General features: G+C 46.6%; 1 protein-coding gene and 1 pseudogene across 2 annotated transcripts; one reads left to right on the top strand and one right to left on the bottom strand.

The window, feature by feature from the left end:
- Positions 1-26,386: 26,386 nt before the first annotated feature.
- Positions 26,387-58,170, top strand: FAM174B (family with sequence similarity 174 member B). Of its 2 annotated transcripts, XM_059912551.1 has the most exons (3): positions 26,390-26,905; positions 44,750-44,881; positions 56,334-58,170. In XM_059912551.1, exons 1-3 carry the CDS (start codon positions 26,562-26,564, stop codon positions 56,335-56,337), a joined length of 480 nt encoding a protein of 159 aa, XP_059768534.1. In that variant the 5' UTR covers positions 26,390-26,561; the 3' UTR covers positions 56,338-58,170. The 2 variants fall into 2 exon arrangements, with proteins under 2 accessions (XP_059768533.1, XP_059768534.1); XM_059912550.1 differs by lacking the exons at positions 44,750-44,881; positions 56,334-58,170 and adding an exon at positions 29,013-30,597 and having other exon boundaries at positions 26,387-26,905.
- On the bottom strand, positions 47,649-48,912 carry LOC132360805 (ragulator complex protein LAMTOR3-like; annotated as a pseudogene).
- Positions 58,171-71,356: the final 13,186 nt, after the last annotated feature.

Here is a 71,356-nt window from a genome sequence, read left to right as displayed (position 1 = left end):
ATAAGATGGTCCTGACTCATATTATAAACTTATTGCCTCAGACCTGGAGTCAGCCATTTCTTCAGGGAGCCCTGGTTCTGGTTAGTGGGAGACCGTATTAGATGCCACAGCCTGGTGCTAGAAGCACTATGTTTTTATACTTTATCCATATTGCCGGGTGCACTTTTCCCCAGTCTGCTGCTTTTTTTAAAAAAATTATTTTTATTTATTTATTTTTGGCTGCGTTGGGTCTTCGCTGCTGCGTGTGGGCTTTTCTCTAGTTGCAGGGAGTGGGGGCTACTCTTTGTTGTGGTGCACGGGCTTCTCATTGCGGTGGCTTCTCTTGTTGCAGAGCACAGGCTCTAGGCGTGGGTGCTTCAGTAGTTGTGGCACGTGGGCTCAGTAGTTGTGGCTCACGGGCTCTAGAGTGCAGGCTCAGTAGTTGTGGCGCATGGGCTTAGTTGCTCTGTGACATGTGGGATCCTCCCAGACCAGGGATCGAACCCGTGTCCCCTGCATTGGCAGGAGGATTCTCAACCACTGAGCCACCAGGGACGTCCCCCCAAGTCTGCTTCTTCTAAGTGCTGTGCCACATTCCACAGTGTGCAGTCTCTACACTGTGCAAACCCGCTTCTCCAATGATGGAGACCAAGACGGCTGCCAGCTCCCTGCTGCCACAAACAACACGACAAGGAGCTTCCTTGAACACATCCTCTTATGGATCTGGATGAGAATCTTTTTTTTCTTCTAGGTAAATGTTATTATCCCTATTTTATTGGAGGAAGCCACCAAGCAGCTAGGAGTAAGAAAGAAGGTGGGGAAAGAGGAAAGAGGGAGGGTGTAGAAAGGGGAGATGGGGCCCAGGGCAGAGTGGGGCAGTTTATTTTTTATTTATTTATTTGTTTAAAATTTATTTTTGGCTGCCTTTTTTACAAAAAGATATTTATTTATTTATTTGGTTGCACTGGGTCTTAGCTGTGGCATGAGAACTCTTAGTTGTGGCAAGCAAGTGGGATCTTAGTTCCCCAACCAGGGATCGAACCCAGGTCCCCTGCATTGGAAGGCGGTGTCTTAACCACTGGACCACCAGGGAAGTCCCAAGAGTGGGGCAGTTTAGAAACTATGTTTCCCTTGTGTGTCTCTTGAGCAAGGGTTGCTCTTTCTCTTGGGGTCCTGGTGTCATGGGTCCTGGAGGAAGGACAGGGCAGTATCAGCATCCTCCTAGTTCCTCAGGATGCTTCCATGCCTTTCTTCATGAGTCAAGAAGTCCCAGAGCTCTAAGGCTCATGCCATTGGGATATCTCAAGCTCTACAGCTGTACTTGTCATCTGCACTTTGGTGTTTCTTCTGCACATTCACTGAGGGCTTTGGCAGGTAACTCTGCATCTTCTTCTCCATGACATCACTTGCCATCATCCTGGTCAAATTCATCATCCATACGGATGACCTATTCTGTACCACAGTCTCTCAAAGTCTTGGTCTCCTTTATACCAACACCACACTCTTTTCCACTTCAGAGGCTTGTTCCCATGGCTACACCATGAAAGAGACCAGCCAGGGCAAAGTCTTGGTGGCTTAGAAAGAAGGCCATTATGTCTACAGCACAGAGTGTAGAGCCCACAGTGCAAGATGAGGCCCCAGGGTTAGACAGGGCCCCCTCACTCAGAGCTTTGTAGGTCATCTTAGAGATATTCGCCTCTATTCTAAGAGAAATAAGAAGCTTCTGAAAGGTTTTAAATGTGGCAGAGAGGGTGGTATGGTTTGGTGATGGTGATGTGATCAAATTTGTATATTGAAAAGATCTGGGACTTCCCTGGTGATCCAGTGGTTAAGACTCCGGGCTTCCAGTGTAGGGGATGCGAGTTTGATCCCTGGTTGGGGAATTAAGGTCTCACATGCTGCGCAGTGTGGCCAAAAAAAAAAAAAAGAAAAGGAACCAGCTGGCCGGTGAGGAGGCTGTGGCTATGATCCAGTGAGAGTTAAGGGCAAAGACAAGTTGGCTACCTTGGGTCACCTTTAGGAGTAAAAATCACCAGGACCTGCTACTGATTTGGAAATGGAAGGAAAGAGGGAAGAAGAAGTCAAGCGTGATTCCCAGGTTTGACAGGGTAGCAGGTGGGGCCATTCCCTGGGCAGGGGACCATGGGGAGAGGGCTTGAAGTTGGGTGTGGTGGAGTGGAACGTATACAGGTTGGGGGGATCACACACACTCTATTGGCTGTTTTGAGTATGAGAAGCCTTTGGAACCAGCCGGTGAAGATTTGAGTCGGGGGTGGGGGGTGGCTGCACAGGTCTGGAGCTCAGCGGGGACGTCTGGGCTGAAGAGGGGACTTGGGCATCGTTAGTGCGCAGGCGGAAATTAAACTGCAGTGTGGCTGAGATGCCCAAAGAGGGAAGTCAGGGGAACGGAGAAGAGGGCCTGGGCCCAACCTTGAGGACACCAGTGTTTAGTGGTTCTGTGGAGGAGAACAAACATGCGAAGGGGCCAGAAGGAGCCACCAGAGATGCAGGGAGAGATGCAGAGAGCACGGTGTCATTCACGGAGGCCACGGGAAGAACGAATTTCAAGAAGGGCATCTATCTCTGCTGAGAGAGAGAGGGTAGGAAAGATGAGGAATGAAAAACGTCTGCTAAATTTAGCAATGTGGAGTCATAAGTAAGCTTAGGAAGTGCTGTTTCAGTGAGGAGGTGGGCCAGAGCCTGATGAGGTCAAGGAGAGTGTGGGAAGTGAGAAGGAACAGAGGAACTTCAGGGAAGGCGATTTCAGGGGCTGGGATGACTCTACTGTGGGGCATGGGGAACCCCACTCCCCTGCTTCCTGCCAGGAATCTGGATGTGATGGCCTGCTGGACAACAGCCGTTTTGGGACCACAAGGAGGAAGAGGCCTAGAGGCCTCAGTCCCAGCACCTTAAGCTGCTGGACCAGCCCCAACTCTCGCCCACCTCTGGGTGTTTCTTTACATGAGAAAAACAAAACCATGTTGTTTGCAGCTGAAGATAATTTGTAGCTGATATAGCACGTCACCTGTGTTATCTCATTTAATCCCCACCATGGCCTTTTGAGGTAGTGCTATTATTATTCCTATTTTACAGACAAGGAGACCAAAGCACAGAGAGGTTAAGAAACTAGGGTGACACAACTTAAGTGGCAGAGCTGAGATTTAAAAACAGGGTTTCTGACTCAAGTTCAGGCTCTTAACTGCTGTGATGTGCTTTCTCAACAGCTATTATTGGTGATTTTGTTGTTATTGTTGCTGTTAACCATCTCAGAGGCCATTGGGAGATGTACTGGGGATGACCCCATCCATCTGTGTGTGTCTCCTTCGCTCTCACGCTAATACCACACTCACAGCGCTGCTGACACGAGATGTGGGGGGTTTTCCCCCACCAAGCAGATCTGTGACACCAGCTGGGTGTTCTACCATGTAACTCAATTCTTACACTATCTTCCAGGAGGTAGTGTCAGATCCCACAGGTTAAGGGCTCTGTCCCACAAGACTGCTCCCTACTTCAGATGCCAATCGTGAGTCATAGGTCCCCAGGTTAGCCACAATTTCTGCCTGACTTGCCGGTAAATCGGAGGTTCCCATGACCCCCTCCTTGTGTTCAATTAACTTGCTAGAATGGCTCACAGAACTCAGGGAAACACTTAACATTACTAGTTTATTAAAGGGTATGATAAAAAATACAGATGAACAGCCAGATGAAGAGATACACACTGTGAGGTCTGGGAGGGTCCTGAGCATATGTGCTTCTATTCCCATGGGGATGGCATGCATCGCCCTCCTGGCATAGATGTGTACACCCACCTGGAATCTCTTCAAATCTCACACGTTTGGGATTTTTATGGAGGCATGATTGACTATGAACTCCATTTCCAACTCTCCTTGCTTCTCAAGAGACTTGGGGGTGGGGCTGAAAATTCCAAGCTTCTAATCGAGGCTTCATCTTTCCAGTGACCAGCCCCCTCCAGGGGTCATCCAGGAGCTCACCCAGAGTCGCCTCATTCAAACAAAAGACACTTCTATCACCTAGGAAATTACAAGGGTTTTAGGAGACCTGTGCCAGGAACTGGGGGCAGAGGCCAGTACATATATATTTTATTATCTCACAAGGGAGATGATAGAATAAGGCTAAATCCCCTTTCAAGGAGGTAGGCTTATAGCTTGTACTTCATATAAGCTTTGAAATACCTAACAATTCTTTGTGTGCCTCCTCTGTTCCATGTTTGTGGAGATGGTGTAGGTGGTAGGAATACAGAGAGTTGATGTGGAAGGGAATTTCTAAAACTATAATTCTACAGTTCCACTCTAAACACATTGTGGTGTAGTTCACATATGAAACAATCTTCCAGCTTAGGATCACAGGGGGAAAAGTGCTGAGATTAGAGAATCAGAACAGTCTGTGGAGGGGATCAAGCTCCATTTCCACAGCTGTAACCATCCATCAGGCGCAGTGAGGAATGTGAACCCTGGGAGGGAATCATATTTATCGTTGTTCTGTTCAGCATGATGTCACTAAGGGGAATCGCTAAATCACCCAGTTCCAAGCAGAATAGAAAATCTGTCCAAGTTGTGCAAATGTTATTTAAAATCCTAGCCATCAGTCTTGAGAAAAGTCCCTGCAGCCACATCAAAGAATAGAATAGTTTTCAAAGTTGGTTTTGATTACTAAGTTGTTACTGCAAACATGCTTCCACCCAAATAGAGAAAACAACAACAACAACAATTTCCTGAAAATCAGCGCTGTGAAATCACATCCCCAGAGTATTTATAATTACTGTTGGCGATCCACTTATCAGCATTTCAACATGCATCTTGAGAAGGGAGGACCAACTCGCCAGCACGAGCATGTTATCAACAATTAGAGGAGCTACTACCTCTGCTTAATGTAATTAAAAATCTAATTTAATAAAGAAAATTGCCTGATGGTTTGTACCTTTTTAAAAAAAAGATTGAATAAAATTTAGAATTTATTAATGTATTTACATCACTTATAAAACTTTAAGCATTTGTCTACTATATACAAATTAAAACTTTGCATATGATAAATAACAGGTAATTGTGTTTTCCTCACCAAAATATTTAGGTTAAATAAAAAACTAATATTTACATTGCTTTTTTTTGCTTTCAATCATTGCCCTTTAGTGTCAAACATATGAAATTCATTTTTTAATTTTTAAAAATTAAAAAAATTGAGACTTCCCTGGTGGTGCAGTGGTTAAGAATCCGCCTGCCAATGCAGGGGACACAGGTTTGATCCCTGGTCTGGGAAGATCCCACATGCTGCGGAGCAACTAAGCCCGTGTGCCACAACTACTAAAGCCTGCTCGCCTAGAGCCCGTGCTTGGCAACAAGAGAAGCCACCACAATGAGAAGCCTGCGCACCGCAACGAAGAGTAGCCCCTGCTCACCGCAACTAGAGAAAGCCCATGCACAGCAACGAAGATCAATCGCAGCCAAAAATAAATAAATAAATATTAAAAAAAATTTTTTTAAAGTTTATTTTATTGAACCATAGTTGATTGACAATGTTGTGTTAATTTCTACTGTAGAGCAAACTGGCTCAGTTATATATAATATATATATGTATATGTATATGTATATATATATTCTTTTCCATTAAGGTTTATCACAGGATAGTGAATATAGTTCTCTATGCTATACAGTAGGACCTTGTTGTTTATCAATTCTACATATAATTGAAATTCAATTTATTTTGGATTCTCCACCACCATCATCTTGATCATGAGAGCTTATTTTAAAAATGTGTCCATAATGAGTTTGCTGACACATACATTATGAATTTAGAGTGAAAAGTTGGGGTGATCTATGCATGTGCTGCTGCTATTGCTAATTCCCTCTGGCTAATAATTTCCATGAACAATGATTTAGAGTTGGTAGGGGGCTGAAATCCTTTCCACCAGTCATGTATATCATTGGATTCAGATAATAATGACCATCACTCTACTTTAGATATCTTACATATTTAATTAAATTAATTTATTTATTTACATTTTTATTGGAGTATAGCAGAATTACAATGTTGTGTTAGTTTCAGGGGTACAGCAAAGTGAATCAGTTATACATATACATATATCCACTCTTTTTTTAAAAAAATTCTTTTCCCATATAGGCCATTACAGAGTATTGAGTAGAGTTTCCTGTGCTATACAGCAGGTTCTTATTAATTATCTATTTTATATATAGTAATGTGTATATGTCAGTCCCAATCTCCCAATTTATCCCTCCCCTCCCCACCTCCCCACTTATCCTCTGGTAACCATAAGTTTTTTTCTACATCCACAACTCTACTTCTGTTTTGTAAATAAGTTCATTTGTACCCTTATTTTTAGATTCCACATGTAAGTGATATCATATGATATTTGTCTTTCTGTGTCTGACTTATTTCACTCAGTATAACAATCTCTAGGTCCATCTCTGTTGCTGCAAATGGCATTATTTTGTTCTTTTTTTATGGCTGAGTAATATTTCATTGCATATATGTACCATGTCTTCTTTATCCATTCCTCTGTTGATGGACACTTAGGTTGCTTCCATGTTCTGGTTATTGTAAATAGTGCTGCAATGAATATTGGGTGCATGTTATCTCTTTGAAATATGGTTTTTGCCAGGTATATGTCCAGGAGTGAGATTGCTGGGTCATATGGTAGTTCTATTTTTAGTTTTTTAAGGAACCTCCATACTGTTCTCCATAGTGGCTGTACCAATTTACATTCCCACCAACAGTGTAGGAGGGTTCCCTTTCTTCTACACCCTGTCCAGGATTTATTGTTTGTAGATTTTTGATGATGGCTATTCTGACCGGTGTGAGGTGACACCTCATTGTAGTTTTGATTTCCATTTCTCTAATGATTAGTGATGTTGAGCATCCTTTCATGTGTTTGTTGGTAATCTGTATATCTTCTTTGGAGAAATTTCTATTTAGGTCTTCTGCCCATTTTTGGATTGGGTTGTTTATTTTTTTGATATTGAGCTGCATGAGCTGTTTGCATACTTTGGAGATTAATCCCTTGTTGGTTGCTTCATTTGCAAATATTTTCTCCCATCCTAGGGCTGTCTTTTTGTTTTGTTTATGGTTTCCTTTGCTGTGCAAAAGCTTTTAAGTTTAATTGGATCCCATTTTTTGTTTTTTTTTTTCATTACTCTAGGAGGTGGATCAAAAAAGTTCTTGCTGCTAATCAATGAATATGGTAAAGTTGCAGGATACAAAATCAATACACAGAAATCTCTTGTATTCCTAAACACTAACAATGAAAGATCAGAAAGAGAAATTAAGGAAACAATCCCATTTACCATTGCAAAAAAAAGAATAAAATACCTAGGAATAAACCTACTTAAGGAGGCAAAAGACCTGTACTCAGAAAACTATAAGATACTGATGAAATATACTACAAAGACGACACAAACAGATCGAGAGATATAACATGTTCCTGGATTGGAAAAATCAATATTGTGAAAATGACTATACTACTCAAAGCAATCTACAGATTCAATGCAGTCCTTATCAAATTATCACTGGCATTTTTTTCACAGAAGTAGAACAAAAAATTTTATAGTTTGTATGGAAACACAAAAAACCATGAATAGCCAAGCAACCTTGAGAAAGATAAACAGAGTGGAGGAATCAGGCACCCTGACTTCAAACTATACTACAAAGCTGCACTAATCAAAACAGTATGATACCGGCACAAAAACAGAAATATAGATCAATGGAACAGGATAGAAATCCCAGAGATAAACCCATGCACCTATGGTCACCTAATCTATGACAATGGAGGCAGGAATATACAATGGAGAAAAGACAGTCTCTTAAATAAGTGGTGCTGGGAAAACTGGACAGCTACATGTAAAAGAATGAAATTAGAACACTCCCTAACACCATACATAAAAATAAACTCAAAATGGATTAAACGACCTAAATGTAAGACCGGACACTATAAAACTCTTAGAGGAAAACATAGGCAGGACACTCTTTGACATAGATATCCTACATATTTTAAATGGTACAACTTTCTGTAAGAGTGGGAATGGGATACCAAGGAAATGGGTGACTTGTGTTTTATTAGGGGAATTAGTAAAACTACACTCTATGCTTTGAGCACCCACTGTGTGCCAGGAACTTTGAATTTCTTATCATGATTATCACAACTCTATGAGGAAGGCTTATCAGCTGGGGAAACTGAGAGTCAAGATGGTGAAGAAACTTGCCCAATGTCTCACTCCTAAGAGGGCCCAGAGATATTAGTTTAAGATAGCCCTGTTTAACACAGAATGGAGCTACTGGTTAAGGTGATAGGAAATAAATAATAGGATAAAGAGTTGAAAGGAAAAAATAAAACTGTTTACACATGATATGAATATCTACGTAGATAATCCAACAGGATCAACCATTAGAACTAATAAGAAGACTTGGCAAGATCTTGCTGGATATGAGATCACTAAGAAAACCCCAAAAAACCAACAGTATTTCTTACATCAGTCATATTCCATTAGAAATTTCAGTACAGGACTTCCCTGGTGGTCCAGGGGTTAAGACTCTGTGCTCCCAATGCAGGGGGCACAGGTTTGATCCCTGGTTGAGGAACTAAGATCCCATATGCTGCATGGCACGGCCAAAAAAAAAAATTTCAGTACAAATACGATACCCCTGACAGTGTCAAAATATCTAGATATTGGCATATCTAAAAATATACACAATCTTTCTGGAAAAAAAAACTCTGAGAATCAAAGGATCATCTATGGAGATGTAGTCCATGCTCTTGTTGGGATAATTTAATATTGTTAAATTTCTCTTAATTAATTTGTAAACTCAATGCAACGCCAATAAAAATTCCAGTTCGATATTTTGATGAATTCAATAACTGTAAATATGAATGATTTAAATTGATATAAACAATCAAAATGTAAGGAAGAACACCAGTCCACAAAAAAGTAAGCAAACTCTAAAAAAGGGCAAAGAATGGGAGGGGTATGCCCACTAGATATTAGGACAATATCAAAGCCTTAATAATAAAGGCAATATGGAATGGACTTAACGGAAAAATGGCTAGACCAATAGTACAGAGAGGACAGCTCTTAGAGGGATCTAAGCATATGCGAGAACTTAATCCAAAAAAAAAAAAAAAAGGATAATGGGAAAAGGCTGGGCTGCTTAATAGAAGGTGTTGGGAAAACTTATTAAATAGAGAAAAATAAAACTGGATCCCACATAACATCACATACAAAGGTAGACTCCAGATGAATTAAATACATAACATTTAAAGGTAAACAACAAAGTTAACAGAAGTTGATGTTGGAGAGTATCTCTGTGATTTATGGATAGAAAAAGACCGTCTAGACAAAACTTAGTTTTGTCTTAGACATAGTTGATCATATCAAAATAAAGGACATCATTTTCAACTTAATAGAAAACAGGACAGAGGGAGATATTTGCAATGCTTAAGATATGACAAGGGACTACTATCTAAAAAATTCAAGGAATTCCTAAAAAAGAAGAAAAAGATAGGCATTTCCATAGAAAAATGGGCAAAGGCTTCAAAGGAGCAATTTATAGAAGTGGAAACCAAACGTTTACTATGAAAAGATGCTTCAGTCATTAGTAATAAGAGAAATGCAAACCAGAACAAGAAAGAGCTGGCAGGTGATATTTATTAGAGGCACTCTTAGACAGGTGGATTATGCCACCTGTTAGCAGGAATGTGGGGACACAGGGACTCATGCACTGCTGGTGGGAGTGTCAACCTACATAGCAGCTCTGATCGACCTGACAGTCTTAACCAAATTAAGGATGTGCATACCATATTTATATGTCAAAAACATGATCACACAAGTCCACTAGGAGATACGGACAAAGGTGTTCGTTGTGGCATTGCTCGAGGGAGTGGGGAGTTGGAGGAGACTGCTGTGTCCCCATGGGGGCATGAATAATACAAAGTGGTACACACATCGTGGAGGACTATGTAAAAACAGCCACATGGATGAGTCAACTTAGTTCTGAATGAAATAAAAAAGGAATTGAATCCTGTAGCCTAATATCTATGTATGTGAGAGTTTACATTTTACCTAGGGTTCCCAGATTGAGCCAAAAACAAAACAACAACAAACCCAAACTGAATGTCCAGCTTAATCTGACTTTCAGATAAACAACGAAAAATTACACTAAAAATTATTACTTACACTAAAAGTTATGTATTGTTGAACTGAACCTCCAACTGAACTGGATGTTCTGTATTTTATCTGGCAGTACTAAGTTTACAAGAAAAATACTTATAAAAAATTCACATAAAAGGCATTAGAATGATTGTTAAATCTGGCGGGTGTGTGCGCATAAGTGTGTGTAAGTAGGGAAAGGGATAAAAAAGGAAAAGACAAAACAAGAAAGGGCTTTGCAGTAACCCAGGATGATCGTATGTTATATTTGAGGAGTGTGATTAATTCAACCTCTACACCTGAGGTCCAATTTAAAAAAAAAGTAGTGTAAGAAGCCAGTTGCCATCTCTCTAGTTACAGGCTCATATCTTTGAGGCCAGATGGAGGTGAGAAGGGCCTTGAATCAGAGAAGTAGAAAACCAACTACTCTGGAAAGGAGAAGCTTATCAATTAATTTGAGACAAGGAAGGTCCTATAAAAGCAATCAATCAAACAGTTGAAGAGCATTTAGAATTTAAAAGAGCCGGGGGACTGGCCATAGGAAATGGAACTGATTTCCCTGGAGCCCAGGAAGTGTCATTTCCTCCAAACTCCTGTCTCTAACCTCTGGTTGCCCAGAGAAGGACCTGGGAGCTTGAATTTCTGACAGCGCCCCAGCTGATTCTGGTCTACAGCCAGGACAAGTGTTCCAAACCAGGAGGGAAAAGATAATTGACAAGGGACAATAGTAACTAGAATTATTTTATCATCTCTTAATTAAGGATTCAATAAAACTAGGTATACATTTTTCATGCTTATCGCTCTTATACACCTATCAAACCGAAAACAAATTTAGAAAAAAAAAGCCAAGGAGTAAATGGGCACAACACCTAAATAAACAACATTATTTTGATGGGATTTATGATGAGGCTCTACTAAAAATAAATCACTATTGCTGGCTTAATAATGGAAAGATGTAGACTTGGGTCTTGTTCTAGAATCTGTTTCTGTATTTTCACTTTAACAACACTAACACAAAGACTGTTTCTTCTCATAGGAATAAGGCACAAATGGTATTGATAAAATCATGACTATATTTGCTAATGCTGGACCATCAGGCACTATATGACCAAAATTTGGCCAGTGAGTAATTCCGAAGTGTTGATTTTAATGAAGTATCACTTGGTAAATCTGTAGATGACTAATGTTCATGAAAAGATATGGTTAGCCTTATTAAAACCTACTTTAAATGGGGTTTCTCTTACTGTTTTTGGAATGCGAAAATATCTTAAATGTATATTTACTACTTATTGCAAATTGTTATGTGTAGACAGGACGCACAAACTGCACCCGTTTCTGCAGCTAATTTGACACTAATGGCTACTTGCTGATCGCTTCGAATCTGTCTGCTTCTACTGCTTTGTGCCTTGGTCCTTTTGCTCGGACTACTTCAAAATCTGCATATGTACACTGCCTTTATGCTACAAAATACAAGCACGAGCACTCAAATCTTGCAGGTAACTTATAAAGGGGTGACTAGATAATGTACAATAGTCATATATTAGCAAACTGAAAATGCAAACAGAAAATTGTCATGCAGAACTGGTGGATCCCTGAGATGTCTGTGGATCCCAGTTTGAGAAACACTGGCTAGAAAATGAAACCATCTGTGTGTACCCTTAGGGAAGACACAGATAAAGTGACCTCTTATTCATTTCTCCAAATTCCAGAGAGAATATCAAACTGTGAAGATTCTGAAAGGAATGGAGAAGCAGAGGCCTAGGTAAGGGCTATAGGAATGAGGGTACCAGCCTGGAATGGTTAAGAGGAGAGGCAATATTGTTCCCCTCAGGTGGGCTGAGAATTCTCCAGTTCTTGCCCTGAAGACAAAGGGAGGGGGGACAAAGGGAATTAAGCACTTGCTGTTGACAACAGCTAGATTAGGGGGTAACTATTTGGAAAGACCCAGGGCAGCAATTAAGAGTTAAAGAGCAGCTAATCCAGTGCCCTAAGGCAGAGGTTCTCAAAGTGGTTTCCTCTTAGCACCACCCTTTAAAGGAGTTGATGCATGGATCCATCACTGGAGATTTGAATTAATTGGTGAGTTGGGCATCAGTCTTTGCAAAAGATCCCTGGGGGTTTCTAATGTATAGCCAAGGTGGCCGACCAGTGTTTGAAGGGAAGCTTTCTCTATGGTATAATTACATTGAAGACCACCTGCATTCATTTCTTTAATAGGGGCAAGGGAACCAACCCTTATGGAGTGCACTGTGCTCACTATTTAAATAATAATAATAAATAGTAATAGCAGCTACTATTTATTGAAAGCTTGTTATATGCCAGGTGTTATGTTAACCACTTGATATCCATTTAACCTTCACAACATCTCTGTGAAATGCATGTTATTATCTCCATTTTACAAATGCAGGCTCAGCAAGACCAAGGAATTTGCCTTAAATCACTCAAGGACAAGTACATAAATACATAAGTGAAAGTAGTCACGTGCCCAAGGTCATGCAGGAAGGGGGACAGGATCTGGACCACGGCCTTTAGCTCTACCGCTGTCACAATTAATTGCTATCTAAATGAACGCATTTAACAAATATTTATTGACTGTGGACCCTATATGTGCCTGACCCTAGGATAGATATTGGGGATGTGAAGATGAGCAAGGCAAAATTTCTGCTCTCCAGTCTTATCAGAAAGACAGCTAATTCCAAAACAATGTGATCAATGCTATCAGGGTGACCGAATGCCCCTGTTTGCTCAGGATTCTTTGGTTTTAGCACTAAAATCCTGAATTCTGGGCAATTCTTCAGTCCTGGGCAAACTGTGACAGTTGGCCACCCTGGCTGTCACGGAGCACTGTATGTGGTCTGGGGCTTGCATGGGATGGTGGGGGGCATCGTGGAGAAGAGATCAGGAAAAGCTTCCCAAAGGAGCTTATGTCTTTCTATAGGATGATTTGGAGTTCTTTTAGGTCAAAAATGGAGGGGAGGGGGATAGGCAAGAGCGTTCCTGGTGGAAGAACCAGGAAATAGCTCCGGCTAAGGCTTGCAGGGGAGGGAGAGCAAGCAGTTTCGTAGAGTTAGAGTTTGGGGTGCATGGGGGTGGGGGGGTTGATGAAGCTGAAGATGGGGAAGCTGGGGCCACACTAAGGAAGTGGGACTCTAGCGGGCAAAGAGTTCACCTTAAGGGTTTTCAGCAAGGGAGAATTACGCTCGATTTTGCATTTGAAAAGATGAGGCTGGTTATGAGAGTAGGGTGGGAGTTACAGTTGCAAGACTATTATAACACGGGTGAGACTAGAGGACAGGAAAGAATGATGACAACAGCAACAACAATATCTAATGCCTACTGATGACTTGATATGTCCCAGGCACCGTGCTGAGCCCTTCACACGCATTATCTCGTTTAATCCTAACATCGAACTCTTTAGTCAGCTGCTATTTTTATGCCTCTGTAACAGATGAGGCGATTCAGACTTAGCTGAAATTAATTTAGTTAAAAAAGTCGCACAGGGTAAATGGCAGAGCCAAGATGCAAACTCTTGCTTTCTGACTTTACATACGCTTAACCACACATTACCTGATGGAAACTAAGGTGGTGCGTGTTTGTTCGTTCACTGGAGCAATATTTATGGAGCACTGACTATGTGCCAGGCACATTTCTGGCTGATGAGGATACAGCAGTGGACAAAACCTACACAGTTCCTGACTTGATGGATGTTACATTTGTGCGTGTGTGTGTGTGTGTGTGTGTGTGTGTGTGTGTGTTGGGAAGATGGATAAGCAAACGAACCAGTCAATATAACTTACTTGTGGATGGCTTTGGACTCCATTTCGAGGGAGAAGAGAAAGGATTTGGGGATGTGGGAGTGAGGGGTGGGGGGAGGAGTGTAGGGACCTCCAGGTTTCTGGCTCCGCCATCTGCTGTGCGCTGTCAGCAGAGACACGGAGCTCGGGTCAGACCTGGGGGGAAGACAAGAGCCCAGTTTTGGACATGTCGAGTTGGAGTCTCCTGGAGTCGAAAGCTCTGAAGGGTGGTCATGGGGCAAGTTGAGAAAGTCATTTAAAGCTGGGGCCATGGTTGAGGACCCTGGGGGAGGGTGCAGAGTGAGAAGAGGTCTCAGGTGGAAACCCTGTAGACTGAGCTAAGGGCAGAGGAGCCAAGGGCAGAGGAGAGGGAGACAAAAGTCAGAGGGAGAGTGGAAAACCCAGAGAGAAAGAGGCCCTGGCCCTCCAGGGAGCAGAGAGCTCCAAGGCAGGCAGCCCCAGCATCGTCAAATGCCACTTAGAGGCCCAGGGAAGGAGCAGCTAGAGATGTTGGGGGCCAGGACGGAGACACACAAAGTTGAGGGGATTTTTTTGAAAGCGATGGGAGCCCAGAATGGGAAGTATCTAGTATAGGACTGAAGGCACAGGAGAAAGTGGAGGCAATTCGTGGAGCAACGCTTTAGAGGAGATGGAGGAGACAGGATCCAGAGGAAAGGCAGAGGGAACGGTCTTGAACGGGTGGGCATATTCCAGGGACCAGAGGGGAGCAAGGAAAGATGGGTAGGGATGCAGAGCCACGCTTCTTGGGAAGCAGATGGCCAGGTTGTTTGTGAGATGGAAGGGTCCAGAGTGGGGCTAGGAGGTATCCACAGAGAGGCAGAGGTTTGAAATTCACACAGTGGGGGTTGGGAGAAATGCAACTCGGGACCACCTAAAAATTGATCTCTCCTGCGTCTCCATCTCTTCAAGAGCTCTGTCTGGGAATTCAAACATGCATTTGTGCAAATGTGAAACTTAATTCTGACCTTCAGTGAGAGGCTGACAATGCCAGTTGTGGGATCACAGCGGGATAGGCATGCAGGGGGTGTCTCCGGACGTGGCGGTGACCCTGAGACGTGCAGAGACAACAGCTGGTGAATTTTCAACAAGCAGCCTGGAGTCTGCCTCACATTCGCTATTTGTTTTACAAACAGCCATCGGGAGGGTGAACTGCCCCTCCCACCGTCCCTGCCTCCCCCTCAGCTTTTCTGGGGAAAGAAGTCTGTAGCCTGTTTAATTCTGCCCAGGTGGTCTTTGCCTCTCAAAAGTCTTCATTTTGAGCAGAAAACGAGTGAACGTGACTTTGATGTGTAGGAGACAAATAACTGAACTGCAGGAGCTGTGGGTAGTCCGCCCTCAGCTCAGAGACTGGGGCTCTCCCCACATTTGCACCTCAGGACTTTGTGTCCTATCAAAATCCCATAAAAAGTTTCTCTGTGGGTGGCACTTTTTCCACAGCGTGACTGGCTGGGAGGGCTCCATCAGCTAATGCTATGTCATCACTAGTTGTTGGCGGGCTCTCCTAGGGGACACTTGAGAAACTTTGATAGAAATATTTCTCTTTGGCAACAGCCCGCTGTTTCCATGGTTTGACAATACTAACCAGATGTAAAGTTGGCCAGCAAAGGGGAGGCCTGCCTGGAGAGAAGGCCCTCACACACTCAGGTCCAGCCCTGGGCAAGTTAGATAACCTCCTTTGGCCTCCGTTTCCTCATCTTTGAAATGGAACAATAATACAAGCTCTAATTACCTCCTGTTGTGAGAAAGAGCTAAAGGACTTTGCAAAATGTTGAGTTCTTTTATAAAGAGTAATTGGAGGGTATATTTTAGAAACAAATGAAATAAGAAACAAAGCAGAACTTAAATGTAGTGATGTTAATTTCACTTGGGTCTAATAGACTGTTGTCATTCTTAGAGATCTACTAATTTAAGTAAATAGTCCTCTCACCTGATATAGACAGAATTTTTTTTTAAATTGAAGTATGGCTGATTTACAGTGTGTTAGTTTCAGGTGTACAGCAAAGTGATATACATATATATATGTATGTATATATTCTTTTCAGATTCTTTTTCATTATAGGTTATTACAAGATATTAAATATAGTTCCCTGTGCAATCAGTAGGCCCTTGTTGTTTATTTTATATAGAGTAGTGTGTATCTGTTAATCCCAAACTCCTAATTTATCCCTCCTCCCTTCCCCTTCGGTAACCATAAGATAGTTTCTTTTTTTTTTTTTTCATAAGATTGTTTTCTCTGTCTGTGGGTCTGTTTCTGTTCGTAAGTTCATTTGTATCATCTTCTTAGATTTCACATATAAGTGATATGTGATATTTGTCTTTCTCTGTCTGACTTACATCACTTAGTATGATAATCTCTAGGTCCATCCACGTTGCTGCAAATGGCATTATTTCATTCTTTTTGATGGCTGAGTAATATTCCATTGTGTGTGTGTGTGTGTGTGTGTGTGTGTGTGTGTGTGTGTGTATTTATCACATGTTCTTTATCCATTCATCTGACAGAATATTTTTAACCTAATTTTTTGAACAGGTAGTGAACTCACAGGGTTTAATATTCCAAACGTGTGAAAGGGTATAGAGTCACCTTTTTCTCCCCCGCCCCATCCCAGCAATTCAAACTCCCTCTGCAAAGGTAGGGTGACCAATTGGTCCTGGTTTGGGACTTTCTGGCTTAGCACTGAAAGTCCTTAGCAACCTGGTTGGTCACCCAGTGTCATAGGCAACTGACATTATGAGTCTGTTGCATGTCCTTCTGGAGGTAATTTGACAAGAGCGACCTTACTATTTACAAAATCGTCACGGGTGACAAAATAAAGATGTCATAAATGACTAGCACATAGTATTGGGGAAGGAGGAAACCATGATAACACGGGGGCACAAATCTTATCATCTAACAGTTGTTTTAAGTATTTCCAGCTCTGGAATTGCTATTCCTCTGCAAAAGAAATCTCCCTGTCAGGCTTGGGAAAAAGAGTCCCGTAAACGGTAACAGTCTGTGACCCCATTTCCCATAACTGTGGTTGACCAGAGACTCCATTAGCCTTTTGTTTATAATTCATTTTTGTGCGGTTAAAAAAAGCATTTGTGTACTGGGGGTTTGGATTTCATAAATGCTTATTTGCCAAGTTATCTTTTAGATTTCCCTGTGTGAATGCAACTGATTTGGGAAAGCCCAGTTTCAGAGAAAGCATAACAACTGCCCTTATCAAGTGTGAACTGAGAAAGACATCAGGAGGCCTTTTCCAGGCTAAAAATAGACCTAGAACTCAGTGTATTTTAGCTTCAGGACTTTTTACAAACTGTCTGGCAAACCAGCACATTATTATTTTATGAATAAGGCATCAACGTTCATTTTAAATGTTCTAGCTTCAGGCTATTTTACTTTCGTGCAAAAAAAAGATGAATTATTTATAAAAATGGGCATGAATATCATATGATAATACCCTCAGTTCTAGCAGGGAGTAAAATGAGCTGCAGCTGCTGCTGTCAGCTCCCCAGGAGAGCTGAGCGGGAGCAAGTTGTGGATGGGGCTGCAGCCTTGAGAAGGGGCTGATTGCTGAGAGGCAGCTCGTTCTCTTGGGAGGATGGTCAAGTCTTCCCCCTCTCACTCATGCTCTCTCTCTTATCTTCCTTCCCTTCCTCCCTCTTCCTTCCTCCCCCCTCCCCTCCCCTCCCCATCTCTCCCCCCCTCCATCCCTTCCTTCCTTCCTATTTCCTCTCTCCCTCCCTCCATCTCTCTCTGGCGAACTTCAGAAACCACAGTACAGAGATCCTTTCTAAATTCAAGTGTGGTCAGACTCTGGTTTTATGGAACTATTTGTATTCAAGTTATTTACCCTCTTTAAGCCTCAGTTTCTTCATCTGTGAAAGGAGGTGATAAGTGTATCTTCTCCCTAGGCCTGTGTTGAGGAGCAAATGAGACAAATATGGAAAGTGCCCAACGCTGAGTAAATAATAAACATTAGCTGTTATTAGAGCCTGCCGGCTAGGGAATACACAGAGTGGGGTGTGCACGTGGGCAGAGGTCACAGTACTTGAACACGGAGAGGCTGAGTAAGGTGACCAACTCTTCCTGGTTTGTCCAGGACCAACCTGGTTTATTTTTAAAAATTTTCGTTTTATTTTAGAATTCTTTTTTATTGAGGTAACATTAGTTTATAACTGTCATGTGTACAGCATTATATTTCTGCATCATACCCTACAGTGTGCTCACCACCAAAAATTTAGTTTCCATCCATCGCTATATAGTTGCTTGTTTTTATTTTTTATTTTTTATTTTTATTTTTGTATTTTTTAAAAAAAATTATTTATTTATTTTTATGGCTGTGTTGGGTCTTCGTTTCCGTGCAAGGGCTTCCTCCAGTTGCGGCAAGCGCGGGCCACCTTTCATCGCGGTGCGCGGGCCCCTCACTATCGCGGCCTCTCTTGTTGCGGAGCACAGGCTCCAGACGCGCAGGCTCAGCAATTGTGGCTCACAGGCCCAGCCGCTCCGCAGCATGTGGGATCCTCCCAGACCAGGGCTCGAACCCGCGTCCCCTGCACTGACAGGCAGACTCTCAACCACTGCGCCACCAGGGAAGCCCCTAGTTGCTTGTTTTTAAAATGGAAAGTCCCGCATCCTGGGAACCCCCAGACCAAACACATTGGAGCCTGGTCACCCTCCTGAGTCAGGTTGGGCTGAATTTGTCCGCTTTTAGTCTTCCTCCCTTCTCATCCCGAGACTGTGTCACGGGGCCAGAGCTCCAGCATGCGTGCGGTTACCTGTTCTCTGGATTATGAGGACACTAACCTACCCGGCACGCAGAAAGGGGAGGAGAGGGCCACCTTACCTGCCCGGAACAAGTTCTGCGTGACAACATCTGCCCCGCCTGGCCACTTGGTCATAGAGTATTGTGACAGAATGACCGTGAGGCCGGGCCTTCCCGCTCCTCCCTGTCACCTGCCCCCCCTCAGTGGGGTTACTCCAAGCCTCCCAGCCGACCCCAGAGAAATGGGAGAAACTGTGCAAGCACGTAAAAATTAAAGACATACAATTCCTTTTATTATGTGGAGGGCAAAAAAATGTGTATAAAGGGGCCCATTTTAGAATTCAATTTGAACATGGCATTTCACTGGTATTCCAGGACTATGTTTTATACCAGTGACCGAGGCCTGTGCAAAAGAGGTTTTGAATGAGGTTCCAGAAGTTTCTCCCTCTAAGCCAGCACTGCTCTTCTAAATGCATTCTGAGATTCACAGCACTGTGGAGGCTTCAGCAGCCAAGAACAGGGCATTTCCCCAGGGTGTGGGGAGGGAAGCAGACCACAGCGGGCTGCTGTGACGGCTAAAGAAATGCCGTGTATGAGGTTGAGCCTGGTACACAGTGGGCACTCGATAAATATTAGCTCTCTGTTTGAACTTCTCCAGCAATGATTGCATAGTACACTCAAAACCTATTACCTACTCTCCCTGACCCTTTTCTCTTGGGTCTGGAAACTTTATTTACTAGTGATTAGATTACCAGCCAGTAGGTCTTGTCTGCAAATCGAATGGCTTTCATTAAGGCCAGAGGCCACATGTCACATGCTTCTTCCCTCCCTATGGTGCCCAGCCTATAAAATATCTGCTGCTGTGGTAAGAAGCTCTCCAGAGGACATGTGCTCTGCTGACATAATGAGGAAGAGATGAAAGATTGGCCGAGTCACTGTGGGGTCGCCCCCCACCTCCTCCGGGTTTCTTGCTGAGTTGCATCCACTTCTTTGCCACGGGTGCCCTTCACCTCCTTCTCCAAATGGGAGTAGAAAGCCACCCCTCTCCAGGCCAGCCCTTTCTCCCACTGCCGAAGCACGTGTGTCCTTCTGAAGTCCCTAAACTGAGACACTGCTGTGAGCCTCCGTTTCTTCATCTGTAAAATAGGGTTGGAATGTTAAGTGCAATTATGCATGTAACACTCAGTGAATACTGGCCACTATTATCTGGAACTTCTTTACCCCCATTAAATCTGTCCTTAGAAATTATTTCCACTAAAGAGTGTTGGGTGTGTGGGGTGGATCAGGAAGGGAGGGAGCCTGCTCTGAGGTTCTCGAGCCCGCCTTTCCCATTTTCCTTACCCACGATCTGAAGTCTGATCTCTGGTCACCTTTGTTAAACCTTTCCCCCAAAGCTATATTACGAAGAAGGGGATTCCTGTCATTATCCATTTTAGGCAACAAAATAGTTCAGATTAAAATATATACTACAGGTTAAAAAATTATAAAATTAATACATGCTTATTGTAGAGACTAGAAAATTCTGTAAGGAAAAGAAGATACAAATGCCCCATGACTGACTGCACACTTAGGGATAGTTGCTGTTAATGTGTTGATATGTTTCCTTCCAATCTTTTTTCTTGGGTGTCTTCCCATTTTAAGTCAGCTGTTAGTCCCAGGGAACAGAGAATGTTGATCTTCTGAAGGGTTAGGTTACTTGCCTGAGACCAAGCTCCTCAGGGCTGACATATGTGAAACCAGGAATAGGTGAGAGCTTCCCCATGGCTGTTCCTCCTCTGAATTCAAAGGAATCTAGACTATTAACTAAGGTAGCTGCTTTTGCTTCTCAGCTGCTGCCCCTGGAGGCGTCCCAGGCAGGATACTGGAAACTCTCTCCCTTGGGTACTGGTGAACCTTGAAGGTTGGAAAAACACTTTATAGTTAAGTATTTTCAGTTATTTCAATGTTCCTTCTTCATTGCTCTGATATCTTAATAATTAACATTTGCTGAGCATGTACCATTTCTTCAATGTCATGTTAAGCATGTTACAAGTATTAACTCATTTAGTCCTGGAAATACTCTCATGAGATAGGTTCTCTTATTATCCGTATTTTATTGATGAGGAAACGGAGGCATAAGAGGTTTAAGCAAGGTCACACAGCTAGTAAATGGTGTACTGGGACTAAATTACTTCTCTCGTGTTTGCTGTGTATATATAAATATATATATATATGTGCATGTATATATAAGTACCTCTCGTATCTTTCCATTTATCTATCCTTTTCTCTTTCTGTCTCTCTTCTCATTTGATCTGTATTATTTCTGAAGAATTTTCATCCAAGTTTGAAGTGGCCTCCCTCAGTGGTGTGTGAGCCTTGGTGAAGCAGGACTCCACCTCTCATACGGAGCTGAAGGCGGTGAAATATGCCCTCTTCCCCTCCTTGAACAGCTGGGACAATGACATGTGACTTAGGGCAGCCAATCAGATGCTCCAGCCCAGGACTTTGAATTTCAAGCGAGTGATGCGATTCGAGAGCAGCTTAGAGGTTCACTCTTTCAGCAGTGGTGATGGCAGTGGCGTCTATGTCCAGTTACAGAGGCGGCAGTGGTGATGGTGGAGCCTGCAGAACGTCTGCTGGGCAGTGCCGTTGGTCAGTAGCTTCCCTAACAGGATCCTTCCTGGGGTCTGATTTTGGCTTTGGTTCTAGAAATCCAGCCAGACTCAGTTCCCTGTTTCTTGCCTGTTGGAATGGGAGGGGTAGACTATGTAGCATCTGTATCTTGTCTTCCTCCTCTCTAACGGAACCTTCACTCTCCTTTTATTTTCCTCAGGGGGCTGTCCTAACCCTAGTTCCGAGGCAGATCCCATCCAATCAGTGCATGACATTCCCCTGATGGGCTACAACTCAAGATGGACCAATCAGACTGAGAGGAGGGTTTCTTTTTTTTTGGCTGCGTTGGGTCTTTGCTGCTGTGCGCGGGCTCTCTCTAGTTGCGGCGAGTGGGTGCTACTCTTCGTTGCTGTGTGCGGGCTTCTCATTGCAGTGACTTCTCTTGTTATGGAGCACGGGCTCTAGGCGTGTGGGCTTCAGTAGTTGTGGCTCATGAGCTCTAGAGCACAGGCTCAGTCAGTAGTTGTGGCGCACGGGCTTAGTTGCTCCGCAGCATGTGGGATGTTCCCAGACCAGGGATCGAACCCGGGTCCCCTGCATTGGCAGGCAGATTCTTAACTACTGCGCCACCAGGAAAGTCCAAGAGGAGGGTTTCTATTCCACGATTGGAAGAAGGGTTTTTCTTTCTCACTTGATGTATATGAACCAGAAGGCAGGTTACCCCAGTTGTCACTGCAGTGTTCTTGTGACCAGCAATCACTGCAACGCTCCTAAGGTTGAAGCCAGTGCTGTGGGCAACAGAGCAGAGAGATGGAAAAATCCAGGGTCCTAGACGTCATGTAACTGCTGAATCAACCACCTGGGTTTTCCTTTATAAGAGAAGAGATTTCCTTTTTGTTTAACTCAGTTCAAGTTGGGTTTTTCTGTTTCTCCTAGCAGAAGATATTCTAATTGATTTGCTTCTTTTTTCCACTCAAGCCTGATTATCTAAGCTCATCATCTCTCAAACAATCTTTTGGTCTCAGGAACTTTTGGTGTCTTTTTGATTTCCAGTCTTAAGAAAAAGGAAGGACCTCAAAGAGCTTTTGTTACGTGGGTTATACCTACTGATATTTACTGCATTAGACATTTAAAATGAAAACACCTTAAAATATTAATTTAATTAGAAACAGGGTAATAAATACATTAACATTTTAACATCGATACACTGTTATGAAAATAACTATATTTTCTAAAAAAATAGAAGAGTGGCATTGTTTCAACATTTTTGGGTAAACCTCTTTATGGTCTGATTTAATGGAAAATAGCTGGAAAAACTAATACAAATGAATCCATATTCAAAACATAAACAGACTCACAGATATAGAAAACAAGCTTATGGTTACCACAGGGGAAAGGGAAGGGGGCAAGGACAGATTACGAATATGGGATTAACAGATACAAACTATTTACTATACATAAAATAGATAAGCAACAAGGATTTACTGTATAGCACAGGTAATTAAACCCAATATCCTATAATAAACTATAATGGAATATAATCTGCAAAAAAACGGAATCACTGTGCAGTACGCCTGCAACTAACACAACATTGTAAATCAACTATATTTTAATAATAAAATAAACTTCTATCAAAAAAAAAAGAAAATAGCTGGATTCTCATATACACTTTTGCATTCACTCAGTTGCGATTTGTTGTTTGGGTTGAAAAATAGGAAGAAAATCCAGCCTCACCCAGATACGCAGTTGGAAAAAGGAGAATTTTAATAGCCTTTTCAGATAGTATGGATATACTTCTTTAATTTCACACCAAAATTTGCGAGCCGTAGTTTCTTAAAGATTACACTGTGAAATCTGGAACCATATCAAGGAACTTTTATACTCTGTTTCATCAAAATCCATTGGTCTATCTTGCACTTTGAACGGATCTTTTACCCAAGCATGATTTTGTAAAACTGTGCATTGGCCATGCAGAAAAATTGGCTTGCTGATTTAAGCAGATCTTTCAAAATTTGACATATTTCATTATATAATATCAAAAACGCCACACTTTTTAGTATCACCACCAAGCTCATCAGAAAAGTCTTGAAGTATTGGGAAGCAGTCCAGCTCATAGCAGAAAGCCTCCTAATGGATAAGTTTTCTAAAAATTCAGATTTTAGCTTGAAGGTTTGAATTTTATCATTGGCTACAATACTGTCAGTTGTCATCCTTAAAGTGACAGGCTCATTCTTGTTCATTTTTGAGAAAATGCCTGCCAAAGACCAGGTCTGAAGTTTGTCAGGCACTCTTTTGATTAACAATGGTGGTCCATGAAAAAAGTGGCTAGTTTAGTTTGCAACTTTAAGAATCGCACATGTGTTTTTTTCTTGAGACACTCATCATGGCTCAGAGTGCAGCAGATGAGATTTATGCATACTTCTCATTTTACCACATCTAACAGTAAAATGTTCTGTTCTCAAGGGTCAAGATTTAATCATTTCATGGCTCTATCAAAGACACTATAAAATGAAACTGGCTCTTTTTTTTTTTTTTCTGTCGTGCATGGTCATGAAGAATACAATTACTATGAGTATAGTTTGTCTTGATTCATGCTAAGGCACCATCAGTTTTCATCACAATTGCTTTTGCACCATCAGTGAAAAAGACAAATAACATCTTAATGTTATTATGGAATTAGTTTTGGCTTTGCAGATTCCCTGGAAGGGTCTCAGGGACCCCAGGAGTCCCCAGACCACACTTTTAGAACTTCTGCTTTAGCTTATGGTTGATTCTAGAAGCAACCCAACATGCTTCCGATAAACTCCCTTTTCCTGAAATCAGTCCCAGTTGGTTTCTGTTGCCTGTCAGCAGTGTTCCATGTTAAAATGTCATTGTTTATGGTTGGTTGATTCAAAATGTTTAAGGAACTCTAATTTAGGGCAATTTATAAGTAAGTTCTTTGTTGTGATGATTTGCACAGCAAATAATCAGGAAGAAGGAAAGATTCTAAAGTTTCACTTTACTAAAATAATCTAACATTTATGTACATTCTTGGTGTTAAGTCAATTTTAAACAACCAAGCAAGTCTACTCCAGTCCATGAACTGCGGCAAAAGAAGGATAAGGGCACTAATGTTTTCTCCCTTCTTATGCATGTTTCCAGTGACCTTCCTGAGCTAAGTATTATTATCCTCACTTTAGACATTAAAGACTTGAATTCTGTGGTTAAGTCTTTGGCCAAGGCCACTCAGCGGTCAAACCGCTCATCCTGGCTAGAGGCTCCAAGGCCCAGGCCTTCTTTACTCTACCACGCAGGAATTTTTGATAAGGACAAAAATATAAGCCTGTGATGTCTGAGGTTTATGCCTTAGAGGGCAGTGCTGCAAAATCATGGACGTCGCCAGTGGTTCTTTAAGAAATTTCTTTTCTAAATTCTATCATGATGATATGATAAAATGCTGGCTCTCTACCAACACATTTTTGACATACCATAAAGTGGTATTTTAGAGTTGGAAGAGACCTAAAGCATGTGATCTGTCCAAATTTCTCACCACTGGGGCATGCTGGACTATTCAACGTGCATTTCAAATAGTACCTCCCGGGCAATGACTTCTGATAACCTGATTATTGTTCATCCCACTAAATCAAAATGTGTCACATTATACGTGGCAGGCAGCTTTTTAGATGCCTCAATAATCCCTGCTTCCTGATATTCACACCCTTGTACACTTCCCTTCCCTTGTGATAAGATCTGTAACTTGCTTCTAACCAACAGAATATAGCAAAGGTGTTGGGATGTCACTTCTGTGGTCAGGTTTCCTAAGACAGTGACTTCTGTGTTGCTAACAGCATCTTTCTATTGTCTTCTAGACTTGCACATTTTGATGAGGCAAGCTGCCATGTTGGTAAGGAACGGTGGGCAGTCTCTGGCCAACAGCCAGTGGGGAACTGAGGCTTTCAGTTCAATAGCCCATGAACAGCTGAATCTGGCCAACAACCAGTGATTGAAGTTGGAAGCAGATCCTTCCCCAGTTGAGCCATCAGATGAGACCCCAGCCCCAGCTGACACCTTGATTGCACCTTTGCGAGAGACCCTGAAGCAGAGGACCCTGCTAAGCTATGCTCAGATTCCTAGACGACAGAAACTCATAATATATGTGTGTGTTTTAAGCTGTGAAGTTTGGGGATAATTTGTTAGGAAGCAATAGCTAACTAGTACACTGTACTATATTTTATTTATCTGTTGCTTTTTTTAGTAGGACCAGGAGTGAGCTGTTTAAGGTCACTGAGTACTTGTTATGTGTGTTTACCTGTTTACCTGTTACTGGAGAGCTTCCTGCCAGGATCCATCCTCATGCTGAAAGGTGGAACCTGAGGCCTGCAGTGTAGTTCCTAGTGATCCAGGAAAGCCCTCTGTGCCCTGCATCAGTTCCCGACTTTGGGTCTCACACTAGAACATCCATAACTGTCCTTCTCCACTTAAGTATCATTTAGCTTACAAACCAGAGGCAGCAAGCCAATTACTCCCTGGCGTCTGAAACTTCAACCTGGGAGGAAGACTATTCCACAGCAAAGGTATGAATGCAGAAATGCACATCCTAATCCAGTTCATAAGCAGAGGTGCACAATGTCTGAAAAATCGAAGCCATGAGATAAGAAACTCTTTCAGAGAAAAAGAAGTTAACTGGGGAGATGTTGAACTATGTGCACTGCATAGGGCATCGGGCAGCCCATTTCACTCTGGAGGCTTCAGTTTCCGCATCTGTAGAATGGAGGCTTGCCCCGGGTGCCATGGTCTTTGATTCTTAGTCTGACACAACCTGGGTTGCTATGAGCTGGCTCTCTGGGTCTTGAATCAACTATTAAAGGAGGGTAACAGAAATACCTGTCTCCTAAGGGGGATGCAGGATTAAATGAAATAGAGAAAATGTGAAATGTGCAGCACAGCGCCTGGCTACTGTTACTTCTCCAAGGGGGTGCCAGGTCCCGGGGGAACTGGGGCCGCCCGGAGCGCAGCGCAGCCCGCACCGGGCCTGGTGGCCTGCCCCGCCCACGTGGGGCTGCGGCCCGTCGAATGACTCCGTGCAACGTGTTGGTGGCGGCGGCCGTGGCGGCGGCGGGCGGCTCGGACTCTTCCGGGCGCCGCAGCTTCCTGCCAAGCACCGCGCAGCCGCCTGGCTCCGCCGCGGGAGTAGCCGGTGCAGGCCTCGGCGCCGGTGCGGGACCCAGGGCTCCGCCGCGCTCGCCCAGCCCGACCCCGGGCCGCCGGACCGCACCATGCGCGCCGCGCCGCCTCCCGCGCGGCTTCTGCCGCTGCTGCTGCTGCTCGCGCTCCTGGCCGCGCCCGCCGCCCGCGCCAGCAGAGCCGAGTCCGCCGCCCCGCCGCAGTCCGGATCCGAGCGCCAGCCGCGGCCGCCGCCCGGCCCGGGGCCCGGGAACGCCACCGGGATGGGCTCCGGGGAGGCGGCGGGCGGCGGCGGCAGCTCCAACAGCAGCGGTGACGCCCTGGTGACCCGCATCTCCAGCCTGCTCCGCGACCTGCCCACCCTGAAGGCGGCCGTGATCGTGGCGTGCGCCTTCTCCGCCTTCCTCATAGCCTGCCTGCTGCTGCGCGTCTTCAGGTGGGTCCGCCGCCCCTTTGCAGCCCCCGCGGGCCAACTTGCACCGCCAACCTGCTGTCACTGCGCGCCCGCCGCACCTGCGCGCACCGATGCTCCGGCCCCGGCGCCTGGGTGCGCTCCTGCTAGCCTGGGACTCCCGACCCTGCCCCACAGGGTTGCACTCGGCTGGTTTCCCCTGCTATACACTTTAGGAATTTTCTCCCCTTCGAACGATCTCTCTATCTATAGCTATAGCTATAGCTATGATATGTATCTATATATATCAATAAATACATAATAAATATTGAATTCCTTTTAACTCTCCACTAATGCTTACAACTAACAATAGCGCTCCGAATTCTGACAACCTTACACGGAATTTATTTTTATACCTATTTCACGGATGAGGAGAAATTTTCCGGAGAGGCAAGGTGGCTTATTCAAGTAAGCTCAGTGGTGGAAGTAGGATTTGAACCTTACCCACCTTGCTGCCCCTCCCTCTGTTCCCTCTGAGGGCTTCTCAGGCACCACCTGCTTTTTTTTCTTTTCATCGGTTCTGCTACCAAAAGAAGCAGTGTCTAGCCTGTGGGGATACCTATTGGAGGCGCGCATTGCACCAGGGATTGGAGCTGGGCTTTAGGATGTTTGGCCATCCTTGGCGGCCTCAGTGACTTTCTGCCTACCACCCTGCCTGAATGAACTGCGCAATGAAGATTTGCAGGGGCATGAGGGATCTTGGAGAGGCTTTTTGTAGGTTGCTCAAGTTCAGGGAGAAAGTGGGAAATCAGAAAGGATGGCCGCGGTCTCTGGAGTAGGGAGACGGAGAGGGCTACAGGGGATGCAGGGAGGGATGCATTTCCCCCTAATGCCTGGGAAATTCTGGTTTTGCAGGAAATGAACCAAGTGTGTCCCGTTACTCAGGCGGGCCTCTGGGAAATCTGGGCATGTGTGTGTCAGTTACTCACAGCCTGTTCCTTCCCCTTCCAGGTGTATACAGTGTGCTTGGGTGTTTGATCAGCTGTTGGAGGTTTGGGGCCAGGGGCTTGTGGGCATTTTCAGAGCAGGAGCAGAAACCAGATCTGGAAAGGCAGGGTTGGGAGCTCTCCCTTGAGGTTTGCTGTTGGTTGCTGTGTGACTTTGAGTCAAGGTGCTTCTTTGTGGGGCCATAGGATTAAATGGCAGTGGTCCTGAGAAAATGGAGAAGGGGGAACTGTGGGCCCACATCCCCTCGCCCCATCCCCTGCCCTGGCTCCGGCTACATTGCTTTTCACTGTGTTGATCCCCTGATGTGCAGCGGACGTTGAATTGCTCCTCTCTGTACCCCATCCTTCCCGCTGCCCTTCATCCTCTGCTTGCAAATGTCAGTGGCTCCCTGTAGCCACTACCTGGATGTGGCATTCAGACCCTTACAAACCAGCCCCAGTGCACCTTGTGGCCATCAGCCAGCCCTTCTGAACCTCCTGTCACTTCTCTCCTGACTCTCCCTGCTGCTGGCTTGTGCTCTTCCGCTCCTGGGCCAGTTCCCACTGCACACTTGCCATGACTGCACGCAGCCACCAGGGCCCAGCTCCCGTGCTCCGTCCTCTGGGTAGTGTTCCTGGACATCCGAGCCAGGCGGTTGCTTCCTTTTCTGGCCTCCCCCAGCCCTAGCCTTGTGCGTCCTCCATACGGCCCTTCTCACGCCAGGCTGGTGGCTCCCACACTCAGCAGACAGTCCTGGAGGGTGGGCACGTCCAGTCCCCCTGCCCAAGGATGGCCTGGCCTTCAGCAGACGCGCCGTAGTCCTTTACCGCCTTCCTGATTGTTCAGTTGCATTGAACGTTGGTGCCTAGAGCAGCTCTGAGCCTGGAGGTTTGAAACATTTTGCTCAAAATAGGCTGCTCAGCCCACAAGGCGGTGTACTTCTTAAGACGGTATTTGAACTATTTTGCCAGTCTGCTCCTTATTACCCAGGAGTGGGGGAGAAAAGCAAGCAGCATGTGGCCAGATGTGAGGGCACGTGTTTGAGCAGGAGAGCCGGTACTCAGGGCTGGAAGGGATGGGTCCTTGCTGGCCTGTGAGCTGGGTGTTGGAGGAAGGTTCCGACTTCACAGGAGAGGCTGCTTATGGATGTGCCTTCTCTTTCCAGGAAGGCCTTCTTGTTGGGGCGAGTTTCCAGGGGGACAGCTGACACCCCAGTTCTGATGTGGACAGGAACTTACAGCATTTTACAGCTGGGAAGGGCCTTGATGGTACACAGGTCCCACGTGCTCCTTTGCAGAGGAGAAAGTTGCATCCCAGGGAGGGGAGTAAGTCATCCGGTAGACTCGAGAACACTACAAGTCTGTGGTCTGTACTGTGACCTTTCCACGGGCCTCTGCACGCTTGCTCCATCGGGCTTCCCGAAGGCCTGCTGCCCTGACTGGGCGTCTTCCTTACCTGCTTCCCCTCCTAGCTCCTTAGCACGCGGTCACCACATCCTGGCTATTCTGCCTCTCAAGTCTCCCTGAGACTGTCTCATCTGGGTCATACTCCTTCCCCCACCGGAGCTTCCCCACCTGCCAGCCCTTCTGCCTGACTCACCTCCCTCCCTCGTGTCCGGAGTCACAGCAGTATCCTTCAGGCTGGTGTTCCTGCAGCCAGCCGTGTCCCCACTCCCATCCATCCTCCCTCGTCTGGTCTCACCCTTCTTCTGCCCACTCATCCCCCCGTGCGCAGGCTTCTCAGTGTGGTGGCGAGCTGGCTCTGTCTAACCAGGGCCCCGCCTCCCTCTCAAGCCCCCATCTCAGCTTTGCCCACTGCTCCCGCCCTGCTGGACCTTCAGGCGTTCTCCAGCGGCATCTGGTGGCCTTAGCCCTGCATGTCCCTCTGACCCTCTGCTTGGGGTCCCCTGTACCACCAAGACTACGTGGCCAGCTCATTGCTGTTTGCCTGCCTGTGTGTCACCTCCTCCGAGAAGCCTCCCAGCCAGGCCCCCTTCCAGAGCACATGTGAGTTTGGGATTTTCTACTTGGAGTCAAGAGTGTCGCTGAACTTACCAGGCGGAGGGCTCCGAAGAGCAGGACTGGCCCTTAATCGTCTGTGCCTCTCTAACGCCTGTTGTGGCTCCAAGCACAAGCGGGCATCTGATAAAGGTATTTTTAGCAAATGAATGAACCCCTAAGTATTTTGCTTTGCTGATGCTTCTCAAGATGTCCTCTGTGATGAGCTGCATGGCTGATGCTGGGAACCTGTGAGATGGGGACTTATCTGGACAGTGGCCGCCATTTCCTTAACGATGGATACAGAGAAGGGAGGGAGGTAAAGGAGGAAGAGTGTAGTAAGTATTATTGCTTATACATAACCCGTGTGTCTGTTTTCCCTGAAGGAGTCGCTTTGCCAGACAGCAGAAAGAATGTGGATCCAAGGAAACTGTTACAATTAGAAGCAAAGAATGTGTATCGTGGTAAACAATTAGAAGCAAATAATGTGTATCGTGGTAAGAAAGATACATACCTTTAACCAAGCAGTTCCATTTCTAAGGTACACACATTTTTTACTGCAATACCTATTCTTTGCTTCTAATTTTATTACTTAGAAGAGGAAGCAAAGATGCATGGCCAATGAAGTCCAGAGCAGTTCTGTCTAATAGTGAAAAGGTTTAAGTAACCTAGGTATCTAACAATTGAGCATTGGTTAAATAAATTATGGTAGTCCTTACAATGAAATACTGTGCAGCTGTGAAAGATGATGTTGTTAATATAATACTCACTATATACTGTTGAGTGAAACAGGTTACAAAACAGCATGTGTAGTATGAGCTCATTAAATAAATAAATAATATATATATATATGAATGTGCAAAGAATTTTTTGTATGGGTGTGTACACGTGTGACTGTGGGAGATTCTTCATTATGTATTTATTTATTGTTTATGATATATTTCTACATTGTCTGAATTTCCTTTCAATGGACATTTATTCATTTTCTTTCTCCCTGTCTGTGCACTCAGCTCCTTGCTGCATCCTTAGGTGTGTCTTCCTGAGGACCTGTATAAGAGAGTCTGGGGTGGACCCCTAGGAGTGGGATTCCTGGGTCCCAGGGGTACTCTTACACGGTTTCCTTGAGTATGTACCAGTTTACCCTCCCACCTGCAGTATCTGGGGATTCTCAGATCCTCCCATCCTATCTGACACTTAGTATTATCTGACTTTCTAATGTTTTTCAGTCAGATGGGTATGATTGGGTATCTCATTGCTTGCTTTTGCAGATCTCCAGTTCTTACTGAGGTTGAGTAGCTGTCTCTTCCCATACTTATTAATCAATCTGATGTCCCGTCTGCAGAATCATTTACAGCTTTTTCATGTATTGGAATCATTAAGGAAAACTGTTTAAAGACTGGAGACAAACTTGGAGGGAGGGAAAGGCAGTTTGGAGGCAGAGCGCCCTCGAGCCAGAGTACCTTCGTGTATATGTGTGTGTGTGCGCATGTGCGCGTGTGCGTGTGTGTGTGTGTGTGTGTGTGTGTGTGCAGTTCTGCCTGGCTCGCAGTAGGGCCAGCCCCCCTAGGTCTGTTGCTTGACATGTTTATGAGAGCTGGAAGGAAATCAATAAAGAAGCTGTGTTTAGGAAGTAGAAAACTCCTCCAATTTTTGGATGTTGGAAAGCGTCTCATGGGGTTGCATGGATTCAGGGATAACAAGCGTTAAGCCAGTGGCCGCTGTTCAGTAACTTTTGCCCCCCATGCTCTCTGAGGTGTGACTTTACCCTTTGAGATCTGAGGGGGAATCTGACTTTACTCTGTGGTGCCTTATGAACAAGGTGGAGACAAGTTAGAAACTGCCACCTGAAACCACGACTTTCGTTTCCTCCTGGGGATCCTTTCCCCGTCCTGTCGAGTCTCCCAGCTCTCCTGCCCAGGCCACACTTCTCCCAGATCTCTGTTGGCTGCATGCCCAGCCACTTATTTCAAAAGCTGTGTAAAATCGTCTTATCTGAAAGGAGGGTTGTTTTGGTGCTTCCTGGGGGACGAAGAGGAAGGTAAATTCTAGGTGATCTGACATTGCCCAGCTGTTGCACTTGGATCAGTGGCAAAGGTGCACGCTGTCGTGTCCTGAAGACGCCGGAACCACGGGAGCTTAGTGAATTACTAAGCCAGGTCTTTGAAAAGGAACAAAAACGTTCCTGCTTCTCCTGGATTCCCCAGATCTCCCATTGTCTGTGTATTTACATTTGTCCTAAGAATAAAAGTTATTTAAGAGAAAATATAGAAGCTTAATGCTTTCAGGATTTGGGGAAAGTGTTCTGAAAAGTTTTTAGTTATTGCTCATTAGTATATCAATATTATTTTAATGAATTGGAGCTTTGGGCAGAGCCCTGGTTAGAAAGTTAAGCCCCTTTTCATGACTTTGAGATTGTGGCGCTTGTGTAGCACCAGGAGGTCATTTTAAAAAAATTTTATTGAAGTAGAGTTGATTTACAATGTTGTGTTTAATTTCTACTGTACAGCAAAGTGACTCAGTTATACATATATATATTCTTTATCATAGTCTTTTCCATTATGGCTTATCATAGGATACTGAATATAGCTCCCTGTGCTATACAGTAGGACCTTGTTGTTTATCAGGAGGTCATTTTTGATTGCTTGACCAAGGTCTTGAATTGGGGGAAAAGCTATAGTTGTGAAACATATTCATCTTAATTTAATTTTTACTTTTCAAGTGGGTTTTCTTTTTTCTTTGTTTTCCAGTTTCACTGAGATAAAATTGATACACAGAACTGTATAAGTTTAACGGGGACAACATAACGACTTGACTTACATATATTGTGAAATGATGACCACAATAAACATAGTGAGCATCCATCATCTCATAGACGCCGAAAAAAGGAAAAAATCATTTTTTTCCTGGTAATGAGAACTTTTGGGGTCTACTCTCTTAGCAACTTTCCCGTCTATCACACAGCAGTGTTAGCTATAGTCATGATGCCCACTCCATCCCCAGGACTTATTAGTCTTACTGGAAGGTTGTACTTTCATCCAATTCCCATGGATGTTTAATCTTACACACCACAGTAAAGAAAGTGTTAAATAAATCTGACCCAGCAAAAATCCAGATTAAAAAAAAAAAAACAGCTGTGACAAAGTGAGAGAGTGGCATGGACATATATACACTACCAAACGTAAAATAGACAGCTAGTGGGAAGCAGCCGCATAGCACAGGGAGATCAGCTCCTGCTTTGTGATCACCTACAGGGGTGGGATAGGAAGGGTGGGAGGGAGGGGGATGCAAGAGGGAAGAGATATGGGAACATATGTATATGTATAACTGATTCACTTTGTTATAAAGCAGAAACTAACACACCATTGTAAGGCAATTATACTCCAATCAAGATGTTAAAAAAACAAAAAACAAAAAACAACCTGCAAAAAAAAAAAAAACAAAAAAAACAGGGTAGAGAGTATGCCCTTGATTCAGTTTTCCACCAAGTTGAAAAAGAAGTCATAGCGTGTGGGAGGAATAGGGTCCCTCAAGTGGTTCTTTCCTGGGGCGGATTCTGCCTGCTTTGGGGTCATTTAGCAATTTCTGGGAACATTTTTGATTGTCATGACTTGGGGAGGGGGATGCTACTGGCATCTTGTGGGTAGAGGCCAGAGATGCTGCTGGACATCCTACGGTACCCAGGACAGACCCCCTTAACAAAGAGTGACCCAGCCCAAGATGTCAGTAGCGCAGGTGCGGGCCTCCTGGTTGTCTACGTGAGCAGTTTACTGAACCTTTCTGGGCATCTGCTTCCCAGCACTAATTAAAGTACCTGCTGCCCAGGGCTATTGGGATGTTTGGAATGAGATTGGGTCAGTCAAACCCCTGGCTCTCCTTTAAGCAGCCAAGTGTCCTATTGTATTTAAAAAAACGATTCTGAAAACAGATGTAATTTATACCCAACATTTTGGTCTTGCTTTTGCCTGTAAGTGAGGATTCAGCCATATGGCCAAGATCGTCAGGCAAGTGCACCTGTTTCTGAGCCTTGCAAATATGAAATTGGTGACTCTTTAGCCTCCGTGAGCCTCCCTGGACACCTAGGACCCCATGTAGGGTCCCGCACACAACTGAATTCCCCTGGGGAAGGAGGTGCCTCATGACTGCCCTTATTAACAGGCCTGTGAGGACTTAGGACCTGCCACTGATCCCTTCTATCAAGTTGGAAAGGGAGGAAAATCCCTCTTTAATTTAACCCTGAGCCCTCCGGCTTATCTGGCTTTGCCTGTAAACTCTCATGCCCATGTACTCATCGAGTTTGGGGGCTTTGCCAACACAGGCCCTTCTGGAGACACGGGGCACATCTAGGGGTGGGACGGGGGTCTGTCTCCAGTGTCAGTGTCTGCGTGGCATCCTGTAAGGAGAGTGTCACAGGAGGGAAACCCTCCCAGATTTAAGCAGAGAAGGCTTCATAGGTTGTGTCTGGGATTTTAGTTTTATGGCTGATGTTTTGGTTCTAACTATTCACAAAGGGAAATTCTGGGACCATGAATTTAGAATCATGTTGTCATGGTTTCACTTTAAAAAAATCTGTATTTTATCTTCCTGGCAATCTGCCAGGAATCCAGACTTGATATTTATTTTCCTGAGGGTGCAGGGAGAAGGCAACGCCCTCTCATTGGCAGGTGTGGAGCAGAAGAGGGGCCATGGCAAAGAGCCTGGGCAGGGCTCTTCAGGCCTGGGAGGGCTTCAGGGCCTTGTAACCTCTTGGGTGTGGGGTTTCTCTGCACTCAGAGTGCCACTGAGCTCCCTCCTTCTACCCATTGTACAGATGAGGAAACTGAGGCCCGGAAATGGGAAGGGTTTGTTAAGGTCACCCAGTGAGTTTGTAGGAAAAGTAGGACTCAAGGCCAGGTGTTCTGATGCTCAGCCTGGCCTTTTCTGGGCCTCCAAGATGTGGTGGGCTGGGTTTTAGCCTGGTCAGTTGGGTCTCCCCAGTGCTCAGCCAGGGACCCAGGAGAGAGCATGGCTGAATGGATGGAGCAATCTTACCAGTGTATTTAATGACCCACTGGAAGCCTAGAAGGTGCTGAGAGAACACAGCCGAGGTGAAGGAGTTTCCAATTCAATCTGGGAGATAGGATAATGCCCTTGTATGATTCTACTTGGCAGGTGAAAGGCAATCTAATTCTGTAGGGGAGTCATGTGTCAAAAGCAACACTTGATAAGTTGCCAAAGGACTTATCAAAGCCCCAGGGACTTTGGCGGGGGACATAATGGTCAGGGAAGGCATATGGGGAGGAGTAGGAGGATTAGGACCTGATGGGGTGGGAAAAGAAGAGGTTCTTCCAGGACAGGCTGGCCTAGCAGGTTTTGCGGTGGGCAGGGTTTGTGAGAATGATCACCTCGAAATTATGGTGACAATAATAATAATAGCAACTAATATTTATTAAGCCCTTACTGTATACCAGCCTCTGTGCTAAACATTTTATATGTTTCCTCATTCCTGTGAGGAGTGTGCTGTCGGAATCCCATTTTACAGATGAGTAAATCAAGTTGCAGAGTGATGAAGTGTCTTGCTTAAGGCCATATGGCTGGTGAAGGGCGGGAGTCTGATTTCCGATCCAGTATTCCTCCCCCACTCCTTTTCCTGTTGCAGCTGGATTTTGGAAGACAGGAATCCCAGCCAGAGGATTTTGGGATTGGTAGTGGGTCAGAGGAGCAAATGAAGGATCTGAATACAGGAGTGTAATGATGAAAGGGCTGCTTTAGTAATGCTGACCCCTTTTAGGTGCTTCATATGTATTTGCTGAGTGAATGGATGAATAGTGATGTGGCTGCCTCGGGGATGCAGGATGGGGGGGGAGACCAGTGGAAGGTGCTGGAAGGACCAGTAGGGAGGGCTGGAGATTTGAGTGGGTGAAGAGGAGGATGAAGAGGAAAGTGTCAGGAGGACCGGAAGGGCCTGGAGAGGCGGGCATGGTGAAGGGGATGGTCAGGCAGGGGAGAAGCCTTGGTGAGAAAGAGGGTGACAGAAACACCACGGAAATGCCAGCCACGCAGCTGGACGTCTCGGCTTGCGGTGGCGGGGTTGGGAGTTCTGTCAAGAAGTGACTGTCCCTGAAGTGTGGACTGTCCCTGAAGTGGGGGGCAGTGGCAGCAAGGACTGACACCCCTGCGCCTCCCCTACCACGTGGCAGGGACAAGTGGATGCTGAAAGGGTCATTTATGACGTGTGTCCCGAAGCACAGTGACCCCAGAATTTCAAGGCCGTGGTTGTGTCCCCGGGTCCACCAAAGAGTCCCTCTCGGTCATCTTGCCACTGCCCTTGAACCAACAGAGCTGCCCCTAGAGGCTTCCTTCCTCACTTTCGGCCTCGCTTGCCTCTCCTGGCACCTCACAGACGGGTGAAGTGGACCCAACCCTTTGCAAACACACTTGGGAGGAACAGGTCTTGGGGCGTTTGCTGTGGCCATATTTCACGTGGCTCCTTAAACAGGTCAAAGCTGGGGCGTGCTTATTTTTTTCTTGGAAGAATGAGAGTTGGATCTGCCCCTCAGGGATTGAGGGAAGGAAAGGGAAACAAGGGTGGGGGGCAGGTGGAGGCGTAACCCTGAGGAGTTATGAAGAGGAACCCTAAGGCTTGTCAATGGTATGTGGTCCTGTGTGAAATGTAAGCCCGGGGCACACTGTGCATTGGGTGCTGGAGGCCGGTGTTGCGATCAGTCAACAGTGGTGTCACTTTGTTAATCCTGAGGGGACAGTGCCCAGGAGAGGAGGGGAACAGCTAGGCTGTATAGGTAATGACTAGTACCTCTTCATCGTGACTGAACTGCTGGTGAACAGATCTAGGACCTCAGGTGAGTGTGAGTATCAGGCCATCTCTCTGGGCCCATGATTTTAGCTCAATTATTCAGTGTCACTCATGCGTGGCACCCAGGACCAAATAAACCATGGCCAGGAAGCTAAGTCAGAGGTTGCAGACTGACGACCCACAGATACGTTTTTTTGTTTTGTTTTGATCTGCACAGTGTTTTTGTTTTCGTTTTTTATTAAAGTGCAGTTGATTTACAGTGTTTCACGTGTATAGCAAAGTGATTCAGTTATGCATACATACATACATACATATATATATATTCTTTTTCAGATTCTTTTCCATTGTAGGTTATTACAAGGTACTGAATATAGTTTCCTGTGCTATACAGTAGGTCCTTGTTATTTATCTATTTTATATACAGTAGTGTGTATCTGTTAATCCCCGATTCCCGATTTATCCCTCCCCACCTTTTCCCCTTTGGTAAGCATAAGTTTGTTTTCTATGTCTGTGAGTCTATTTCTATTTTGTAAATAAGTTCATTTGTATCGTTTTTTTAGATTTCACATATATGCAGTGTTTTTAACAACTGAGATAACTGAGAACACTTAAAATTGGGAGTCTTCACATCAAAATCCAGATCTACTTTTCTCAACAGATGGGAATACTGGAAACGCAGTGCCTCTATAATGAGGGGGGAGTAGGGGGGGCGGGGAGCTGGGTAGCCACCGTCCCATCTCGTCTGTGTTTGTGAGTGCCAATCCTCGTGTCTCCTTGACTCCAAGACCGAGCGTTGGCTGCCATTTGTCACCGTGTTTGTTCTAATGTTTACATCACACCAGGCTCGCTTCACTGCTTTCCTGCGCCTGTGGGCTCTGGGGCGTTTGAGTCATCGCGCTTGACTGGGTGCTGGTACTGGAGCAGAGTGTCTGGCGTGGCGGGGAGGACAGGCGTCAGGTGTGGCAGCGCTGCTCGTGTACCTGGAAGTCTCTGGAACACCTGTGTTTGGGAAGGCTTGGCCGGAGCCCTGTTAGAGCTGGGCTGCCTGAGATCCTGAAGCTCTCACTGCACTAGAGGAAAGTGCTTTTGTCTCATGTAACCGAGAGTCTCAAGTTGCCCATCTGGAGCGGAGCCAGATGAAATTCAGATCACGCTGGTGTTGGGCTCGTTTACACTGCTTTAAAAGGATGGTGATGGGTAGAGAGCAGGGGCTGTGCCCAAGGCAGGAAAGGGAGGAGGCTGGTGCTCGGGAATTGTACCCTGGTCGCCAGCCTTGGGTTTGCCCCCGAGCCTGGGGCCCATCCCAGGTCATCGCCCCTTCTTGGAAGACATGGCGCTGTTGTCACTGGCTCTTCGGCACCTGCTTCCCTACATGGCGAGGCTGCACAGTGGGTTTTGGGGTCGTGTTCTTTCTCCAAGTTTGCTTGGTTTTCTAGGGAAGGCTCAGTTTTGTCATGTTCTGCGGGGGAAGATGCAGGGTAGAGATCGGAGGTTAAAAACAGGAAAGGCCTCTGTCCTCAGAGCATTGGAAGCTTCGGCCGGGTGGGAAGGCGGGCAGCTAACTCACAGCAGCTGCTTGATTCGATCTCTCCCCTACACATGCCGTTTTCATCTTCTTTATTAATTTTCCAAATGTCAAAGGTAACATGCTCTTTGGAACGAGTAGTGTGGTTTCAACAGAAAGCTGGTCCTTGAGCCACAGAACTACTTTAGTCGGCTTCACAGTGAAAACAGCTCAGGTGGAGGAAAGGCCAGAGACGCTGGGTTTGGCTCCTAAAGTCACCAGGTGAGCAGGAGACGGCAGGCAGCCTCTGGGTGGGACAGGGGGGCCCCGGGCCTCTCCAGGAGAAGGGTCTCCTGTCCGAGAGGCAGGCCTGACACACACGTGGTCTGTTTAAATTTTTATCTTAATTACCTTCTTTGAATTTTATTTATTTACTTGTTTGTTTTAAAAATAGCTCATATATTCACATGGTTTGAAATTCACGAGGAACCAGAGGGTATAGTGAACAATCTCCTTCTTAGCCCAGCCTGCCCTTCAGCCTCCCAGCTTCCTTCTCCGGATGCTGTCAATTTCTTGTGACTCTTTCCAGAGAGATTTTATTAAGTATAGAAATGAATGAATGTGATAGATACACATACATGCATATATATCTATCTTTCCTGCTTTTAATGACAGCTTTATAAGATGTAATTCACATGCCATACAGGTGTCCCATTTAAAGTGTCCAAATCATGGTTTTTAGTACATTCACAGAGTTGTGCACCATCACCCCAGTCAATGATAGAAGACTGTTGTCATTCCAGAAAGAAACGTGAGCTCCTTATCGGTCACTCCCCATCTCCCTCCCAAGCCCCACCGCGGTGAGCTCTGCCACCTGAACCCTAGCTGCACCGGGCAAGTGGGTGACGTGGATACGAAATTCGGGTTCAGGGTGAGGGACTTGCCAGGAGGCTCACAGACAAAGGAGTTGCAGGGCTGAGATGGAATCGCACCCCTGGATGTGGAGCCTATGGGTCTGACCGCCACACCTGCAAACTGAACTACTGACAGCAAACTAACCCGTCCGGCTTTGCATTGTTTTGTGTCTCTTTGCAGGGGAGGGTGGGGAGAGCAGGCCCCTCTCCACGTGGGTCCTCTGGGCTCCCGCTCTGCTCCCCACCCTCCGTGTCTGCCTGGGCCGTGCGCCGGGGCGCACTGGGAAACCAGTTTCCGACCAGCTGTTGAGCGGGCCTTTGAGTAAACAAACCCTCTGGCTCTAGGATTACATTTCAGAGTAAGAGAATTTGAACTTCTCTTCTGTCTAGTTAGTTAGAAATGTTTGTTTTGGCCCCAGTGGAACGACCCTTTGTCTCTTCTCCAGCTTCTCTGGTCTTGCTGGGTCCTGTGAAGCACAACGTGGGCATTTACTTAAAACCACCCTTTAAGTAAATGCCACCGTCTCTTCGTGGAGGCCACTTGGTTTAACGGGACCTTGTACTAGAAAAGAAAAATTACGGCGAAGGGGCCATGCTGTTGCAGATGGACCAGCAATATCTTTTCCCTTCCTTCTTCCCTGAATCTCCCCCTTCTTGGGCACGGAGCGCTGTGACAGTTGTGGCAAAGCTGCCTTCCTGCTTGTGCCTCCCACCCACCCCCGGGTAGGCGAGGAAGCAGGGCTGTAAGTAGAAACACCGGGATAGGAACCCAAGTCTGACTCTAACCTGGGGCTCTATCTAGAACCAGTTGCTTCTTTCTCAAGCTGTGTCCTCGAGGCTGACCCACTGCCCCCCTGGGGACACTTGGGTGACTGCAGATTCTCTGCAGCTGTGTAGCTTTTGCATTTTCCTCAGACCGGAATGCTGGTGAACAGCCCTGTGGGAAGATCACCAGGATGTTTGTCGTCTCGGAAAACCTGTTCACAGGTCGCCCTGAGTGAAAACTTTCACGATGTTGTCACTGAGGTGCGTTATATGTATAGTTCTTTGTTTCTAGAACCAGAAACAGGAAAGAGTCCTAGGGTTTTAAAGGATTTGACAAAATGGGAAAATTATACTTACATGTGGAAGGTTTGCTGTTAAAATGTGGGAGAATCCTGAGATGGTGTTTATCATTACAGCCATGCCTTTTTTCCTTTGAGACCCTGTGACAACGGTTAGGGTTCCTTTGTTTGTGTGTGACAGAAAGCCCTGACCAGACTGGCTTTGGTGACAAAGAGAGTAGCATCATTGGTGTCAAGGAGGGCTGGCATCATAGTAGATTTGGAGCCTGGTCTCTCCCTCCAATCTGTCCTCTACCATGTTGGCTTTATTTTCCATTTCTAGAAGGTGGCGATGCAGCTCTCACCTGGGTGATTTACTGACCCCCTTCCTGCCTGCCTAGCAAAGGTCACTGGCTCCGATTAGTCCCATATACTCCCCCCAACCTCCCAGCCATGGCCCCAGGGGTTGCAATACACTGATTTTGACTCAGGTTTAAGTCCCATGGTCAACTTCTGGAGCTGGGGGTGTGGCCAGTGGTCAGAACTCCTCACCCACGGGGACCATGGGGAGGGGGATTCACCAAGGATGCAGATGCCCAAAGGAGGGAGGAGATGGAGGCTGGCCTGCCCCAAACCAACATGTGTCCTGAGGGAGTCACCGTTAGAAAGAGTTTATGAGAAGTCTGCCCAGATCAATTTGAAATAGGAATGTGTGAGCTGTGGTAAGCGACAAGTTCCAGAAAGTTTGTACCAAGGGCAAAGAGTTTCTTGGTGTTAAAGATAAGTGGAGGCGGAGTCTAGTGGCGGTGTGGAGTGGGCTTGCAGAGGGAGTGAGTGGGGGAACTGGCACCTTGCCTCTTGGCCGGCACGAGGTGGTTCAAGGTGAGCCTCCAGGAAGGTTCGTGCTGGGGCAGCCCTTGGTCCTTGGTCCTGGGGAGATCGACCTCTCTGAGCCTCAGTTTCCTCGTCTGGAATACAGAGATAACAGCGCTGCCTTATAGGGTGATTTATATGTTTTGCATGCGATCTTACATGTAAATTGCTTAGCTGGCACCCGGGAGGAGCTCAACTCTTAGGGACTGCTATTGATCAGAAAAGATGCGTTAGAGCATCCACACTCAGAAGAGACAGCAGGACTCGGTGAGGTCACATAGGCTTCGAACAAATCTGTTTTCCCCTTATCTCACGTCTTCCTCTCCGAGGCAGGGTGTCTCTGTTCTCTGACCCAGGACAGTGAGGCTCGGGAATCTAAGGGCCTGCGGGAAATGCTGATCGACTGTTCATGCATTTCCCAGCTTCTGACTCACACATAGCTAGTAAAGGAAGGGCTCACCTTTTAATTTGAAAAATACATGAGGTGAGGCCCCCTCCACCCTTCCCACCCCACGTGACTCCAATCATACATGTGGTTTCTCTCTGGCGCAGCCAGTCTCCTTCTGCCATGGATGAGGCTGAGTCTCTTTCAACTTCTCACAAGTCCTGGTTTTCCCTTATTAACATGTCCAGTAGTGAAACAGCAGAAAGTACTCCTTTTTTGTGAAAGGTGTTGTGGCTCAGAGAGTTGATTATTTGAAATGTAATTTCTTCAGCTCATTGTGTCAAAACTGGTGTTTGATGCATGTATGAGGGTTCTTGCTAATGGCCTTTTGGATTAGGCAAGGTTCTGCAGAGAAATGGAACCAAGAGTGTGTGTGTGTGTGTGTGTATGCACACACACAGGCTTGAAATCCAAGAAGAGCTAAGATTTCAGTTTTAGTCTGAATGCAGGAAAAAAAAAAAAAAAAAAAGAATGATGTCTCAGCTCAAAGGCAGTCCGGCAGGAGAAGTCCTCTCTCACTTGTGGGAGGTCAGTCTTTCTTGTCTATTCAGGCCTTCAAGTGATTGGGTGAGACCCACCTGAGTTGGGGAGGGCAATCTGCTTTACTCAGTCTACCAATTCCAGCGTTAATCTCAACCAGAAACACTCTCACAGACGCATCCAGAAATAATGCTTGAGCCAATATCTGGGTACCCTGTGGCTCAGTCAAGTCTACACATAAAATTAACCATCACACCTTTGGTGTAATCTTGAGGTTTAAAATTACCTTCTCAGGTGACCTGCTTGGAATGGCTGTCATTAAAGCAAGTAGGCCATGGTGTTCTAGAGGCTGGGCTGTGTTCCAGCTTCTCCCATGGGTAAGTGTTCAAGGGTCTTATTTTAAGCTCAGCAGGTTAATTTTCTCATCACAAGACTCTATGAACAATCAGGAAGAAGGAAGGTGATTTTATGGTTGATGGGGATCCATTTCCATGAAGCAGGGCTGAAGTCAGAGCCTCCAGAACCTTCTCCCAGGGTCAGCAGTCAGTCCCTCTCCAGAGCCAAAGACTAAGCGAGATTTCAAGTTCCAAGTGCAGGACAAGGTTTATGAATCAGATTTTGCATTTTTCTAAGCCTCATGATATTTGAAAAACAGTTACAAACAATGGTGACTCTTCATCCAGAAACCATCTGGGCGCCAGTCTCTTTGGGCGTCTACAGGAGCTTTCTCAAGCCCTCGGGTCCACAGGACGAATCCTATTCCAGAGTTCCAGATGCTTGTCCAGATGTGTGTTGGGAATGGGCAGCCCTGGCACTGGACACAGTTAACAGAAGGGCAAGTCCGGCTCCTTTGCAAAGCCAAGTGCTTCCTCTGAACAGCTGTGACCCGTCAGGGCAGAGATAGGAGACTTCTGAGAAAAGTGTGATGTGTGCGTCTGTGTAGATCTGGAGCTTGAGCCTAGTCTAGAGGGCTTGGGGGGTGGGTGGTTTTCCTTGTGGCTTAGTCTTGGGTTGCTTGTGGCATATGGAGCCGTTTCTGGGCTTAAATTTCCCCATCCATATTGGAGATTGAATTGGTCAGGGATTATGTCATCTGGGGCAGAACACTAAGATCTATTTTACTCCTTTGTGGGGAGGTGGAGAGAAAACAAGAATCTGTTGATTGTGAGAATCTGGACCAGCGGTATTTATAAAGTAAGCATTTACGCTCCCGTACAAAGCCTGCTTCCAAAATACTGTTGTCCCGTGGCCACTGGGTAGGTGACTGGCTGTGCCCCTCTTAACCACCTGGCTTGGTGTTTGCACCGTGTTTGAAATCCACGCAGTTTCACACCCACACCTCTGCGTGAGTGTGCGCGCGCATGCCTATGATGAAAGCAGAAAGGACAAATTGCTTTGTAATGAGGCTAGGGGATTATCAGGCTTTATAGCTGATTTCCCAAAGTCTCAACACAAAGAACCACGAGGAGTAGGTACTATAGGTTGTATAGGTTGCTTTATGCCAAAGGTATAGATAAATATTTATATTTTCTATGTAAACAATCCTTTCACAAATCATGTCTTTGATAAATAATACTAGGTAAGAAAAGAGCAAGTTGCTGTTGCTAAGAAACTCTTACTTGACGGTGAACTTCTGTTTTCATTGTTTTGCAAACTTCTTGAGGAGTTTCTGTGTGCTGGGGACAAAGAGACCCGACATGTGTCTTTGATGTGGTCTCCATCTGGGTACGGCTTACAGTCTGCAGGAAGCATGTTTAGAGAATATGATTCTTCAATGCCCCATTTATGATTTTGGGGGTTTGGCTGGTTTCTCATAGACAGTTTCAAATATTTGTTAAAAAGGAGGGACATCAGAGAATACAAGGCATTTGGGCAAAAGTTCAAAATAGTGCAGAAATAAATGCTTAGAGCATCAGTAGTCATAATAACAATATTGTTCCCTGTGGCATCATAAACTTTCAGCTGTGCCCTGATCAATGTCTTGTGCTTCATGCAGAGGGTCTGACACTGGAGATGGAAAGGCTTGCTCGGCACTTTCCCCGTGGTCCCCAGTGACCGTCCACCATCCCAGAGGTAAAAGCATAGGGTTATAGCTCCCAGTGCTCATAAATCCTTGTGATGGAAACAATACTCATTTGTACAAGTCCTTGTCATGTGAGAGAGGCTGTAGCATGTTTAACTCCTATTTGTTGATTATTTTCGCAGACAGTCATTTTTGCCGAGAGCTTGCTGTGTGTAGGCTTGTTAAATGCCTCATCTCACTTAATCCTCCCTCGCCCGTGAGGGACAGATAGTATTCTCATCCCATTTTATTTATGAGGAAACTGAGGCCTAGAGAGATTGACTGACTTGCCCATGATCACACAGGTAGAAAGTGGGCAAGCCTGCGTTCTAATCCACCTGGCTGGCCCATGGGGCAGGGCACACAGTGCCAGGCTGTGACGCCTGTGCTTGGAGCAGTGACCTGCCAACACGGCAGGGCTGGGATGAGGGTGAGGGGCCAGGGGATGAAGGGATGAGGGGCATCATGCCAGCCCAGGGGCAGGGCTGAGTTCTGTCCATGTTGAACATTTTGATCTTTTGCTCATCATGGATTTTTTTTGCATTAATTTTGCCTTTTAAAATCTTGCATTTGGGCATTATAGATCTTGATCACTGGGTTTTACGGTGCTTTGGGCAGGTGTGGGTGAGGACCACGAGGGTTGCTGAGGTCAGGACCCCGCCCAAGGTCCCATGGCCGGAAGTGGAGGAGCTGGGGTATTTGCCAGATCTCCTGGGAGCCAGGCTGGGGGCAGCAGCGTGGCTTACCCCAGTGGGCATCGCTGAGTTCTCAGGAATGTGCTTCCCCTCTTCCAGGTCGGGGAAGAGGCTGAAGAAGACCCGCAAGTATGACATCATCACCACTCCGGCTGAGCGAGTGGAAATGGCCCCGTTGAACGAAGAGGATGACGAGGACGAGGACTCCACAGTATTTGACATCAAATACAGGTACCGGGTGGGAACAGTGGCTTTCTCCTGGGCTCGCTGGCTTGGGGAGGTGGGGCGGTTCACCTTTGAAGACAGTGAATGGCCAGGCGTGTATTCTTGTTCTTTGGCTAAGTCTTTGACCTTGGGGCATTCTGCTTATAGGGGGGAACTGCTTTGATCCCTCCCAGGAATACACAGCACCCAGAAAGCCAGCAGGGAAGTGCTTGCAGGGAAATGCTTATTCTCAACTCTTTCCTGACGCGAACCCTTGAGAAGTCAGCTTTGTGGGAGCGAAAGGAGGGCTGAATTTCGGACAATGAGCTTGTCATGTACAGACTCTGGGGAATCTAGTCCAAGCAACCGCCATGTACCACACGCCATGCACACAAATGGAAACTTTTTTTTCAACCTTGCTTAGTTGGTAATGGAGAGCATGGGGTGGGGGTTACTCCTTGGATGCAATTTACTGCTGAATTCCAAAGGCAGGTGTGTTTCTTTAAGGTGGCCAGTAGGAAAGTCAGAATGACTTTGTGACTTCAGGATTGTAGTTTGGGCTTTGGCTTCTTTTGGGATATACTACTTTGGGTATGTGAGATTCTCAGTGTTAGAGCTGGGGGCAAGTGTAATTTAGGGATGGGGGCTTGGAGGCCCAGAGAGGGGCCATGGGTTGCCCAAGGTCACAGTTATTAATGGCAAAGATGAGACACAAATCCAGGCTGGACCCTATCCGGAGATTCCTCCCTCCCCACCAGGGTCCTCCAGAGAAACAGAATCAATAGGATATACACATACAGAAAGAGATTTATTATAAAGGTCCAAGTCTGAAGGCCTGAGAACCAGGAGAGCCGATGGTGTAAGTTCCAGCGAGAGTGCAGGAGAAGACCAATGTCTCAGCTCCAACATGGTCAGGCAGAGAGAGCGAATCCCCCCTTATTCTGCCTTTTGTGCTATTCAGGCCTCCAGTGGGTTGGATGAGGCCCACCCATGCCAGGGAGGGCGATCTGCTTTACTCAGTTTACCCAGACAATTGTTAATCTCAGCCGGAACACCCTCCCAGACACACCCAGACTAATGTTTTACCAAATATCTGGGCACCGTGTCACCCAGTCAGGTTGACCCGTAAGAGTCACATCACACACAGCTTTTCTGTACCTCCTGACTTGTCCTTTTCCAGAACAGCCTTGAGTATTCTTGGCTATAATGGAGTTAGATTCAAGAAAACAGTGTGCGGGATTTCGATTAGAACTGCATTGACTCTGTAGATTGATTTAAAGAGAATCAGCCCTTTATGCTAAGTGAAATAAGTCAGACAGAGAAAGACAAATACTGTATGATATCACTTATGTGTGGAATTAAAAAAATACAGCAAACTAGTGAATATAACAGAATAAAAAGAAGCAGACTCACAGATAGAGAGAACAAACTAGTGGTTACCAGTGAGGAGAGGGAAGCGGGGAGGGGCAAGATAAGGGTAGGGGATTAAGAACTACAAAGTATTCTGTATAAAATAAGCCACAGAGCTATAGTGTACAACATGGGGAATATAGCCAGTATTTTATAATAACTATAAATAGACTATAACGTTTAAACATTTTGAATCACTATATTGTACACCTGTAACTTACATAACATTGTACGTCAACTGTACTTCAATAAAAAAAAAAAGAGAATCAGGCCCTTTATGTTGACTCTTCCCATTCATGAACATGGAATAACTTTCCATTGATTTAGGTATTGGAAAAGATGTCTTTTAAAAACTTCTCCATAAATGTATTATAAATTTTTGCTAGATATATTCCCAGGTGTTTTACATTTTGAGATATATATATAGATATATATATATATATATATATATTTTTTTTTTACTTTATTTAAAAAAATATTTTTTGGGGGGTAGCATGTATCTTTTTAAAATTTTTTTAAATTTTTTATGCAGCAGGTTCTTATTAGTTATCTATTTGACACATATATATGTCAATCCCAATCTCCCAAATTTTTTTACTTTAAAATACTGTTTACTTTAAAAAATGATTTTATTTATACTCAGGTCTGAAAAATAATGCCTGTATTATCATGTTCACGTACATACCAATATTGGAAACAGAGTTTGTTAACAAATCACACCTAAATTTTATGAAGAATGCACAACATTGACATGGATTGGTTATAGATAGAGTGGAGGAACAAACCATTAGCTATAATTTGCAGTTTAGGTAGAGAGCAGCCCCCTTTGAGAAGAATCAAAACAATTACTAACCTGCACCCATATTGCAAAATACTATGTACATAAGAAAGTGATTATACTGATTTTATTGCTAAGCCGTTTTATCGGTCTCACATTCAAGGCACAGAAATGAAACAAAATGTGAAGACCACGATGTCCTCATTATGAGTCACAGTGGAAAGGCTCAGCTGCATCCTGCAGGCCTGGGGTTCTTGTACGATAGGGAGCCCTTGATGGCTTAAGTGGATCAACGGACTGTTTTGATTTTGAGCCGTGGGATGGGATCTCATCCATATTTGGTGTGTGAGCCAACTCCACGGGGGCTAGGATAGATGGAACCATTTTTGTGGTAGCCTCAGACCCAACTACATAAGAAAAGACCCTAAGCAAAGAAATATCACTGTCTGTCCAGAAAGTCTAACTGTTGACTCTTTCTTGAGTATGAGCTGGAAAAGGGGCCCCTCTAGAGAATCTGGATACAAATATTATTGTGGTTCAAAGACTGCTGGTGGAGGTCGTGTCTGGTGTCACAAAGAGGAGGAAAGTATTGAAACCACTGTCAGATTAAGAAGCTTCCACAACGAGTCTCAGTTCTTCAAATAATGGAGCAAGTTCCTTTCCTAGGAACAGTTAGCGCTGTACTGGCGTTGCTCCTGGCTGTGAAACTCACCATCAAAGGCAAACGATTTCAAAATTAAAACTTTTTTTTTTCAGTTTTATTGAGATATAATTGAAATACAGCACTGTATAAGTTGAAGGTATACAGCATAATGACATACATATATTGTGAAATGATCACCACAATAAGTTTAGTTGGCATCTAGCACCTCACATAGTTACAAAAACATTTTTTTTACCTTGTGATGAGAACTTAATAGGATCTACTCTCTTAGCAGCTTTCAGATCTATCATACAGCAATGTTAACCTGTAGTCATCATGTTGTACATTACATCCCCGGGAGGTATTTACCTTGTAACTGGAAGTTTGTACCTTTTGACCACCTTCACCCAATTCCTCCATCCCCAACCCCCTGCCTCTGATAACTGCAAATCTGATCTCTTTTTCTATGAGTTTGGTTTTTCTAGATTCCACGTATAAGTGAGATCGTACAGTATTTGTCTTTCTCAGCCTGACTTATTTCATTTAACATGATGCCCTCGTGGTCCATCCACGGTATTGTAAGTGGCAGGATTCCCTTCTGTTTTATGCTGACTAGTATTCCATTGTGTGTGTGTCTGTGTGTGTGTGTATTTCACATTTTCTTTATTTATTCATCTGTTGTTGGACACGTAGGCTGTTTCCATGTCTTCGCTCTTGTAAATAATGCTGCTGTGAACCTTGGGGTGCAGATATCTCTTCAGCATAGTGATTTTGTTTCCAAAGGCAAATGATTACATGGAACTACCTGGTAGGTGTTAAGGTAGCAGGTAATACTTTTGCTGTTTGAGAGTCCGAGCTTGCTCCCTGGTCTGTTGCAATGCTCTGGAGCATTTTTGTTGGCCACTGTAATAATGGGCCCTCTATCTCTATGTGACACAGCGATAGCACGGGACCCTTTCACACATGGTAATTTTTAATACAGGAATCACTTAAGGTCCCCCAGGCACCTCCATGCCTCTCCTCCACCCCGATTCTGGGCAGAAGCTCAGGACTCAGCAAGTCCATTCATATTAGTCTTTCATCCCAGATCATCCACGGTAATGACCCCTGTGTCCCACAGGATCAGTCTCCACTCCCGGGTTTCTGCTTCTGGGGCTGCTGGCTTCTCTCTGCTGTCACTTTGGGGACAGCTTCAAAGACAGGTTCCTCTGCAAGCCGCTGCCACATGACTCATGACCTCAATCTGATCTCTTTTTTTAAAAAAAATATCACTTTCTTACTTTCTGTTCATGGTGTCTAGAAATGCAGTTGATTTTTAAAAAATATTGATTTAAAAAAATCCCGTAACCTCATTAAACTCTTATGAATTCTAGTAGTGTAAATGTGGATCTTTTGAGTTTTCTATGTAGATATATCACTTGAGACTAATAAGACTGCCTCCCTTCCCCCCAGGTCCTTCAACATTCTATCTCTCTCTTTTTTAAGCCTTTTTATACTCACTTTTGGCCTCTAAGTCATTGTTAAATAGAAGTGATGATAATAGGCATCCTGTCTTGTTTTTGATCTTAAAGGGTGTGCTTTCAATATTGACACTAAGAGCAGTGTTTGCTGTAGGGTTTTGTAGATTTTTTTTCCCCAGGAAGCTTCCCTCTATTCCTAGTTTGCTAATGTCAAATTTTATTAAATTCTTTTTCTAGCTCTGTTGAGAATATTATACTTTCTCCTTTAATCTGTTAAGGTGGTGAACTTATATTCATTGATTTTTTTTCTAATATTAAACCAACTTTGCATTCCTGAGATAAAGGAGCTTGGTCATGGTCATGTTACCTTTTTATTCACATTGCTACATTCAGTTTGCTGATATTTTGCTTAGGACTTTCTTGTTTCTCTTAGTGACTGAGATTGGTTTGTCATTTTCCTGTTTTGTAATATCCTTGTCAGGCTTTGGTAGAAATTTTACTAGCTTTATAAAACAAGTTAGGTCTGTTCCTTATTTTCCTTTTCTCTGGAATAGTTAGTATCAGATTAGAATTATTTGTTTCCTAAATGTTTAGTAGAATATGCTAAAACTGGCTGGACCTTGATGCTTTCTTTGTTTGAAGATTGGAAAACACTATTGATGTCCAATTCTTTGAATAGTCATAGGACTATTTAGTCTTTATTTCTTCTTGGGTCAGTTTGGATGGGTTGTATGTTTCTGGGATTCTGTCCATGTCGTGTAAGTTTTCAAATGTATTGTCCTAAGGTTATTCACAACATTCTCTTTTTATCATCTTTTTATTCTTTGTCAAATGTGTAGTTGTGGTCCCCTTTTCATTCTTAATATTGATTCTGTTTGCCTTTTCTCCTATTTCTTGATCAGTCTTGCTGGACGTTTAATTTTATTCATCTATACAGAGAGCCAACTTTTGGTTTATTTGATCCTTGCTATTATATTAGCAGTTTCAATTTCGGTTGATTTCTGCTCTTCTTCCTTAAGCTTTCTTTGAGTGCGTTCTTTTTTTCTAACTTCTTCCATTGCATATTTAGCGCCTTCATTTTCATCCTCCTTTTCTGGTGTAAGCATTTATTCTGTAATCTTATCTACTTCAGCTGCCTTCCACAGGCTTTCCTTATCACTGCCAGGCGCTATCCTGCTTCCCTGTTTGTTGTAAAGGACGGACTTCAAGTGGTTCATGTGAGAAGTTGGTGCTGTTTGTGAGGATGTGAGTGAACTTGGGGGTGAGTCACTGGACACAAAACCACTCTAGTCCTCGGGACCAAAGAAGATTGACCATTTAAAAAGACCAGGTCATAGCTTTTATTACAAATGTAATATATGGTATAGAAATTACGGATAAGAAAAAGGGAAAATAAAATCACCTTTAATCTCACTACTTAACGATAACCACTAGAGTGTGTGTGAGTACGTACCCATGGAATTTTCTTTTTTACAGAAATAGGACCATGTTACACGTGCTGCTTTGGAACATTTTTCCACCCGAACAGCATATCACAAACGACTTTTCAGGTCAATACATTTGAAAGAACAAGAATTTTAAGGCCAATTTTATGTTGGCTTTAACGTTTTTGAGAACTGCTCTGTCTGCACATGATAATCTGTTCACAGGTCCTCGTCTTTCCTGTTTAGAGATGGCTCAAGTAAATTTTTTGGTTCCCCCTGGGAGACAGACTACATTTAAATCGGATGTGGCTGAATCATGGCCTTGGGTGGTTTTATGAGTGAGTGCAAAGAGGGAAGTCACGTTTTTGGCGCCCGGGCAGTAAGGCCGTAACCTGCCTTGTATTACACGTGCAGCTCTCTGATAACATCTCCTGCCTTAGAGCCCGTGAGCATCAGCCAGGCAGGAAGTGGGGTGGAGAGAAGGCAGGCAGGGCAAGGCTTCCGTGGGCAGCCCTCCTCCCAGGCTCCCACGCCACTGGGATGTCACAACGCATGAGGTAAGGCCTCCGATGTTTAGGGCCAGATGTGGGGAGGGAAGAGAGTCTGTGGAAGTGAGTTTCCAACTCTGTACTTAAAAAGGCTAATTGGAAGAGAGAAATGATGGCTAAATGGAGTACAGAGACCCCTGGGGTTTTGAAATGGCTCCGTATTTCAGAAGGCGTGTGCATCCTGGCTGCATGTGTTTTGAGCTTGGTTGGCCTAGCGTGCAGATGTGGCTGATGTCGTGGACCTCTGGGCCTCCCTGGTTTATCACCGGAGCCTTCTGTGGCACCCTCCAGGTGTCCCCTGAGGCGAGGCAGATGCCGCTCTTCCTGCTGTTTGTCTGGTAGGTGGCACCAGAAGCCGTGACAAGCGCAGCCCAAAGGTGTGCTGCTGGGAGAACACGCAGCTCCTGCCACTCCTGGTCTCCAGGCGCCGGGAGGGAGGGTGGGCTTGGTGCCCCTGCTTCTTAGGTTTGGAAAAGACGTGGCCCGTGGGGTGCAGATGTGTGCCCCAGAAATGCCTGACTCCCACCCTCTTGTGGATAGGGCTTCCGGAGGGAATATAATTAGAAACGGATGAGATGTCCCCCGCACCTCTGGGGGCTGTGCCTGGTATCTTGGCTTTAGAACAAAAGGCGTTTGGTGGCTGTTTGCAGCCAGCGGCCCCTGGAGGCTGTGGTGGGAGAGGGAGAAAACGGACTTGACTTGCTTATCCTAGACTGAGGCCCGAGGTCAGGGTCCCCATGGCCACCCTATGGCAGAGACAAAGCTAAGGCCCTGCTAAGCACACTCAGGGCAGTGACTTCTAGAATCCTTGAGCTCGGAGGGCCCTTCGGCCCGTCCCACGCTCCCTCATCACCTGAGGACGAGGAGTGAGGCTGCTAGGAGCGTCAGCGTGGGGACCGCTGCAGAGGCAACGGGTACCCTGAGCTTCTGGGGCCTGGAAGGAATCAGAGGGGACCTGGTGACCTGCAGTCTCCCCAGGGTGGCTGAAGCATCCTCCCTGGACCTGAAACGGCATCAGAGGCCATCCCCAAAGCAGTTTGAATAACTCTCTGCCAGCCCTCTTGCTTTGTAGAATGCCGAGCTTATGTGTTATATATAAATGGGCATCTCCTGAGGCATTTTTGTTTCTCTGAAAACCAATATTCCATTCTGGGGGCAGTTCTCAGCTAAGGCATCGTGCACCTTAAAACTATTTGAGTTTTATATCTATGAGGAGGGAGACTATGCAAACAGGAATTTGTGTGGCGATGAAAATTTACTGCTAGGTGATTCTGTTTTTCATTGAAGTATAGTTGATTTACAATGTTGTGTTAGTTTCAGGTGTACAGCAAAGTGATTCAGTTACACACACATATATATATATCTGTTCTTTTTCAGATTCTTTTCCCTTATAGGTTATTACAAAATATTGAGTATAGTTCCCTGTGCTATACAGTAGGTCCTTGCTGGCTAACTATTTTATATTGATATATAGTAGTGTGTATATGTTAATCCCAAACTCCTAATTTATCCCTCCCCACCTTTTCCCCTCTGGTAACCATAAGTTTGTTTTCTATGTCTGTGGGTCTATTTCTGTTTTGTAAATAAATTCATTTGTATCATTTTTTAGATTCCACATATAAGTGATATCACACGGTATTTGTCTTTCTCTTTCCGACTTACTTCACTTAGTATGATAAGCTCTAGGTCCATCCATGTTTAAGTGAATCTCACTTAGTTTCCTGCCTACATGGACACACAGTTTATAGTGCTGTGTAAGGATCAGGCAAAGAAAAGGGGGAAAAAAAGGAAAACACACAAATAATCCTAACTAGCAGTGCTTTTGTAAAAGCTAGCCATGTTATTCAGTTGTTCTTTTTTGTGTTCGATGTCCTGGGATGAAAGTGGGAAGACTGCCGAGGGCCCCCCGGCACCTGGTGGTGTGGTCCTCATGTCTGTCTGTCTCAGGAGAACTCACACACGTGGCCCGGCTTCCTCCCTCGGCTTCTCCATTCCGTGGCTTCTGTGCCGTCTTCCTGAGGTGTCCTTGTCTGCTGCACCGAGGGGTCAGCTGCCAGTGTGCAGGACAGGTGCTGAGACAGGTGCTCCCGTGTGGAAGTCTCCTTCTGCCGACAGACAAACTTCTTGTAAAACATGGGACAGGGACAGGTTGGGGCATGTCCCTCTCCTTCTCTGGGATGGCTATAACCCAATGTCGCTGTACAGGACAGTTGCAAATCTGAAGGGAATAAGCATGGGTCATGGCACCTAAACGTGCCTTTACTTCACCTGGAGTTTCCAGGGAGTGTGGGAGCGGGGTCTGCATGGACCACCTTTCTGGTTAATCTTAGTGACAAAGCAGGGATGTCAATAGCAGTTTGGCTGTTCTGGAGGAGGGAAAGGGCCCAGAGAGCCCTCGTAGAAATCTCTGCTTGTCACCTTCTGCGTGCGCCCAGCTCACTGCGAGTGCAGGACGGGTAAGCCTGGCCCTGCCCTCGGGGAGCTTGTACTGAGGTGGGGGGTCCAGGAACACGGACTCTTATAAGAGGACCTGGTAAACGCCACAGGGAGGAAAGAACAGGGTGCTGTGGGCAGCCAGCAGGGGCACATCACCCTGGCACCTCTTCCCAGAGGAGATGAAGCTTACAGGGGGTTTGGAAGGAGCAGGGAGCGAGCCAGGAGCAGATCGACGGGCAGGGAGGAGTGAGGGCATTCGAGGAAGAAGTAATAGCATGTCGACAGGTGCCAGTTTGAGCGGGTGTAGGGCTAACCGGGTGAGCTGCAGCTGTGAGCCTGTCCCCCCAGGACCCTCCCCAGGGGAGAGCCCCAAAGCTTCATGGCCTCAGGGGAACAGTGGGATGAAAAGAAGAGAGCCGGGACTTTACAACCTGCCTCCTCACCCCAGTCCCCCTGTCGGTTTTCCCCAGAGCTTCCCGAGTCACAGTCACACCAGAGAGTCTGAAGGGCAGCCAAGCACACTGCTCAGACTTGAGATCCAGAGCTGGTGACCTCCGAGGTGCTGGCACGCGCCCAGAGCAGCTGCTCCCCGTGGGGCGGGCGAGCGGGTCTGTTTTCTTTTTCCAGGAGCAGCCCTGGAGATTTAGTTCTGCTGAGGAGGGAGCCTGAGGAATGAGATGTGCTTGATGGCTCGTGGTGGGCTCCCCTCCTCCTGCTCCGTCTCTACCCACTGTGTGTGTGTGTGTGTGTGTGTGTGTGTGTGTGTGTGTGCACGCGCGCGTTTATTCCTGTAAGCACAAGGAGTCAACGGCTGCACACAGGGGGAATGGGGTGCAGGCAGGGAAGCTGGGGTGTGCCCTTGGGGCATCCGGAAGATGCAGTTCAACAAAATAACAATCTTGGGACACCTGCGAAGGTGAATTTTCAGTGCGTTGGCGGTATGTAAAGTTCACATCTCTGCGAATTCTGACGGTCTGCTTTTTCCAGATTCAGCAGGCTCACGGTAGTCTGCTTTTGTTCATATGCACACCTGCTCTGGGTAGCTCTTGGGAATCGGGTCCCTTTACTCTGGTCCGATTCTTGATTTTTGAAAGCTTTGCTGCTCCGTCTGCAGTCCCCTGGCCCCGACCCCTCATGCTCGACATTGAACTTGCAGCAGGATGCAGGGGAAGGCCTGACTGTGAGGTCAAGGCTGCTGGGAGTCTCAACATTTGAGGTCCTCAGGCTGCATCTGTAGAGTGGGGGTGTCTGGTCTCCGTGGATGTCAGTAAGCGGGGATGAGCCCCCCTCTTCCTAGCCCAGAGGAGGGGGCATGTGGGTGAGCCAAGAAAGCCAGCCTTCACAGCGTGGACATGGCCGTGGGGATTTATCTTTTTCTTCCTCTAATCTGTTGAACAGGGGACCCTAGTGGTCAATATGAGGATACCCATGTCTATTTTTTTTAAATTTGGAAATAATTTCAAACTTAAAAGTTGCAAAACAAAAACAGTAGAGACAACACCCGGATACCCTTTACCTATATTTTCCTATTTTAAAATTTTGCCTCATTTGCCTTATGATGGCTCTGTGTGTGTGTTCAGATTTTTTTTTCTGAACCATTTTCTGAACGTAAGTTACGTCTATCATGTCCCTTTCCCCCCAGTACGTAAGTGTGTATTTCCTAAAAATAGGATGTCCATATCTTTCAGTAATTAGTTACCTGATATTTATATTTGGGATCATATAACGTTATGAAAAGCAGTTTATTATTTTATAAGTTCTATTAAGTCCCCACTGTTTTCCCATGTGATTATGTAATGCCCATGTTCAAACATTAATAGATGCTGGGGACCTCTCAGATTTTCCCTCCTTTTCTAAGTCCCTTTGGATGATGTCTTGAATAGATTTAGTTTTTCAACTTTCACTCATTGTACAAATATTTCTTGCACCCCCTACAATTGTCTGACACTGTGCTTGGTGCTGGGGTTTAAATGTGAACAAGCTCCAACAAGGGTCTCACCTGCAGGGAGCTCCCAGTCTAAGCAAGAGACAGACACGAATCAGATAATTACGTAAACCATAAACCAGGGGCCAGCAGGCTAAGGGCCCTGGGCCAGATCAGCCCACTGCCTATTTTTGTATGGCTCCTGAGCCAAGAGTGATTTTTACATTTTTGATGGTTGGAAAAGAATCAAAAGAAGAATAACAGTTCATGACATGTAAAAATTAAATGCAATTCAAACCTCAGTGTCCACAATAAAGTTTTATTGGAGCACAGCCATGCCAAGCATTTCCAGCGGCAGGGTTGAGCAGTTGCCACAAAAACTAGAGGACCTGCAAAGTCAAAAATATTTAGTACTCTCTGGACTTCTACAGGGAAGGTTTGCCGAGCCCCGGTGTAAACACCCACCGAAGTGCTAGGAAGGAGTAAGAGTACCTCTTACAAGGGTAAGAGAAGTGGTGTACTAGGGGTCTGTGTGGGGACCTAGGAAAGGATCCTGAGCTGGGAGCTGAGGGAAGGGAAGGCGTTACCTGGAGGAGTGGGTGTGCGTTCCAGGCAGCACGTTCAAAGGTCCTGGGGTTGAGGAGGGTGGCGTTTTCAAGGACTGAAAAGGCAGCTTGTGTGGCAGGAATAGAGATGGGGTTGAGAGAGATGGAGGCGCTGCTGGAGGGGCACGGGGAGGGGTGTCAACTGCCCTGCTAGGACGATGGCGTGGCCTGGAGGATGGTCGTGGTTAGGGAGGGGTCACAATGGGTGTGCGGCTCTGCCAGAGGCCATTGACTTGTTCTTCTTCTTTTAGGTAAAACCTGTTCTCCAGCGTGTTGGCATCCTGTGGCTGGTCGGCTGAAGCTGGGGGGTGTGAAGGATCTGGAAGCTGTCCCGTCCGAGGTGTTGAAACCAAAACAAACATTATTTATGAAACTCTGGCACAGTTGTGTGTAGAATGTCGGCTCCGAATGTCACTGCAGGAGACACCACTCTCTGGACGCCCCTTTAAAATGTCACCCTTTATTCCCTCCTCAAGAAGGCTTTTGCCTTGCTAAGGGGCAAGGGGAAACATGCTGATTTAAAAAATAATTTTAAAGCAACTGCCGACAAAAGTAAAAGAGATCAGAAGTTATCAAGAACCTAAAAAAAGCCTAAAGGATATTCAGCGGCATATTTAGGATTTCTGACAGTCTGCTCTCCTGGATCTACGAACTTTTAGATGTCTGACCCTTTGTGGTCTTTCTGGGCTTGGTCGAGTTCTGGCCTTTCGTTGGTGGTGGCCGCGTGAAAGTTCAGAGTGCAAGGGGTCGGAGCTGCTCAGCTCGTAGCAGATGTAAACACGTCCTGTGGCTCCTTTTCTTTTCCTTTTTCGAAAGGGTTCAGCAGAATTAGGCATGGCTAGCTCACAAAGAATTCTCAATATCAGGGAGAAACCTAGACCTGTGTGTGTGCATGTGGGTGTGTGTGTGCATGTGTGTGTGTGTATGTGTATGTACATGTGAGATAATTTCTCCATCTCTAAAGAGAAAAGAAAGTGTTTGGCAGCCTTTGCTTAGTAACATCCATTGTGTGTTTCTCTGCCCTGTCACCGTTCTACATTGTTGGTCTTAGAAATGGAATTTAAAAAAAATCACTGTGATAATTTAAATGAATGGTGATTTGGTTGGCTGAACAAAGCCCACTGCCAGGGACTACGTTTGCAGTTGGTCCAGGCCAGACTGGCCTAGGAACCCACCTGGACCCAGGAGGTTACTGCAGGAAGGCCCCTCCCACAGGTGGGTTTGGGTGGTGGCTTCTCTTTCAGCTCAAGTGCCCGACACTTGCTGGAAGCAGGGCCTCGGGCTGACTTCTCAGGATGATAGAGGCCTCCCATTTCACTGTTTCCCCCGGGTTATTTGCTGCAACGGATATCCTTCTGCTAAAGTCTCCTAGCAGCGCCTTTGGGGGCCGGCTACTCTGTTCTCTCTGGAAAGGTGTTTTGTAATTTTTTTAATCATCTCCTCTTTTCTGGCATTCTGCAGGGTTTGCAAATTTGCCTGTTTATTGTCTGCTTCACTGCTTGGGATGAAAACTCTGGCCTTTCCCTACTCGCCCCTATTTTCAGATTTTTCGGTTTCCTGAGAAGGGGCTGCCCTGCTTTGGGGTCCCTGGTTCCCAAGGCCCGCTGGGCATGGGTGCTCTGAAGCCCTGGCCCATCAGGGTGGCACTTCGGCCTCTGCAGAAGAGAGGGGCTGCCACTCTGAGGACAGTGGCCTCCTGCTCCTCGGCTCCCTCCCGTGATTTTGCTTCTTTTGTTGACTTTCCTTCTCCCTTTCTCCGCCCTGTTTGCCAGAGGGGTGGGCCTGCTTTATCTCTACCCTCCACCGTGTCCTCGTGGGCCTGGGTGGTGACTAAACGGGATGGGCCGCCTAGCAGCTGTGCGCTGTCCGGACCTTTGAACTGGAACCGTGGCTCACACTTGCCTTTCCGACAACCGCGTCTGAACCATCTGCGGAGAGGCTGGATTCTTCTGCCTGACGTATGAACGCCGGCCTCTGTCTGCCAGGTGCTCACCACAGGGCCTGGCAGAGGCGGCCACCAAGAATGACCTTCCAGATGCCACAGCTTTGGCACTAGAGGCTCTTAAATAAAAAACCCTTCTGGCGTGAGCTGTGTATGCATCAGTTTGGAGGTTTTCTGAGATGGAGGCCAGCAAGGTGCCTTCTTTTGATCAGGGATGTGGGCCCGAGGCTCAGAGGAGGGCAGAGCGGGGGGGCCCAGGGGAGGTACTGGGCCTGGGGCCGGCCTGGGTCCGAAGCCCTGGGCGCCTCAGTGCTGGGGCTCGGATCGAGCTCAGGGGCCAGGTCCCACCCAGGCCCCTCTGCCTCTAAGTCCTGCCAGAGTGACAAAGTTCTGTGGGATTCCAGAGGTGCAGAGAGAGCTGGTGGTGGTAGGGGGGCTAGAGGTCCCCTGTTGTGGGCAAGGCATTTGTGGTGACCGGTGCTGGGGAGAGTGGGGTCCCAGGCAGAGGGGAGAAAGGAGGGTGCGATGCGGAGAGGAGGCTGCAGGGGGCCTTCCTTTACCTGCATAATCCAGCTCCTCCTCTGCGAAGACAAGTTCCGTTTCTTAAAAGCAGAGTGAGTTGGGTCTTGGGGAAGCAAAGTTGGGCTGGAAGGAATATCGGACCTGGGTGGGATGACTTCCTTTCTCTAATGCCTCCTTCTTTTTGTTCTTTTCATGGGCACTTCAGAGGGGCCAACTTTGGGGTCCAAAGGGACAGCACTGTCCAAATGGATCCCACACCCCCCAGTGTTACTGCCTTCCTCCCTCGAAGAAAGATTAGATGTTCCTTAGCTGGGGGCACCCCGATTCCAAAGACCCGGTTCCCGTTCTTTTGCGAGTATTTGGGGACTTGTCAGATCACGTGTCCAGTATCGGCTCTGGAAGGTGTGACCATTATAGAGACATGATCTAGTCGGTGTCTTCTGGATTCACTTAAAAATAGGACTGGAAGTTATGAGAAAACATTTCAGACTGATGTAAGTAGCAGAATTTTGATTAAAAATGGATTTATTATAAAAGCGATGTTTTCATGGGTGACATTTTGGAAGACAGATAGTTAATTATAAAGAAGATAAAAACAAGTTATCCAGATAATAATACCCTTAACAGCATTTTGATGTTCCCTCCCTTCCTTCCTTCCTCGCTTCCTTCCATCATTTATCTGCATTTATCATTTGCAAACATTTATTGAACGCCCACTTACGCTGGACTCTGTGTTAATTGGAAGGCTCGAGAAGCTGAGTCTCGGGGGAAGACCAGACACGTGACCTAGAGGGATGACAGAGCATAAAGGCTGTGACAGGGATGCGAGGGCCTCAGAAGCCTTGACAAGGGAGGGGCCAGCTCTGCTTTACACTACGAGTGGCCTCTGGACTTCTGTGTGAGTGCCTTTTCATGTTTTTCTCTACACATTTGGGTCATACAACCTGATTTTTTCACTTACCATTATGAGCATTTCCTGGTGTCCACAAATATTTAAAACGGTTTTAAAAAGAGCCTTAGCATTGTATTTTGTAGAATTGCACCACTGAGGGACCCCATCTCTGATCTCTACTGGCAAAAGCAAAGAGCAAGAGAGGCCCCATGCCAAGTACAAGGAGTGAGGTCCCTGGGGTCTGAATTGGACCCCAAGGAGAGCTCAGACGACGGCTAGTTTCCTTTCCTCCTTCTCTTTCCTCCTCTTTAGACCCCTTTTGATATTTCAGCCTGAAGCCTGGGGAAGGATGAAGTCTGCCTGAGTGCAGAGCTCGGGTCACCATGGTCCAGCATCATCTCTGCTCGCGGCCAGGCCCGGCTGTCACCACCCAGCTGTGTGCAGTTCTGACCCTCGGCTGTCCCCACCCTGGCTGAGCAGCTCAGTGACCGTCCTTGTGTCACTGAGTGGAACCCACAAAGGGCAGCTGCTGCCCGTGTGGAGCCTGTCCAGGGAGGGCAGAGTACGCTGGGGCCCCTGACCCGTGGCAGACCCATCAGAGCCCCACTAGCCTTCCCAGAACCGCTGTGGGCGTCACCTCAGCATGAGCCCCCAGTGGTCCTGATGTGCAGAGACGGTTCAGAAGCACTGGTCTCCCGAGTCCTGTCCTTGAAGCGGCCGTCGTGTGAGGTTTGGATTCAATTTTAGTTGTTCTCAGGTGTCTTTCCGATTGTCCCCACACCACTGACTTGGGATGCTGCCTTGGTCAGGCACTAAGTTCTATATCAGACTTTTATGTTCAAAGCTTTTGCATCTTACCTCTGTGGTATGTGGTATTAATGATCATCCTTGGGATGAGGTCCTAGGGCCTGGAAAGAGCCAACCCAAAGCCCGCACCCCAGCAGGGAGCACTGCCAAGCAGGAGGACGCTGGGATGTGTAGGGTGGGTGTGCAGGCTGGAAGGGCACTGGGGGGTCATGGAGTCCAGCATCGTCATTCTACGCTTGAGTAAACTCGGGCTCCCAGAGTTTATGGGAATTCCAACTGTTTCCTCCACAGGAGGGTAAATTCCCTCTGAGCCTGGAGCGTCTGTACCCAGAACCCTAAGCAAGACAGGCAGAGGCCGCTGTCTTCCTCTTTCTCCCGTTTTTCCTCCTACACCTGTACCTCATGGCTTTCCCGCCCCACCTGGCGGGGGGTTGGTGGGATGCTGAGGGGTGTGTCGGGGGCACCACTCCCCCACGTCCAGACTGGAGAGGGTGTGGTGACTGCCTGCGGGGCAGAGAGTGGATTTGGACCCACCTATAAAAAAACCTCAGATTCACAGTGCCGTGCCACCGAGGGAGACCGCCGTCAGGTGTTTCCCAAAAGCAGTAAGCTCGGTGACTATGGAGTCTGAAAGCCTTGAATTTCACCAAGGGGGACGAGAGTGGCAACCCCAGAATGTGGGCCATAACCAACTGGGGCTGCTCCTGCTGGGGCTTCAGTTGCATGTTTCCTGGTCCGGAGGGCCCTGCCAGGGCACGCCCAACTGAGGGCAGGAGGAGGGGCACGGGTCCCAGTGGGCCCCACTGTGAGGTCCACGGAGGCCAAGGCAATGCGAAGATGCACGAGAGCTCACCACGGGAGCCCAGAAAGAGTCAGCAGGCCTGTGGCCTGAGACTCTACATTTCCAACAAGCTCCCAGGAGAGGCCGCAACTTGAAGAGCAAGATCGTAGGTTGCCTTTTTCCTGCACCCTGCTTCGCCACCACTCATGGCTTTCTGAATTCTGGCCCTGGAGGTTTAGGCCACAGGCCCAGCATCGTCCCGGACCTGCCCCCTCTCCTGCAACAGCCCTAGTTACTGTTATGCCTCCTGGATGTCCTGGCCCGAGGGTCACCCGTGCCAACTCGTCCCAGATACTGGAGGCCAGAAAGCAAGGATGAGGATGTCACGCATGTCCTGGAGGAGAGCAGGGACGTGGTGGGGTGACAGTTTCCTCCCCATGACCAAGAGAACCACCCTGTTTGGAGGATCAGGGTTTCCGAGACCTTGGGTACCTGGGAAGACGGCCCTGATGTCTGAGGAAGGGTCAGCTAGTCTGAGAGGAGGGTTGGTTGTCAACCCACATGGATATTTGGCTCTTCCTGGTGAGCAGGAAGAAAACTTCAAAAAGTACTACAGAGTTTTCTTTCCTTCTCAGCAACCTACAGGTGAAAAAGCTCCAACTCAGGAAGAGAGGGTCTCGCCCATGAGGAGACCAGATGCCCCTGAAGGGCCCACCTGGTACCACAGGCCAGATTGTCCAAGGGGAAATCTTGCAGTGGCATCCATCCCAGCTGGCGCCCTAGTGCCCTCCAGGTGTGACAGGGGCAGATCCCAGGCAAAGTGAGCCACAGGTGGGATCGCCAGTAATCGGTGCAGCATGGAAAGGCCAGAGCTTGGGGCAGTGATGGTGGGTGAGAGTTAAAAGAAGGTGTTGCAAGACTCTAGAATCTGTGGTGTAAGAGTTTGGTTTGGGGCGAGAGAAAGACAGGATATGGTGTAATGATAGCGTTTTAGGCCAAATTTGATCACTATCTATACAGGGGAATGGTGACCACAGAGAGGATGAATACAGCAAAGTATTTGGAAACTAGCCAAGCAGTGATGCAAATTAGCTGAAGGAAGAAACAGACACAGAGGAGAGAAAGTGTTCCAGAACCTTCAATGACAACATAGAAAATGCTACAAGTTCAAACTTTGCAAGTAGAGGTGAAGAATCATGAAACGAGTGCAGGAGGATGGTAGACAGGTGGGCAGGGTATTTTAAGTGCCACAAAGAAATTCAGACGTTTGCCTGTGGGATACGCCAAATATGTCAAAAGTATGTGGGGTCTAAAATGCTGTAAGAGAAAAAATAGACGGGAGGCTGTGTAGGTTCTCAGTGGGGTTGGGAGGACAGCAGGGTGGTGGTCCCTGGAGAAGTGGGCAAGGAGGACCCACGGCAGGTGGGAGCTGCCTAGCTCAGGATCCTTGTGAGTGCCCTGAACCGGGGGGTGGAGGTGTGAATGGTGCCGAGTGGGCACCTTGGGGTGACACAAATCTCCATCCAATGAGACATGGCTGTCTTTGAGAAGGGCAAGATGGCATGCACGCCGCCTCTGTGCACTTGACAAGACAGAGGAGGAGGGTGACAGCAAGTTCGCACACGAGGAAAGCAGCGTGAGCGTCCAGAAGTTCCCCCATCTCTCTTCCCGCAAATGAGCTCACCTGGCACATTTCTCAGCTGGTGTGCCCCAAGGCCCACCTGTTTCTCTCCGGGGTCCCCTGGGCTTCCCCTACCTCCTCCCAGCCCCTGACGTCAGCCGCATCATCTTTGATGCGGGAGACATCCACGCCATCTTTGATTCAATGTCTGTCCTCCCCAGCCCCGGCCGCCCCGACCCAGATGCTCACTGGTCCTGGTCACTTCTCCAGCCTTCGTTAAGTCTCGGGATCTCCTTCCTATCCACAGCCCTGCTCCTGTCCCGCTCCTCCCTTCCGGAGCCTAAACTCCTGCAGAGTTTCCTAACGAGTCTCTTGGCCCCTAGGCGCCGCCCGCCTGCTCTGCCCACCTTCAGGGGCTGAGGGGGCGGGGCTTGACCCTGGTGCTGCTTTGGTCAATAAACCTTCAGTGGCTCCCCGTTGCCAACAGATTAAAAGTCCAAACTCTTTAACTTAGCTTGGGAGGCTCTTCGCAGCCTCCTTCTCCTTTAGTTGCCCCACCCCCCACCAGCCCTTTTGTTTGTGTCCAGTCAACCTCCTCAATTGCTCCTGGACATGCCCCATGCCCTACCTTTCCAGTCCAGATCCAGTTCAAGCTCCACTTTTACGTGGTGACGCAGCCACCAGGAGGGCCGTGGTGACGCTCTGAGAGGTGTCTATTCTCTGAGGTGGCCAGGCCCCGTTGGGATTTAAGATCTAGGGAGCTCAGAGGCAAACCCCCTTTGCGTGCTTTCTTTGGAGACCTGAGGGCTTGTGACCACGGGGTCACCTTGGCCTCCTGGTTTCTGCCTCTGTACATCTGCTCTGTTTACTGGGTTACCCTGTGTGTAAGATGACATCAAAACTCAATCACATAAAATGTTTGGGGGCAGTGTTTTGATTTTCTGGAGGAACAGGGGGTGTTCTGGGGGGGGCTAACAGTGTGAACTGCAGGCATACGTGCACCCACTTTTAGAAAGGGGCTTTGCATGTTCCTGCTTTTAAACATGCTTTCCATCCTCTTGCCACTGGAATGTCCCCTTGTTCCCAACGTCCAGCCTCGTACTCTTGCCAACACTGCTCTTTTCGCCCACCCTCTCTTGCCTCTGTGTACTCCTCCCATCCCTTCCCCCCCAACCAAAAAAATTCCAAATCCCCCTGCTTGTTGCTTGCTGTTAGTTCCCCCTCTTCTCTGAGCCTTGGGATGGTCCATTTCAGGCTCTCGGGACGTCATCTCCTGCCCTAAGCCCCGATCACACTCTCCCCCACTGCCCTGCCCCAAGCAAACAATACTCTTTCTCTCAGAAGGTGCCATTATTCAGACGTACCCCAGGTACTTGTTGACATAACTGCAAGGTCACCAGAGCACTCACTGGTCCAGCCTTCCCCATGATGCTCCAGCTTCCAGGAGGCCATGGACTGTTAATTCTTTTTTGTTGTTGTTGTTGTGCCAAGTCTGGGCACTTGGGTGGAGCTACAGTGATCACTTTTGATAGTGACAATAATGGTAGTAGGAGGACCCGGCAGTGAGTGACTTTGGAAGTGTTTTTAGAGTGACAAATAGAGTCAACCAGCACTTTACTATAAGAGTACTCTGAAAGCCCCCGTTGATCCTGAAAAGTCTCGTACGAAAGGAGGAGACAAAAAAGAGAATGAAGTGAGATAAGGGGAGGGGCTCCCAGTATTTGTAAAGGAAGGGGGAGTCCATCACTGCAGCAAAAGCAGGGATGAGTCCCCAAAGCTGACTGTCCTGAGTCTCTGGGCTTCATAGGAAACGCTGTGATTTCATTCATTCACCCTACTCTGGGCCAGGTACTGTTCTAGGAACTGGGAACACCCTAGAGGACAAAACAGACTTAGCTTTGGTTTCCGTGGAATTTATACTAAGCAAAAGATAGACATGAAGCAAATAAAAATCCTGCCATCCTGCTGAGAGCTGCCATCCTGCTGAGAGTCTAAGGGATGATGGAGCACAGGCGGTGGTCAGCCCTGAATTGAATTTGAAGGGACAGGGCTGGACGAGGGAGGACCCTGAGTGAGGCTCAGGAGAAATGGCTACCAGGTGGGGTGTGTCCTGAGACCACCACAGGAGGTCTTTCCTGTCGAAGAGACTGGAGCTGGTTTCCCAGCGTCAGACACCCTCTCCAGGGCAGGGCTACCTGATTCCTAAGAGAGCCTCAAGACTCCTTGCAAAGAAAAATGTGGGAGAAGAGGGTGATGGGTTTTCATTGTTCTAGTTTGGATTCTTAAATTTCACTTGGCAAGAAGAGGCCTCTAGCAACAATACAGTTGATTTCATAGAGAACCTGCATCTGGATCCAGTTTCACCCCAGAAAAGGGAACAGTGAAGGCTCCTTGCAGCCTGGGGAAGGGTCAGACATTTCAGCATCCCTGCGAGGTGACTCCCATGAGTCTTTTTAGGGAGGGGGACCCGCCAGGAGTTCCTGGTGAGAAAGGAGTTATAGGATGGCTCTTTCTTTGTAGGAAAAGTTAGAAGCCTAGGATGATGTTATCTTTTTCCAGACATGACTTCTCTCTGCTTCTGACACATGACTGCTGGCAGTACCAGACAGGACTACCATCATTCAGGTTCACAGCTTGAGGTCCCCTGAATCAACTTGATGACAGGAAGCTGAGCTGCAAGTCCCTGGAGGACTGGCTCATTCTGGTTCACCTTTACTCTGAGAGCATAGCCCTTCAGGGTTAGGGTAAAGGAGGTAGGGGAGGGCTCGGTAGGGTCCCCAACTTTGGTGGGTACTGTGCCGTGGCTTTTGTATACAAACCCATTGGAAGCACAGATCGGTTTCTAAGCAGATTTAGCTGAATCCTCAAGGCAAAAGAAGCTTCGAGAGCTGGGTTTACTCTTCTGGGTTCTCTTCTCTATAACTCTGCCCAGTAATTCCCCACTATCTTGTTATCTCTTTGATGCCTTTAAGAAGATTGTTCATTTTATAATATTCTACCTTTTTTTAAAACAACAACAACAGCAACAACTGTCTTCAGGGAATGGTTTCAATGGCCTAGTGGGCCATTTCCACCAAGGGAAGTCTTAGTTACTTCTCTTGGTACCTCCTTGACATGGGGCTTCTTACCAGCTTCAGAGATGCCCACCGTGGGAAAACAGTATCCAGCAGAGCTGGTGTAGGGGAAGGGCAGAGGGAGGCAAGCTGGGCCCTGGGGCAGGGGTGGAGGCTGGCTCATCTGGGCCTTTGGGGCAAGAAGAACTGAGAGGGACAGCCTCAAGTCAGAGCCCTTCCCAGGAGGGTTTGAAGGGTCCAGCAGCTGGGCCACCCAAGGAAGCCTCTAGACCTGGCATCTTCATTCACCAGCTGTTGAGTCCGTGTTTCCCTCAGGAATTTTGGGGATAGGAACAGCACAGAAGGAAAGAAGAGGAGTCAGGAGTGCTGGAGGCGCCTGCAGACCTCAAAGGGTCAGAGAGGAGGGATCAAATTGCCTGCAGATATAAAGAGCTCACATATTTTTAGGGGACTCCTGCCTAAGCATTTAGGTAGGGTATTCTGGGTTTTATTTCCCCCTGAACTTAGGCAATGTTATAAAAAGAGAGGCCCAAGTGGAAATCAAATTACATTTACATTTCTTCAACTTCACTCCAATTATTTTCCCATATACTTATATATGTATTCTTTCTTTCTATCATCTATCTATCTATCATCTATCAATCAATCAATCAATCTATCTATCTATCTATCATCTATCTATCTATCTATCTATCTATGTTATTGTGGTCAGCTTGTGCCTTCTGACCTATGGCCTGCTTCTGCCATGTCTCACGGACAACTGTGCCAATGATCCCTTCTTTGGCAGAGGATACATTGTATTTAGGTCTTTCTTGTTATCAATATCAAATAAGGAGGAAGAGAGAGGCAACGAGGATGCTGAGTCCAGAGGGTCTAGATGGTGGCCGGGAGCTCGGGAGACTGGAGGTGAGCCCGGGAGACTCTGGGACAAAAGCCGAAGACAGGAATTTTTTCTCTTTTGAGTCAAATGCTGCACACTCTGTAATGTAAGTCTTCTCCACAAAAACCCACACTTCCTGCAAATTTACTAATTCCTTTGTAGGCTTGGTTTGGTTGAATTTGAGGTTCCTGCCATCTCTTAGTCCTACAGCGTAGCTGAGGGCACGGATGGGTTTCCTGAGGAACGTGCTGTCATTTATCTGAAACTTCTCCTATCCTGGGACCTTTATGTGGCTTCCAATGTTATAATTAATGCTTTGAAAAACCTTTTATGAGCATCTTATGATTGCCTTCGCTTATCATTTCTCAGGATAGATTCCTGAAAATGGGATCTCAGGGTAAAAGTTTTTGGTATATTATATACCACTGCTTTTGTTTTTTCTACAGAGTTTGTACCAGCTTGCAAACCAAGAAGCTGCAGATAACATGAGTCTCACCCAGGTGCCCCTGTTAATGTGCCTTGTCCTGATTCCATACTTCCTACATTGTCAACTCCATGTGTGTCCTGGAGACAGCCCAGGAGGAGAGAGGAGTCGGGGTTGTTGGGGGGGTTTGCAGACCTCAGAAGATCAGAGAGGAGGGTGAAGATACCAGGGAGGTATGCCTACAGCCCATGCTGATGGTCCCTGGGATGGAGTCTTTCTCTTTTTCTTAATGATTACCTTGGCCTTGGAGTTGATCAGTTTTGGATACCAAGGAAAACCAGGCTTCTGAGCTTGCAAAGCCAGGGTGGAGGTCCTCCTGCCCCCCCTGGTTCTCCCATGGCCTCTAGGGAGAAGGATGCCCTTTGGTAGTGAGCCAGCTATCAGTAACCGGTAACCAGTAACCACGCCTTCGGCAGCTCGGCTGGCAGGGACCCTCCTCAACTTCGTAACTGCACAGGACTTGATTCATTCATTCATTCATTCATTTCACAAATATTTACTGAGCACCTACTGTGTGTGTCAAGCCCTATTTTGAGCTCAGGGGACACTCCAGCCTACAAAGCAGATCAAAAAAGCCCTGCCCGTGTAGATTTCATATTCTTAGGAACGTTTTCCTGCATGAGGATAACGTTAGGAATCTTTCACTCTTTTAAGCCCTCGGAGTAGGATTTCCCTCTCCCTGTGCTACACAACTCCCCCCTCCGCCCCGCAGGTTGACTTGTTCCTGAACAAGGACGGCTCCCTCCAGAACTTGTATTTGCCAGCAGCTTAGGGTGCATGGAATTTCTTTAGCTTCTATCACTAGCCTTTGTGGGCTGAGCAGATCCCTTTATTAAGTGTGGACCTGTGGGGTGGGGCAAGTTGCAGGGAAACCAGAGCTCAGTGTTGGCACCAGCAGGCTTTCACCGGAGGGAGGAATGCGGGGCTCGGGAGGCTAGGGGGCGGGCTGGGGTCCAGTCAGATGCAGCATGTGGCATACTCCCTGGGTGGCCCAGATGTCAGCTAAGAGAGTTATAGAAGAAGTTCATTCAGCCCAATATTAGGACCTGAGATGGTGACACGGCTGGGGTTTAAATGTCTGTCTTCAGAAGGCCGCAGCTATTGAAAAAAAGACTTGATCCAGTCGTAAGTATCTTCTGGGTGCATTCATTTGCATCTTTCCGTTACACGGATTAAGAAATGGGATGGATCACATATTTGCATGACTGCAATTTAGCACTTCTCAAAATGTGTAAATGACTGAGCTCCCTTAAGAACAGCAGGGCTGCTGTGCAAGGTGGGGGGGTGGTCTGCTGGATGCGCCCCTCCTGCCTGTCCTGGGCGGGGTGGGGCCACCGCATCATCTGCAGCCTGTGGGATCCCATGATCACCAGTGCTCCAGGCCACAGGTCAACAGAAAACCCAAAGCACGCCTGAGTTTTCCTGCCCCTTTCTGGAAGGGGGCTTCTCACTGTCCCCTGGCCTCAGACTCCTGCTTGAATTAGCAAATGTGAAATGCATCTCCTTCACCATTCTCCGCAGACAGACCAATCCCACCAGCCATTTCTTGGTCCTTTCTGCAGACTTGGCTGCTTCAACGAGGCAGGGAGGCGGGAGTGGCACGCTGAGCCACAACCAGTAATCAGGTACATCACAAGCAGGGCCCCTCCCACCAATAGCTACTTCTCCTCCCCCAGTCCTGTCCTGTGAGGAGGGGAAGTCCTCCCCTGTAGGTCTAAGCTTGCATGTGCCAACCCCTTAATCGCACTCAGCCAGGTAAAGGGCTGTCCATTCACTGAGCTACCCACGCCCCCAGGAGGTAATGGAGGTGATGACCAGAACTCTCGGGGGGTGGGAAGGGCGAAGACAGCTGGTGCGTTCACAGCACAATATCTTTTCGGGGACGCAACACACCTGTGCCTAGTCACCTGCTAAATCTGGCTGTGAGCCCCACCGGCACGGGGGCTCAGACAGAGTGTCAGTTCTGTCTGAATTGACATGGAGACACGGCTCTGATGAGGGCAGGCCTGGCGCTCCATCCTCTCCCACTCAGAAGCTAGCTTCCTGGGAGTACAGAGGAGCTACCTCAGGTCTGGTGAAGCTCTTGAGTCCCAGAGTCAGGGGCAGACAGGTGAGGCCAGGGTGGTTTCGTGCCTTCCTTGAGGCAAGATGTCCTCTTCTAGATAAGAGGGCGGTTGGTGCATCTTCTCCATCTGCCACCGTGAATAAATAAAGCAGTTAGGGAGGGTCCCTCCCCCACCCCAGGTATGGACATATTTTAGGATATTTTAATGGGGTCTGGGGAGAGGATATTCTTCAGGTTCAATGGCGTGCAACATGCCGACACATGCTTTACATGTGTTTTAAAAATGTAAGCTCTAGAAGCATCATAGAGGGCTCATGAGGGCATCTTAGCAGCTGTCCAAGGGTGAGTGTCTCTCCCCAATCCAGGTGCCCCCTTGCTTTCCTACTGATCATGGATGACGCTGTGCTGACAACTGTAGTTTTCTTCCTAAGACACAATCCTCCTCCAAAGGAGCATTCTAAGGGTGGAGAGAAAGCACCAGCCCATCCTTCCAGAACTTCTTCGTTTTTCTGTTTTATATGTGCCACATTAGCGCCGTGTCAGTATTCTCCAGGGCTTACAGAAGGAGCTTGGCAGACAGAAATCCGTTGGGTCTCTGTATTTGATTGCTTTTTTGGAGCCCAATAAAGGACGCCATTGTTTCTAAGAGGTCACTTGAAACATACATACAGCTCACAATGTCAAGACTGGCGTGAGGCTGGGCATCCTGAACCCCTGCTCTGGCCCCTACACCCCCAAGCTCAGCAAACTCCTGTTAACTGCTTCAGTCAGAATCAGACAAGGTGTGTCCCGAGCTGGGAAGCAGCTGGGTCAAGCAGGAAGAAAGGGCAGAGTCCAAAAATAAACTGTTGATACTTATCTATTATATGGCAGCTGCACTGGGGCAAGGGCTGGCTGTTTCCTCTCTTCTGTATACAGTTCCCTTTGCAGGACTTGGTCTACCTGGGAGGCTCTCAGGAGATGTTTGTGGAATTGGAAAACAATCCCCAATTAGATGCCTCCTTAGAGCGGTTTTCCAAGTCTGCCTTCAAATTCAAATGGAGAGGGCTTCCCTGGTGGCACAGTGGTTAGGAATCTGCCTGCCAAGGCAGGGGACACGGGTTCGAGCCCTGGTCAGGGAGGATCCCACGTGCCGCGGAGCGGCTGGGCCTCTGCGCCACAACTGCTGAAGCCTGGGCGCCTGGAGCCCGTGCTCCGCAACAAGAGAAGCCACCGCAATGAGAAACCCATGCACTGCAATGAAGAGTAACCCCTGCTCGCCGCAAATAGAGAAAGCCCGTGCGCAACAAGGAAGACCCAACGCAGCCAAAAAAAAAAAAAAAAAAAAAAAAAAAATTCAAATGGAGATACACCGAACAAAGTTGACACTTCTGAAAGATGTTAGAGAAAGTTTATGAATGTGTAACCCTTCATTTAAATCACTACCTAGTTGCCTCTTTCCCTAGGTGGTCAACACCCATATTTATTTGTAAGTAATTGTGTATCTAGTCACTTAGTGGACCGATAAAGGAAAACTCAGGTCTTTGAGATTATGTTAGGGTAGGCCAAACTGCTAAAACAAATAGACCCAAAATACAATGGCTCAAACACAATAGATGTTTATTTCTTTCTCACATAATAGTCCAGGGCCATAGTTCCACAATCTTGGAACTGGAGGAGGAAGTTCTGCTGTAAGATTCCCTGAGGGACCCAGGCTGATAGTGGCTCTGCCATACTTGACAAGTGGCTTCCAAGGTTGCTATCATTGTCAGTATCATTCCAGGCATGTGACATGGGAAAATGTGGAGGAGAACGCCTGGGAGGCGTCATGGGCTGCCTGGAAGTGGCACACACCCTTCCGCTCACTTTGGAGAGAACGTCGCCACCTGGCCACACCTAACAGTGTGACTGGGAAACAGGGTAGTGGATGGGCAGTCATATATGTAGTAACCTTGGAAACAGGGACTGAATTTGGGTGGGAGTAGAGAGATTTACAGATTTTGGATTTGGAAGGGATCTTAGGTGTCTCTTCCAATGACCAGCCCAGTACAAGCACTATTCTTGCTGATGGAAGTGCTCTGTGCCCCCATTACATACTTAAGCTGAACTTTCTGGTCTAGGAATAACTAAGCAAAAGACTGTGGGAAGAAAACAGGAAGGGTCTCTTCTTTCAAACACATTCCTTGTCACTTGGCAAACATAATGACACAGAGGAGGGAGAAAATAA

The sequence above is a fragment of the Balaenoptera ricei genome, chromosome 2 (assembly GCF_028023285.1).
Source record: "Balaenoptera ricei isolate mBalRic1 chromosome 2, mBalRic1.hap2, whole genome shotgun sequence".
NCBI classification, from domain to species: Eukaryota; Metazoa; Chordata; class Mammalia; order Artiodactyla; family Balaenopteridae; genus Balaenoptera; species Balaenoptera ricei.
The sequence above is the reverse complement of the archived record's forward strand: the minus strand, read 5'-3'. Positions and strand labels throughout refer to the sequence as shown.

Bases quoted from the DNA above. Each gene is read 5' to 3' on its own strand.
- FAM174B (XM_059912550.1), top strand. From the start codon at position 26,562: ATGCGCGCCGCGCCGCCTCCCGCGCGGCTTCTGCCGCTGCTGCTGCTG. The intron at 26,906-29,012 runs GTGGGTCCGCCG...TTCTCTTTCCAG, and splicing joins CTGCTGCTGCGCGTCTTCAG to GAAGGCCTTCTTGTTGGGGC.